The sequence below is a fragment of the Diplotaxodon limnothrissa genome, linkage group LG6 (assembly GCF_057381915.1).
Source record: "Diplotaxodon limnothrissa isolate DT_005_m linkage group LG6, D_limnothrissa_male_GT1.1, whole genome shotgun sequence".
In the NCBI taxonomy this organism is placed as follows: Eukaryota; Metazoa; Chordata; class Actinopteri; order Cichliformes; family Cichlidae; genus Diplotaxodon; species Diplotaxodon limnothrissa.
The window spans coordinates 20,669,705-20,741,418 of record NC_140601.1 but is presented as its reverse complement, the minus strand read 5'-3'; the positions used below and the strand labels follow the sequence as shown (position 1 = coordinate 20,741,418).

Sequence of the window (71,714 nt, the reverse complement as noted above, 5' to 3'; positions counted from 1 at the left end):
GGAGATGCTGTAGCGCTGAGCTCAAACTTGTGCAAGCCTCTCGGAGAGGTGCGACACGATCATCCTCCTCGACCCACGCTTTAACAATGGAGCCGTTATCCCTGCTGGTATTTCTCCTTTGGAAAATGTGCTCCTCCAACTACAGTTAATACCATGATAAAAACGCAGAGCAAAATAAACAAAGTGCGACAAAATGTTTCACATCACCCCGCCCCAGTGCTCTGCGTGGCTTCCAGTTGTATCAAGAATAATTAAAGGGGACACAGATGAGGATCCTTCAGAGTTTTGACACATTACAGTACACTATAGGCTCCTTTATAAACTTAATGAGAGCTTTAGTGAAAGCTCCTAAAGCCTTTTGGGTTACATGACTACATCAAAGTATGTTAGCCCTGAGTAAGCCATGGCACTCCCCTGACAGGACAACCTCATAGCCGTGGGCCTATTACCTGACAACAAAGGACAAGCATATATATATATATATATATATATATATATATATATATATATATATATACACACACACACATACATATATATACACACACATATACACACACTCCTCTAAAGATCTGTGCAAACTTAGAAAACTGATCAGTTTTTAAGCAATAATGCCAAAAAGGCTCTGTCAGCATCTCCTCAAATGTAAATATTCAAAACATTCCTGATTTTCAATTACCAAAAAACTAAAAACAAATAACCACTTAACTATAAAACGCTGTAGTTCACACAAAACCAAATAATTTTTATGTGATTTTGTGAATAAATATTTCTGTATTTCTGATGACTGGTAAAGAAACTACGCATCAGATTGCATTAATAAAGGAAAATCATTTATAGTAGTACTCCTGTGATGGAATAATACCACTTTGCTTGAAGTTCCTTGTGCGTTTACTACAGTGCACACAAAAAAAGTGGTAAGGAAATGTAATAAAGCTTAACAGATGTGTTCAGTATTAAGATTTTGACACATCAGTCCTTTTTACAACTGAAGGATTGGATGTATTAATCAGAACTTTTCTTCTGGCATTTGGGCAGTTGCCCACTTTACTCTGATGAGCATCGAGCTCGGGACAGGACAAGGCTGCGACAGCCTCTCGCCGATCTGAGCTTATGGACAGACTCATCCTCTGGCTCGCCGCTGTCTGCTATTGATCCAGACAGCTGTTCACTGAAGCAATTACATTCAAGTATACATGTACATACAAGCATGCCAAGAGGATGTTGTTAGGCACCCTAACGCCACAAGTCCATGCTCATTATGTGGGCAAATCTGTGCACTGTACAAATTCAATACTGACAATATAGGCGCATTTGTATTCTGCTTGTTCGTTTCCCCGGAAAATAGAGGGTTTTTACAATAATGTGGGTATGCTAATGAGGGAATATACAAAAACGAATTTTTTCTGCAAATTTCTTAACAGTTAATAAGATCAATTTATACGTCATATGCTTTTTTTCAGCAATTAGTTCATTTAAACAGCTGCCTATGCAGATAACACATCTGTCACCTCCACTCAGGGATGTTAGATTCCTGCTTTCTCTCCACTGCGCATCTTCTCTAAAGACTACAGCAAGCTTCTTACTGTATGTTTGCACATTAAGCCCCTCCATGCCTGCCTAAACAATAATGGGGATGAAGCTCCTATAGAGGACGTGAGGAGGAAATGATGCAGAAAATGGCCTCTGTGATTTGTGGCTGCATTTTGACTGTCTCTGAAGTCCTCTTATACTCATTAATCCTGGGCTTGTGGTGGCATAACATGCAAGTTGCAGGTGAAGAAGTGAGGGTTAAATATTTAAATAGTGTTCATAACATTTTTAGATATCACTTTTTGATGTTTTAAGTTTAAAAACCTTAAAACAATAAATGAAGATAAGTAAATATGGCACAAGAATCATTTCTACATTAGGGTCAATACAGTCGTTGATAGTCACAAGCCATCAGAAATGCTTAAATGCTCTGGGACAGAGCCATGAGTCTGATATTCGATCTGTACTTGATGGCCAGACAAGTACTTTGTCCAGCAATGCAACTTCAACTCCAGTGTTTACAACACTCTCAGTGCTGTCTGTAGCATGCGTAGCAGGATATATGGTCCTGTGAAAAACTGCTTCAATAGGAATTAATCAAATGCACTTGTATGACCACCTCTATGAAAGTAGATGTTTTGGCAGTTTGCTGGTCTGGAGCATACAGGTGTGTGTGTGTGTTAACAAAAGGCCAATCTTCCCAGGAATGGAAATCCCAGGAAATTCACCCAAAGGTCAGACCATGAGTGCTCAGAGAAACTGCAAGAAACCCAAGAGCTACATCTTAGACTCTAACAGGAATCAGAATGTCAAATGTTAAAGTTCATGATAGCACAATTAGAGAAAGACTGAACAAATATGGCTTGTTTGGTAGCTTACCAGGGGAAAGCCTATTCTCTCTAAGTGTCTTGCAGCACTGCTTAGGCGGTGCATTTAACAAAAACAGAGCATATCAGCACTGCTGGCACCATGTTGGACGGGTGATGATTTGGTCTTGCTTTGCAACCATAGGACCTGGACACTTTGCAGTCATTGAGTCGACCATGAACTCCTCTGTATACCAAAGTATTCTTGAGTCAAATGTAAGGCTATCTGCCCAACAGCTAAAGTTTGGCCCAATCTGGGTCACGCAACCGGACAATGATCCCAAGCACAGCAGCACATCTACGACAGACTGGCTGAAAAAGAAAAGAATTTAAATGTTGCAATGACCCGGTTAATGTCCAGACCTCAAGACAATTGAAAAGCCCTGGCAAGATCTTAAAAGAGTCGAACTGAAGCAACACTGTAAGGAAGAGCAGGCCAAAAATCCCCCACAATGATGTGAAAGTCTGATAATGTCATACAGAAAACAGTTGGCAGGCTGTACATCTGCAGAAATAAATAAAAATAACTAAATAATCTACGTTAAATTCTAGAAATAAAGTACATAACAAAACACAGCCAGGAGAACATAATGAGCTCCAGCACCAAAAAAAAAGCTGATGGCTGCTACTCCAAAAAACTAGCAGAAATGCCAAAATCTTACTTTGTTTATGTCTTTAGCACCAAAACACCTATTTAACTAAATTTGTTCTTTCTCATTATTAAAACATCTCAGTTTGACTAAAGCAGATGTCACCAAGACAGCCCCAGCAAACACTTGTTTATTTCCCTTACAAGAAGCTACTTCATTCAGCTTTACGTCACATTTTTCAGTTTGTTGCTCATAGTGACTCTGTCCCACCAGTGGGACCCCACCCCTCAGTTTGAGAACTGCATACTGAAAGGATGCAGATTAAAATCTTTGGGAAAACAGCAAAGACGGTGGCAGAAGTGTAACTTCTGTAGTAGTTCGGGGACCTTTTTAAAAACTTTGATGAAACTTGGGGCAAAGTCAATGAACATTTTTAAGCAGGTTTTACCTGGACATGTACACTTTTAATGTCCAAATAATCAATGAGATTTAAGTTAAGATAATTTAAGTTTAGATAATCCTTCAAACTGATACTGATAACCGGCTATGCTATAAACTGACATACTGTCTGCACAAGCATGTTGTATATAACTGCATTGCAGATAAAGGACACAGCTCTTCCTTAAATATAATGAGCACTCACAGGCCCTGACAGCTCTGTTTGCAAAAGAGTTCAATCTACTTCCACCCTGTACAAACTCAGCTCTAATCTTGCAGCCATCCCTCTTTTTTCAGCATGACTGCCCCAACTTTTGTCACATCAGATTTCTACAAACACAGCAGCAACATAAAGGCTAAGGCCCACTGACTCTGAGATTTCTCCAGCTCTGTAGTCATATGACAGTTTCCCAAACTCTAGCAGCATGCTGCCTTAAGAGCTGAGGGTACATCAGGGGAGTTTGAGGAGTCCTTCGGGTATATTATTATTATTAGACCATGCATATAGAGTCATGACTTCCTTTGACACTTTCCTCTTGAATCCAAGTGTGCTCAGAGGAACAGCACAAATCTGTGCAGTGAACACAACACTGTATAGGCTATAAGGGGGGGAAACATGCAGATTTATGCTCAAGCTGTGTGAGCACATTCAATAAGCAAACACATGCAACTTATAACAGACAGCATCCTAATATTTCTACATACAACCTGTCCAGTTCCTACAGGCCAAGGCCGGCCAAAGTCTCAGAGCGATCCCTGAAAAGCTGCATGTAGCTGTCGCCTGACAGCCGCCAGCGACGTGACAGCAACCACTGGATCATCCGGCGCTGACGATCTTTGATCCTCACATTTTGCACCGCACATAGATCAACCACAAGCAGCCGATCAAGTGGGTGTGGACGAGCAGCACCACCAAATGTTATCTCACAGCCACGAACGCCTCTGCAAGCGCGCACACATATACACACAAGCCTAGGCCCGGAGTCCAGCTTAATTCACACCGATGCTCGTGACAGCAGCCGTGCACAACGGGGAGGGGACAACCTGGCGTGTACCCGATTTTCTCCTGTGTTTTCACGGCAGCACTGGCTCCTTGCTGGACCCGGACTCCCGACGTTGCATAAAATTCGTTGCACGGGAAGAGCGGAGCGGCAGCAGTGAAGCGACAAAGCATGCACACACACACACGCTGACACAAACGTGATCGGAAGACAGAGGGATGTTGGAAAAAGCAAAAGAAACGTGCGGTCTCACTCACCTCCTAATCTTCTCCCCATTTTTCTCCCCCTCCTGCTCCAATCAAGGGACCGCTCCAGCCTTCAGTGACGTCACGCAGCCCGTCTCTGCAGCAGAGAGCAGCAGCAGGCCTGCAGAGGACGAGCAGGGAGGAGAGGAAGAGGGAGGAGAGAAGGAGAAAGAGAGAGGGGGGAGAGGAGCAGATGCAAAAATGTGAATCATTAAGAAAAAAAAAGCCCTTCTGTCCTCAGGATAGAGAGAAGATATTGTACCAACTCAGGCTGTGGAGGTGGAAATTGATTAGACATCATATTCATCCAGCTCAGCAGCTCACCATCACAAACTGAAAAGACAGTTTTGTCCTACCAGCTGCCTGTTTGCCTATTAATTAACATCAAGTAAACATGGGTGAGGTAACATCTCTGTCATCCAGGCAGCATGTTCACGTGTCTTTGGTCAGAAGAAGACGGAAAGGGTCTTTTAATTCAACATATGCTGAGATATATTTCTCCCATACTGGTTTCTCTTCATTGGCTTCCTGTGAAATCCAGAATCAGATTTAAAATTATTCTCCTCACATACGAGGTCTTGAATAATCAGGCTCCCTCTTATGTTAAAGACCTCATAGTACCGCATCACCCCAGTGGAGCACTTCGCTTACTTGTAGTTCCTAGGATACTTAAAAGTAAAATGGGAGACATTTTACAGGTTTTCAGAAACCAGCTCCTAGTTTGGATTCAGATGATAGACACCCTCTCTACTTTTAAGACTAGGCTTAAAACATTTATTTCTGATCAAGCATACTGGTAGGGCTGGATCAGGTGACCCTAAATCCTCCTTAATCAGGCTGGAATAGGTCTAGTCTGCTAGAGGCTTCCCATGATGCATTGAGGTTCTTCACTCACCTTTTTCACTCTGTGTGTTTATACACCACTCAGCATTTAATAATTAGTTATTATCCATCTTTGGCTCTTTTCTACAGCACGTCTGCCTCTCTCCCTTCAACCCCAACTGTACTTGGCAGATCACCGCTCCTCTCTGAGTCTGGTTCTATAAGAAGTTTGAAGGTAGTTTTTCCTTCCCACTGTCGCCAAGTCCTTTCTGATAGGGTTGACTAATGATAAATCTAACAGTATTTTGTTTGTTGCCAATCATTAGTCAGTCCACATAACAATTAATTATCAGCTGTTTTGATAACTGCTTCTCAATTCAGTTCAACTCAATACATTTATATAGCGCTTCTTATATTGCTCTATGAGCAAGAATTTGGCGACAGTGGGAAGGAAAAACACCCTTTTAACTGAAAAAACCTCCAACATTTGAAGAGGCAGCCATCTGCCGTGACTGGTTGTTTTATTGTTTTGTTCTCTTTTTTTACACAATTCTGCATCACCCAGATGTCAACACAGGTCCCAAAAAGTGCCAGTAAATTAATAACAGCTAATTTCTTTGAGTTTTTATAGAATAAAAGTATACGTGTTTAAGTTCACCTGCGATATAAAAAATTGAAGATGCTTGGTTTCAAAGATCATCTATACAGTTTTAGAGCAAAACACATCATTTGTAACAGTTTCAGACAAGATGTGTATCTCCACCTGATAAATGTATCAGTGGCAATGTGTTTAAAGTTAGGAATTAGGATTCATGCAAGCTAGAGACAGAATCTGTGAGAAATACAATTTATCAATTCAATTAGGATAATGTGAATTCAAATAATATGACTAATGGATAATTTTGGTACATTTTCTTTGAGAGATTTAGAGACGGAACACAAGGATTTTGGATGGGCTACAGCCCGGTGATACTGGAATAACTGGAACAATGGTTAAAAAAGTCACACAAGTATTTCTTAGACATGCTTTATAGATGTAACGACTAAGGGCAGCTAGTTCAAAGATTTAGGGACTGTTCATGTTTAAGTGAATGCATTAAATTTACAGTGTAGTAACAGTTATTGCAGCTATGATGTGTTTGTCCTCCATTGTTGTTAATTTATGATGGGATAGCTGGTGTGTTTATGGCTCAAGGTGGTGTTGAGTTTGGTTAGTGACTGGCCAGCACGAGCCCCACACCGCCATGGTAATCAGTCACTTCTGGCTATTGTTCCCATTTAGCATATTAATGCTAATAAAACTGTGTTACTGGGACAGAGTAGTGTATAGATCACAGGAATAACAACTGGAGACTGAGATCTTTGTATCATGATTATTTCATCCATTTGGATTTGCCACCATTTCTCTGCAGCTGTCTTCCCAACCATCTCAAGGATTTCACAAAAACTCAAAAAGATTGTGTCACAAACAGTCTGTCTCAGGATCTGAGGGACTTGCTTAATGCAGTTCACCATTCACTGGCTTTTGTTTTAGCTTTGATCATAACTTTTATGATAAAGATTCGATTTATTTTCTTTAAAATTATGTCAAGGTTTTCACAAAACACTCTGCTTCTTGTTAGGTTTTTGTTTTTATTTATTTTTTTTATCTTTTTGGCTGTGCTGTTTTAATCTTGCTGAGATACATGTTGGGCTGCATGTGGACAGCAGCACGCAGAACTAAACTTGGCAGATTTCACTTTCTTTTGTGCTCATTTCTCCAACTCTGATGGTTTCTTGCTGTTCACTACAGGCAGTCATGGTAAACAAATCACATTTTTTATGGGTGGTTCTTTGATAACACAGAGTTAAAGAATGTTCTGGACCTTTGAGTGCAGCGTGTTTGTGTGTGTGTTATAATGGGGGTCATAACTCTTCTGCTAATCATACAGTAGGCTTCTTTGTGGTGACAGAAAAGAGAAAAAAAATAATACACAAGCAAAAATCAGATTCCAGGGATTTATTCAGCAGCTGATGTTTGTCCCATGCTTCACAGCCTGTGGCTGTATTCTGTACTAATGGTTTAGAAGTAGCAGTCTGCAAACATGAATTTGTCTTTGTCATCCACACGTTATAGCTTTTCTTTTACTTTGCATGCGTTGCTTATATACATTTGATACAAAGACACAAGCATCCATCTTGATTTTGACTGGTTCTCCTACAGAACAGGACTCACTCAGTAACATTAACAACCAGAAGTGCTAAAACTGTCTTTGTGGACACTCACTGGCCAGTGTATTAGGGACATTTTGGTGTGTTTTGCTGCTGGAAGCAACCATCTGAAGTTAGGTACACAGGATGGGCACGCTCAGCAACAATACTCAGGTAGGCTGTGGCATTTAAGAAAATATCCCCCACACCACTACACCACCACCAGCCAGAACTGCTCATACAAGGCAGGATGGATCCATGTTTTTATGTTGTTTACATGAATTCTGACCCTACCATCTGAATTTTGCAGCAGAAGCTGAGACTCATCAGACCACGTAATGTATTTCCAGTCTTTTTATTTCCCGGTTTAAGTGAAACTCTGTTAATTGTTATGATCTTTTGCATATCTTGGTTGTAATGAGTGGTTGTTTGAGTTAATTTTGCCTTACCATCAGCTGGAAGCAGGTCTGTCCATTCTTCTCTGACCTCTGACATCAACGAAGCATTTTCTCACTGGATATTGTTGCTTTTCTCTCGTTTTCTTTTCCTCTGTTAACCCTCGAGGCGAAAAATGGCAGTAGACCAGCAGTTTCTGAAAAAAATCAGACCAGACCATCTGGCCAACAGTCACGCCATGTTCAAATTCACTTAAATCACCTTTCTTCTTTCAACACGTGCCTATACGCCTGAATGCACGGAGTTGGCTAATTAAATATTTGGGTTAACGAAGAGTTGACCAGTTATATGTAATAAAATGGCCGGTGAAAGAGAATAGTACTTTCCACAGAAATGGAGGTATCATTACACAGATTTAAATCAGTGTAAAGCAAACAATGATGTTTTCATCCAGTCGGTGCTACAATAATAAAAGATGTTGTGTTTTAAAGGCTGTGAAATACTAAATCTCACGCTGTTGTAACTCTGTGTTCCTGATATTAAACACATAATCACACAATGATGCAAATTGATCCACTTGAATGATATCATTCAGTGTTTGCATGAATATGTGTTATTCGAGGCACATGCAAACACACTCTTTCTGATAATAGCTGACTAAAAGGGTGCATTTAATTAAAGGAGGTCATTAAAACCTCAGCATCAACTCAATCAATATCCTTTTGGTGTGGAAGAGGCTGAATGCCTCTTTATGTGGGGAAATTTTCAGCTTTCACAAGCTGAGCTCCAGCTTGTGAAAGCTGAAGCTCAGCTCTGCAGCTTGCAGACCTCAGAGTGAATGCACTGCCTGGTGTTTTGATTTGATTTCACTGTAGCTTAAAATGAACACAGCCACAACCAGAGGTGCTCTTATGTGTTTGCGCCTGTACACTTGACTGTGAGAGAGAGAAGACTTTAGCAGTGACTGAACGTGACGCACACAGCACATGTATTCACACAAACAGACACGATATAGTGCAAAGTCAGTACGTGAATATATTTCAATCTTAACATTAACATGTAACAGAGAGAGAGAGAGAGAGAGAGATGCATAAGGTCCATTCAGGAACTTAAGCACCACTCCCTGGTGAAAGATGAGAAATGCACTATGTGCAGGCTGAGAATACAATGAAATTAAAGACAATATATTTTTAAATATACTGCATCTAAATAAAACTGATAGACTATCGGAAATACATTTTTTGTTTAAAAAGCAGTTTGTTCTGGACATTTTTTTAAAATTCAGATGTCATTTTTTTTGGTGACAGACACTGAAATGGTGGTGTATCATACAATCTCAAAGTTATCATCAAAATGAAAAAAATGTAAAGATTCACAAACAAAAAAGAGAAAGAATCTTTTCACCTTTAAAAACAGAAAAATAAAACTTTTATTGTGGGGTCTGATGAGGAGTAACTTGCTTTTATTCGACATTGATTTACTGAATGTGGAACCACTATGTAAATATATATAGATATGTAAGTACAGTGATTGATGAAAGCCTTCTGACTTTTTTTTTATTGACTGGTATTTTTCACTCTCTGTGGTTAATAATAACAAACTCAATACTATTATAAACATAGGCAGAAGCATTTCAAGTCACCCAACTTATGAGACGTGGCAAAGGGACAACACATACACCTTACATCTTGTGCTCAGAGGTCTTTGATACCTTGTAGCATACCTCTGCTAAACAGTTAATATATATGATGGTATGTTGGTACGTTATGGTGTAACATGGTTGCAATGAGTTTTTGTGGTAGCTGTAGTTATGATATCTTTACCGTTTTGATTTTCTCATTGTTGCAATAAGGCACAAATGGAAATTCCAAAAGAATGATAACAAATTTAATCTAATATGATCTAATATACACTCACTGGTCATTTCATCAGGCTCACCTGATCAGCTGTTCATTAATGCAAATTTCTAACCAGCAAATCGCATGGCAGCAACTCAGTCCATTTAGACACGTGTCTGAATGTGGCATGGCTGTTCATGGTATTTCAGAAACTGCTGATCTGCTGGGATTTTCCCACACAAGCATCTCTATGGTTTACAGAGAATGGTCTGAAAAAGAGATTATATCTAGTGAGCGTCAGTTCTCTGAGAGAAAATGCTTTGTTGATGCCCGAGGTGAGAGAACGACCAAACTACTTTAAGCTGAAGGCAACAGTAACTCAAACAACCCACTCATTGCAAACCAGGTATGCATCTCTGAATGCAGATGAGCAGCAGAAAACCACACTGGGTGCCACTCCTGTCACAAACAAGAAACCGAGACTACCATTTCCATGGGCTCATCAACATCAGACTATAGATTAGAAAAATGTTATCTGGCCTAACGACCAAACGACCTAAACACCAAATCGTGGATCCATTCTTTGCCTTGTATCAATGGTTCAAGATGCTGGTGGTGGGAGACATTTGGCACATGTTTGACCCCCAGAGTACCAACTGAGCATCTTCTGATGGCTGCTTCCAGCAGGATAGCACACCATTTCCAAAGCTTAAATCATCTCAAACTGGTTTGTTAAACATGAAAACTGGTTCACTGTAGTCATATAGCCGCCACAGTCATTGGCATTAATGGATGTACAGTTAAAAGAAAATCTGGAGCAACTGTGTGATGCTGTCATATCAATATGGACCAGAATCTCTGAGGAATATTTCCAGCACCTTGTTGAATCTGTGCCATGAAAAATTAAGGCAAAAGGTACATCTAAGAGTGTCCATTAGTGTAAATATACCAACTACTGTAATGTATAACACATGAATTAATATTGAAAAGCAAAGGCTCTAACCTTTTTTGATGTCTTTTGTCTTTTCACTAATTTCAATTTGAATTTGGCCCACTCAACTTTGGATTATTCTGAGCAAGCATGCAGAACATTAAAGTGTCAAATGGGCCATAATTCAACACTTTCCCGCAACTGTCAAATTATTCATGCCAAATGTTAACATTTCCCTCACCAGTCTTTCTCGCTGACTTTCTCAGTATAACTCGAAGGAGATCAAAGCCTAGTGAATTCTCTGTGGCCAGTAAAAATGCACTTTTAAAGCTGATGTTACAGCAATGAATAGACAGAAACACAGCGCAGAAATGTGGTCATTGTTGAATTGATATGTCACGAATGGAATATTTAAGATTATTATCATTGATGTGCTCCTCTGCAGTATGACAGCGACCCATAGGAGTCACGGTAACAGAGATCTATCTGTAGTTATGAAAGAATGAAGGTGTCTGCACCACATTATGTGGCCCCTGAACGTAAATTTTCAAAGGTGCTCGGATATAAAGCTAAAACAATCAGCTTACTCTTTATGTCATATGTGGGTGCATAAAATGATCCAAATACACAGTTCTTGGTAGAAACTTCAAAACAACAAAACAAATGTTTGTCCTTTGGTCTGTGGCGCTATTTATCCGTCCACATTGCCTATTTTTTGGGAGATATTGTCCACCTTCTCCTGAATATAATAGAACTAAATGGACCTCCACCCCCGACCATACGCTGTTGTGGTAGCTATTTTCTTACCGAACAACACCCACCAACCGCATTTCTTATACCTGCGATGAGAGGCTCGTGAAAGGGTGACAGGATGTAAAGATTAAAGGTGTCTCGCCTCAGCTGAGCTGTGCTGTCAGCCAGCTGCACAGTCGCTTTGACCTGGTGGATGCAGTTCAGTAGAAAAAAAATACAGACTTCGTGGTTTGTTTATTTATTTATTGTTTTTCAGAGTAACCAGGACATGATTTCTAGAACCAGATATTGCTGCCGGGTCTTTCTAAGATAATTTTTGGTGCTTTTTGACCACCACAAGGCACATGCCATCTGATTCCATTACATTCAAGAGAAGGTGGCCGATATCTTCAAAACTGAACATCTCACACCCAAAAAGGGTTTAGGTAGGATTACAGGAAGACTGAAAATATGTAGCTTTAATAGGGGGATGAACTGTCTCGTTAAACACAGATGCAGGTACATGCATTCTGAGGAAGAAGAAGCTATTTATTTGACTACGATGAAGATGAATCAATTAATAAAATTCCTGCTTTGCATTGTTAATCTGAGGTGGTCTGGGATCAAATTTGCTTTGATGACACTACAAGTGCACTCTTGATGAGCATTAAGTAAAGGATATGTAACAGTGAGAGTGGGAATTGGAATATAACTCTGAATATTTAAAGAAAAAATACCCCTCAGATATCTGTTTCCCTTTGATTTAGCTGTGCTGTCAGCTATATCGTTCCCTGCATCTCACAGTAACAGCTGACACCTTCTGGCTATTTCTTAAAGCATGTAACCCTTTTCATTATTTAAAAAAAAAAAACACACAGTAAAAACCCAAACCTGTTACATCAATCTCTACCCCTCTACGCCCTCTACATGCCGCACTCATCCAGTCATGACAGGGAAAGACTGACACACAAAAGCTTAAAAACTCTCTCCCTCAGGAGATTTTGATAGGATGAATATGATGCTGGGCCGTTTTCTCGTTCTCACGTCAAAAACCGTGGCAAATTTAGACCGAACACCTTTATCCATCCCTCCTTATTCATATTTATGAGAAGTGACTGACAAACTCATTGTTGGGTAATTACAGTGTGGTGAACCTTCATTGTCTTTAGATTGGTAGAGACTGAGACATGCTGTGCTTTGGCTTGCTGCACTAATGCAAACCTCTCCCATGTAGATATTATTAGTCGCTGTTTGCTTAGCAACCACAACACATGTCTGACATTTTTGTACGATGAAAACGCTTCGCCTGGAGTTTATTTTATTTTGGCTGTGAGAATGCTTATTTGTTTTGTTTTTTTTATTATATACAAAAAAGGTGACAAAGAAGAAGATGGCTAAGAAAACAAAGGCAAAGTCTCACATTATAATAATTATTATTAACAATATGATTATTATACCTACGCGTTAAAGCCAGAGATTAAAGCATGTTGACGTTATTTAACACTTGTGTTTTTAACTAATGCCAACACCACATGGGAAATCAGTGGAGGAGGCAACACCTACAAATAGCAGTGGTAAATAATTCATCCTAATGTTATACCTACAATATATTTATGGAATAGGTGTGATTATAGTCTGAAAACAAATCTAAGTCTCTTTGTGATCTTAAGATTGTTAAGCTGAATTTTACAGGTCACCTTAGAATAAATATGCCATACCTAAACAGATCAGTAAGCCAACAAAACAGGGGGGGAAATGAAGGCAGAGAAGGTAGTATGATCTGCGAACAGCAGGGGGCACCAGTAATATGCCTGGATTGACAGAAGTGTTACTGAAAGAGAAAAATACTTTTTAATCATCAGAATGAGATCAAACCAAGTATTTAAACTGTTTACAGACGCACTGTCTTGATGTGTCTTGATGCTAATTATTCCCTTTCTGGCAATTCTAATCAACGTAATCTTTATAGATAACTAGTCAGGTGATAAGAGTATGGAATACAGACTGATATAAAAGCTTAAGTGTGTGTGTGTCTGAGAGAGTGAGCTGCCATATTATCCCCCTGTAAATGTTCACCAGATTTTTTCTTCTTCTTCTTTTTTACAAATCAGTTTACTCACTGACCAGCGACCACACGCTGTGCAAAATGACAGCCAGCCTGGCTTTCATGAAATTCCTGCTAAATCAGTAAGTCAAATGGTCTTTTGCTGTCTGTTAACACTCAGGGTAACACAACGGAGCAACGCACGAGCCCGTGGGAGCTCGGCCAATATCAATATATCACCTCGAGTGCCAATTATACTCATTAAAGGGATAAAATGAGATGGAACTGCAGGCGAGCAGCTTGAAATTCATCATCACGTTCCCCGTGCAACAATGCAACTCCACTGCAAAGTGTGCAGTTTATTGTCGAGCAGTCCGGCCACGACAATGAACAATCTGGAGCAAGAGGCCAAATAACAGGCAAATACAAAAACATTTGGAAATCACTCGAAGACAAATTATTCATTTTGGCAAACGCTGCTGTTATTACTTGCACTGGCTCTTAACACATCTGAGCACTTCACATCCAAAAACAACAGAAAAAAATAGCGAGAGCTCAGGAACGTCATAACAGCTCAGTTACTGAGGAATTATAGTTTCATTTCTCTTCTCATACAAATATATGTTTTGAATTTTATCAGCTGTGTGACTTAGATCAAGAGCCATTAAGTGATTGTAGGGTGGCGGCGGTGGGGGGGCTGTGCGGAGAACACAGTGCCATCTTTTGTTTTCACTAAAATAACAAGAGTGGAAAGTGATGTTGTTTTGGCTCAGCACTTGTCAAATTAGAATGCACTGTACACGCAAACATGAGCAAAGCGAGGTTTTAGCCACCTCCTCAGAAGGAAAATCCCCACCTCTTTATTACACTGTGATAAAATTATTGTTTTGTAATAGGTTTTGTTCATTTTGGGTGGTTGGGGGGGGGGGGGGGGGGTGCTTTTACAGTACCTGGCGATCATGCTCGCCCCTGTGCACAGCTACAACCCAGCGGCCCGTGCTGAACCAGGACGCACCGTGCATGATCTGATGAAGCAGTCAGGTTTACAGTGTGGGCCGTTGTGCACTGTCGCACCCCAATAAATAGTTGGAGATTGTGTTTTGTCAGGAAAAATGAAAAAACAAATCTGCACAACAGAACGATTTTTCAAAAGAGTCATATTCTCGTGCACAAACTGCCACTGCACAGTCATTTCAGTTCAGTGCAATGCCTGCACTTAAGGAGGGCAGTACATACATAGCAGTGATAGGTGGAGGCTTTTCGTGTTGCGGGCTGCTCAGCATATGCCTGCACAGTCATTGTTAAAATGATTTCTGAATGGAAACCAGTGTAAGTCTGCAAACACATGTACGTCCTCATATAGTGATACACGGATTTTAAAGCGGGGTGTGGGGGGTGGTGGTGATGGTGGGGGGAATCTGTGTATCACAATGACAACGATTATCCAGATCTCTGCATCCTTAGCTTGAGCCATGGATGTTGCCATAGTAACACGAGTATGTCTTATCAAGTACAGCCCTTGTGATTTTTTTTTCTTTTTTTTTTTTTCCCACTGCAACTTATTTAGGCTGTTCACTGTAGGTATGACAACAGGCTATTGAGTTGTTGCATTCATTTCCATGTTAATAGAGTTAACAGCCATTGTGTGTTAGCTTAACCCTTGATCTTGCCTTGTCAAATTGTTGTCAGCTAATATTAAATTAGGCTCGTAATAGAGGGTTTTTATGTAAATGATGTAAAAATGCTGCAAAACTATAAATAGGCGTAATTCAGCCGAGAGCTAATGTGACGGTCTCTGTGATATCAAAACATTTTTTTGCTGCGCTTTAATGATCGGGATCTGAAAAGCCATTTGTGATCCAGAGTGTTCAGAGGCGCAGAGGTTGAACGTTTAATCCCATTCAGCGCATCACGGTATATCCTGGCTGCAGAAGTAGGACGGCTGCGTGCATCAATGAGGAGTTTGGGGTTCCTTAAGAAGCTGAGCTCTCTTGTTTAAACATTAAAAGCTTCTAATTTCGCGCAATTTGCATCAAACCCTGTGTAAATAATCGTGAAACCGGTGCCAGTCTGGGGGCTGGCAGCACTTTGATCCCTGCAGCGTTTCTGCTTACAGGGAACAACCGCAAAGTGCAGATTTTATTTGAACTTGGGAGCCACTTTGCAGCTCCAGCTCGTCGTATACTTGCGCTTCCTCCCTCGTTGAAAATAATGAGGCTGTTTGATGTGAGGCCACTATGGGCCGTAATGAGAGGAGTAGACTGTTCAGGACACATGAAAGCTCTTCAGTCCATTTGGACCGTGAGCGGCCATTACGGTCGCGGGACCGAGAAACCGGGGAGGTCTGCTGACTTTAAGGGGGAGGGGGGGGGGGATTTAATGATCGAGGCAACAGCCAAAACTGTCACCCTTTTAACATCTCGCGGAAGGAGGTAGGAAAATGTTTCAGAGGTGTTAAACACAGGGAGACCCGCGACATCTGAGGGCACGGTGAATGGGCCATACGAACACAAACGCGGTCACATTCTCCAAAAAAGGACTGAGTGCAGCCCAGCTACTGTAGGAGATCACAAATGAAGAGAATGTGCAACATAAATGAAAGTCCTTGATTGTGCCGGCTCTGTGACTGTTTAAGTGATTGTTCAACTTCAATCACACTTCTGGATTCGCTCACAATGATAATTTCTTTGAGGGTTATTCTTTCACTTTTTTTTTCCTTTTGAAAGCCTGTTTTTTAATGACCCGCAGAGTGATGAGTCCATAAATTATCCGTTTCTCATCTAAAACAGGCAGGAAGCAGCTCATCTACCTCTCATCATATCAATCTCTTCCTCCTTTACTAGACACTGCTGTCAGTAGTGCCCAGAAGAGACGCAAACACAAGTGAGTGGATGAGTAGGAGGAAGGAGAAGCTGATAGTGATGGAGGGATCAGCAGCTCTTCATTTATCTGCAGGATCTGGAGGAAGAGCTCCAGCTGAGATGGGGTTAATATTTCCCCCTGTCCTCAGAACTTCTACAGGACATTGTGATTTGTCACCTGAGCAGTAAGCTCGCCCCACCTCCTGTCAAGAATATAGTTAATGGTTAGACACAGCATACAGCATCCTGCCACTTCCTAACAAAGGAAGGCCTGCCTCAGCCTCGGAGAGCTTTGGACCCCGTCACTCTCTTGTCTCCACCGAAGATGGCACTTCCCCGTCAGTTAATGGTTAACAGACATGTGGATGTATCAATCTTGAGGAGTGACAAGGAGTATAAATGCACAAATACACAGACGGTGGGAGCTCAATGCTGATGCTGTAAACATATCTTGTTAACAGGAAGCAGACCCTATGTCGCAACAGCATTGAGTGACAGGATCACAGATGACTAACAGCAACAGCACTCGCTCTTTTTTCTTCTTCTTCTTTTTCCCTCTCCTGTTTTCTAACCTAGCATTTTGCTGCTCAATCTTCAAAGCATAAATTAGCATCATTTTCTTGATCAAGTCTTTGCCACAAACCTGTCTTAAGAAAGAATATTTATTGACCAAAAGGATGTTCAGTCAGAGAATAGGCGAAATGTACATAGATCATTCAGCAAATTGTGCCTTTCGTAAATTTAAATCCTCCAAAGCTGCTCATTTTCCAGTCTTGCCTTGCCATAAGCTCTCTAAAGCAGTTACAAAAACTACAAAAATCACACGACAAGTGAATTCTACAGAGAGAGAAAGTGTTTTGATTTTTAAATGAGCGCTGCTGATCTGACTCATACATATGAAAGCCCCCATTTAAAGCACCGAGAATCAGAGGAAAGGGACAAAACATGTCTCTTTAGGTTTCCAACACCCTACAGGTTTGAGATCAGAGACAGCTCCTGTCTGATATATGGCTGGCTCTTTTATGCCTGGGAAAGCATACTGTATCGCATACGCCCCTGTGTGACCCCGGCATGGCTCCTACACACTCAGACAAGGAGAGACGTCACTCTCTGAGCACTCTCCTCTGGTAAAAGTGACAGTCAGTCACCACCTTAAAGGCACAGAGAGGGGGAGAAAGAGGGGCAGAGCTAGCTATTATGCACTGCTGGGGAGAAAGCAGGGAAAAGGGATAAGGAGGTGAGGGGACTATAAGTGACGCTACATGCTAACAGGAGGACAGCACAGTGGCCTGTGGAAGCAGAGCAGGCTGGAGAGAAAAGTATATTTGTATTTTGCTACCTTTCAAAAGAAAATGACCGTGCAGCTTTTATATTAAAAAGCTACAGTTACTAGTTAAAGTTTAAATATCATGTGTGTAAAGAATTTACAGCAGAATGTAAGATACCAACACACGTTTTTGAGGAGGGCCTTTGCATATTTAAATATGTCTTCTTTTCAAGTGAGAGCAAAAGCCTTAAAATGTAGCAAGAGCCCTTTTTGTTTGCCTCAATCCTATTCATTCATTTAGTATGGAATTTATTTAATGTCATTATTTTTACTGGAGTAAATGACACTAATGGAAATGTGCAGGTGGTGCAACAAAAAGGAAATGCGCTCTTCTTGACTATTCTAGATGAGATGATTGCAGACATACTGCTACAGGTATAAACACTGAGTAAAGAGTGCCAGACCTCTTCTAAAGGTGAGCTTTCACATAAAACATCAGCAAGGCTCATGCATGACAGCAGGAAGGAGGCACGTGGAAAGATCAGCTCTGTTCAAATCTGTTTTATTTATACAGCACCAAGTCACAACAAGGCACTTTATACTGTAAGGTAAAGACCCTACAATAACACAGAGAAAACCCCCAAAACCAAACAGCACAGTTATGAGGAGGCACTTGGCGACAGTGGGAATAAAAAACTCCTTCTTAACAAGAAGAAACCTCCATCAGAACCAGGATGAGGGAGGAGCAGCCACCTGCTACGACTGGTTGGGGGGTGAGGGGAGAAAGACAGGACAAAAGTGGTGATGTAAAGCTGGATAAATGTTTAAATATATAGATTACATACATCAATAACGAGACTTTGCAAAACTAAGAGACTGGATGCCAACTTTTACATAACTAAGCATAAAAAAAATAGAGCATGAGAGTTGTCACAGATTTTTGGCCTAATTGTGACCAAAACATGTTGAATTCAGACTTCAAATACAGTTTTATTTATTTCACTTCTTTTTGTTTGGTGAGGTCTCACTAATTTGAGGAGGCCTGCATTGCTCAGGCAGAGTGGAGTCTTTTGGAGAATGACAGCCTGCCTCCTTTCTGTTTGCTGCTGTCTGTTTTGCCTCTACAAAGAGGCCTCAAGGACAGCCTGGCTGCTTGTTGACAGTGCAGACACTCAGTGAGTTCCCTCAACTGGCGGGAGGCTATAAAGAAAACCGTGTGGACGGATAAACTTCAAAACCAGATGACCGTGCTCGCTCTAGCATGCACTCATCTCTCGTCTCCTTGATATCAAGTTGTTCCATAATAAATGTATCTATATTTCATGCTATTCATCTGCATGGTTAAAAAAAAAGCACCTCTTTATGATTTAGGGCACTTATGTGGCTGACAGAAAGTAATGGGCCTTTCTGTTTTCAGTTATTCTTCCCTTAATGGCTCCAATCCACAACTGTCAGAATTCAGCAGGTATTAAAACAACGGCGGCGGCGACGGTGGCAGAGAAAGCAAAAGCTGCTAATGCTGAAGTAGCTACATTTTGCATACATTTCATGGAGCTCCTGAGAGCCGCGCTTGATTTCGCTGGTTAATTTAGATGCAGAATACGTAGTGCAGTTGGCGTTGCGGCTGGTGTGCACATGCAAATCGTCGCCCTGCTTGACGGGAGGGTGCACTGTGTGAGCATGTTCAGCCCACTCATTTTTTTTCCTTTTTTTTTTTCCACTACTAATCTTCATGTCCCAGCCCAGCCTCCTCTCTCTCCCAGTCTCTGATTCCATCTTGGCAATGACAGGCATGTATACATACACACACACACACACACAAACACACACTTCAAACTCAATCGGCCTTTCCCCACTCACTTCTTCTCTCTTACTGAACCACACATGCGCACAGTTTTCTCAGACTTCGACACGTTCCCTTCGCTTCTTCTCTATGGGTGAGCCATCATTATCTAGAAAGAGTGCCAGTGTTTGGCCACAGTGTGCCTTCTTCCCAGCGTTGAACTGAACAGCTGAGACATCGGCTGCTGGTAGTGACACGGCTGTCAGAGACATGCCTCATTACTGCTGCTGCAAATGTCAAAGCACCAAAAGTAATCGCTCGCAGCCCAACCGGACACATGGACATACGGTAAATTATTTCAAGGGAAGAAGGGTTAACTGTTGTGTGCGCGCGTGGTGTGTCTGCATATATAAATGCTGAGGTTTTACAGATCTTTTACATTTGAGGTAATTTCCCACATGCCCTCATGCTAATGTGACAGCAGATTTCTGGTTATTTGCAACAAGTAATAGCATGGTGGAGTTTTTTTTTTTTTTCAGCAACTTCCTTCAGAGTTATTACTGCCAATCCAGGGATGCTTTCAGCTACTTTATATATGCAGCTAAAGTTGATTTCCTCCACACATAGTCGCAGTAAGCATTTGTGCTGGGTACTTCATATTCCCAGCTTTTGTTGGGATGTCCTTCAGGTGCTCACCAGCTTCAGCGTGAGCACCTGAAGGACCAGCCATCGGCTGATCAGATTAACGATTATGGAGGAAAAGCTAATCATGTTGGAAAACATGCAGTTAATCTGAAATAACAAATTTTTAGGGACTTTTAGGGAGTGGAGTTGAAAGTCGCTGACACGACATCGGCAAATCATCGCTTTATACAGTTGCAATCAGAAATGTGAACCTCCTTTAACTGATGAGATATTCTAGTGATGTGAATAAAAGGTAATCAGAGCATATCAACTTCAATCTGTAAACAGCCAAAGAACGCTCCAAAGTACATATTAGAGGGATTTTTTGGAGAACATAGTGTTAAGCTTAGTAATGCTGCTACAAATAAAGAACACTTCTCCAAAAAAAGCCCAAAAGCTAAATTACTCACCACCCGAAGCCAGTATTTAATAACAATATCCTCTTTTTTTATGACCGCTGATTAATATTTCCAGTAGTTTCTCGCAAGTTCTCTTTGTGAGGATTTAACCAGGTCCTAGTGTTCCCAGCTTCCTTTGCTGCCACAGCTTTCTTTATATCCCACTAAGGATTCAATTCCAGACCACTCAGGGACATTTGAGGAATGTTTTTTGAACCAAGCTTAGGCCGATGCTTCGGGGTTGCTGTCCAGTGATTACCAGTTTTCTGTTTATGCACTGAGGGCATCGTATTCCTTTTGAGGCATGGCCTTAGTATTTTAAATCCAAGACGCCAGTCACATGGTCAACTTTTTTAATTTACTGCAACAGCAAAGCATCATTCTTCTTGCTTTAATGTTCTACTACTGGTCCATGACTCCAAACAGCTCCAGTTTAGTCTTGTGACATCATAAATGATCTCGCAAGTTGATTTTTTCGTGTTTTTGGGCACAAATTCTGTGCCTTTGTACGTCTTGTAGTTTGTACTGATAGTTAATCACATCCTCAATGTGTCTGCTCCTAGCAGTTGTTTTCAAATGTCCGATTTTAGAAATATTCCTCTTTCTTTCACACCCGCTGCTGCCGCACCATGAGGTCTTAGCTTACATTAGATGCTGCCAACTACAGTGCTGTGTAAAAGTCCTGAAATATGTAGAAGCATAAATGGAAATACATAATATGAGGCAAAAAGAGAGTTTGTACAATTGTAACATGCTTGAGAGTCAATATTTGGTATGACCACATTTATTCTTCAACACAGCCTGAACTCTTTCAGTCAATCTTTCTTCTGATGTATTTAGACAGTCTTCAGGAATAGTTCTCCAGACTTATTGAGGGACATTAAAAGGTCATTTTTGGATGTTGGCTGCCTTTTGTTCTGTCCTCTGTCAGAAGGATCCCACGCTGCTTCAGCAATGTTGGGGCTCTGGGGAGATTGTCAATGACTGTTTATGTTTCTCCATCCATTGAATCCATTGGCACTGTGTTTGGGATCATTATCACACTCAAACATTGAGCCATTTCTGGATGGTATTGTATGGCAGATCAAACCTGATTTTACTTTTCTGTGTTTTAAGAAGGTCCCCAACACCACTGACTGAATTACAGCTTCACATCGTGACAGAGCTTCCACCATGTTTTATAGATGCCTGTAGAAACTCACTGTTGTGCCTCTCCTTACGTCTTCGCTACAGTCTGATGATGAATTGAACCAAAAGTTTCAAATTTGGATTCATCACTCCATCACAGATTTTCAGTCCAATTCTTGTTTAATTTAGGGTACCTCAAGCTTTTCTCCCTGTTTCCCTTCCCTAAGAATGGCTTCTTGAAGCCACCCTGAAACTGAGACCATTTCTGATAAACAGATGGATGTGCTGAAGGGCCAGATGCATCTCTCAAGTCCTCTATCAGGTCTTTGCTGGATTGTTTTCCTGTTTCTTAAGGACATGACTTTCAGATACTGTTCATCTGCTGTAGATCGTTTTTAGGCCTGACACTTCTTCTTTTGTCCTCCACTTGTCCACTTTCCTCAGATGTTTTAAGGACAAACTGCATACTACGCTGGGAAATCCCATGTATTGCCAGTTTTCAGCTTTTTGGGACTCACCTCCTTGGAGGAAAAATAAAATTTTATGTCTGTCACATTGTGTTATCTTTGGCATTTTTCATAGATTCAACTAAAAAAAATGGGAACAAATAATGTGTTTTTGTGACAGGCTGCCAGTAACAAAATGCCTAAAGGTACAATTTAAAATCGGTTCTTTGCTGTTTACTGTTATGTGTAAACACAACACTGGTTCATCCCTTGAGTTAGGAGCCTTTTTTATACTTGAATGAGTCACAGGTAAGTGTTAAAGCATTCCTCTGAAAATGGTCAGGTACAAGGACTCGACTGAAAATGAGTGAAAAAGCAGCCAATGTCTAAAGAAATGCTTTAAGTGCCCCTCAGAAAGCCTCAATAACCTGCTCAAGACTGTCTGCTTGGAGTTAAAATATAAAGAAGTCTTATACTAGATATATCAGGATTATGTCATCTTAAACAAGTATAGCACCACCTGTTTTACATACTCACAGGTAGAGATAAACATAAACATTTACATCACATCTCTGGCCATCGTTCTCCTTTTAGCTCTGCTTTTGGTCTCCACCTGTTCTCAAGGTAAATGCCTCTCTTTAGCTGTTTAATATTCCACTGCTGTTTATCAGCCAGCTGCTTTTTAGCTGTCTGCTTTTTTATGCCAAGCTGGGAAGGTACAGTGGGCTTTCATAGGTTTATTGCAGAAAACAGCTGGATGTTGCTTCTGTAAAAATACTGCGAGTGTGGCGATAGCGGATAGAAAACAGCTGCAGCCACAATCCAAAACAGTGAGCTGAAAGATGTTTCACTGACCTATAGAGAAACTCACTACAGACACCGTATCATTTTTTACTTATTAAAGCTTTTTTTTTTAAATGGATCATTATTTATATTTCCCTAACTCAGCTAAGGTGCCTTTGATGTAGACATGTTGCTCACTGGATAAAAGTGCTAGACTGAACTCCTTGACCCAGAGTTGACTTACCAGTTATGAAGGAGCAAGGAAAGAAAAGTTCTTTTTTTCTTCCCCTCACTTTTCTGCTTCGCCTGATCAGTAATACAAATGAAGAATTTCAGAGCCAGAGCAAGGGAAAAGAATTGGGCACTTTAAAATGTTTGCATAACAAGCACCTTCTCACTGCAAAGGTTCTCTTCTTTTTAATCACCTGCACTCTCCAGACCACCTACACCCTTCTTCATGATCAGATACAGGACTGACTGGCTGATGTATGATCCGAGGAATTAATCTGCTAAGCCTGATTGCCATTACCGCCATGCGATTATGCACCTTGATTACCGAGCCCACCCCAAGGACCGTGACGTGCCCCGGTGCACATTTTAAAGGTGCGCATAAAATTATGTGGTGATTACCCCACAATAGATCAATCCACAAGCGAATGAGACTGTGTGGCCATATAGACCGTCTCAAGTAGGACTGTGATTATTAATAGGTACTTGAGGTGACCTGATACCTGAAGCTTGAACCAATGAAACTGCTTCTGAACCTTCATATACGCAAATAAATTCCTTTTCATACATTCTGAAAGTCATTATTGGATTATTGTTGTAGAGGCAGAATTGTTTGGAGTTCAAGCATGGATAAAAGGGATGTTGGACTCTTCAGAGACAACTGGAGCTGTACTTATCCCTCTCAAGATAGGCTTCAGACATTCAATGGCAGTACAGCTTTGGAAGGGCTTCACACTCAGGAGGAGGAGGGATGCTTATTAGTCTATGTCATCATATAGAACTAATGGAGGTCAGTGTGTTGTTGCATGATGAAAAAGACTATGAAGAACAAATGATGTACATAAAACAAACTGCTGTGTGCCAATTGGGGGAAAAAGAGAAAGCTGGTGATTACAAGTAATGAACATGTAAGTACAAATCATCCTGTAGTGACACTTATCCTCAGAATTTGGGCCCATCTAATCCTTCGCTGTCATTTTTTAGGATTTTTTTTTATCCTGAGCCAAAGTACTCATTTGGTGCAGCAGATAAATAGTACCATTGACTTATCCAGAAGCAATCCTACATCAAGCGATTAATTGGATGAGACAATGAGGCAGTAAAATCACATCAGTTCATGGTTTTCTCCTTGGTCACATATGGAATATGTTAGTCACACAGACGCGCTACCTTGGATAAACTAACCCCCCCTCTACACAGTGCAACAGTTTTTGTTAACATGTTTGCATTAGTAATGCCCTGGCAAGGATTTAATGGACTTGATGTGCTACAATTCACAGTGGTCCACGTTCTTAGAAAGCATGGTGCTCTGTCATGTGCCCTCCCTGCACAATTACTTAATGGCTTCAGCAATTATGCATATCTACAGGAGTTTTTTTAAAACAACAACACGCACACACTCGTCAGTCAGAGGAAAAGAACTGATTTACGTCTTTTGTTAGGAAGACTTACAACATACTAAACATATTCAATAAAGGCACCGCTGCTGAGACCGGGCTCACATGGTGCAGATACATCAGCCATTTACAGTATGCAAATGCGAATTTGAGCTTACAAACGCACAATTGCAGAAATTCCATCACTGGCCACAGTTCAATAACTCTTCAATCTTTAAGTGTCTGGATAATGGTCACCGTGACTGCACATCGCCGCAATTCAAAAACCTCAACCATCCATCACTGGACAATGTTTGCCACTAAAACAACACGGACAAGCGGGTGCGTGCCGATGCCGGTTGGGCCACGCGCTATTGTAAGCAAGGATGAGTGATAGACAGGAGAGGATGGGTACATACTATTGACAGTGCTCTTGTGGCAGCTTGCATTTCCACACTGCTACAGTATGTTTGTCAGCCACAGACAACGCAGGCACTTGCGCACTGCCGTGGGCATGCAAAGTAGTGATCTGCCAGCCAACTGCGTCACGGGCAGTGTACCACCGCGGAGACCCTCATACATGGATGGCTCCACGGTTTGCGGTGACAGATTGTGAGATTTTGGCATGTTGAAAAATGCCTCTGAAAATCGTATGCATGTACACAGTAGAGCAAATCAGTGTTGTAGTTGCTTTTACGTTAAGCATTGCTCGTACAATGATCTCTTCTTTACAGAGTGCTGCTTAAAAAAAACACTCTAAAGATTACAAAATGAAGAAATGGCTTTCACCACAGCTTTGAGTCACTCTTTCCTTTTTCTTGTAGAAAGGTCTGAAGGCACAAAGATTATTACCTGCACTTACAGGAATGCAATGGGAAGTTTTGACAAGAGGAGGCTAAAGTTCCAGCGTTATTCAAAAAGAAACAAAATCACGATAATAGAAGATGATCGTGTTCAGCGCTTGGGTTGAAATTAATATCCTTCTATAGCCCCCAAAAAAGAGGAAAAAGGGGCAATTGAATGAACAAAGGAATGAATGAACACAAGGCTTGAGATCATCTCATTGACATGGCAAGAAAATGTCCTTTTTAACAAGATTACCGTGGCACATGTGGTGTTCACATCACGAGAAAATCTTTTGAAGTCAACAGGGATTCGGGGCGAGGTATTCACTGTAATGTGTTTGAGCCTCGTGAGTCACAGGGCAGAACTGCGATGTCTAATGTTAGGGCTACAGTGTGGTGCCATGGGGGGCCTGTTATAATGTTTATTTTGGGTAAGACACACACTCATCTGAATGCTCCGACGGGGGGTCTTGACGGCGCACGATACCATTGAGCAAAGTGAGATCATTCCAAACCACACACACGAGAAACTTGCTGCTTCCAGAAAATTTTATTTTGCTCATAAACTTTTCATAAAAATAACAACATCGATATTAATTTAAAGTATTGTAGAAACTGTGTATGTACAAAATCTTTACTTGAACAGTTAATATAACTTAAGGCGAGTTAAATTACTTCTTGCAGTACCCTGTTGGTGACAGTTTCACCAAACTCTGAACATTTTTTTTGTTTTGTTTTGTTTTGTTTTTACGTTTTTTTGCTAAAGTGTGAACATTTTTCAGCATACAGTATCTCCAGCAAAAGATATGAGGAGTCAAAAACCCTTTCATCGCCAAGGTAAAGTCTACAGAAACTCGCAGCAATGTGTGCTACCTGATTACTTAAAAGCAATGTTTTTTTTTCTTTTTAAATATGATTTGCTAGGTTTTTTCCCTAGCTCGAATAAACATACCTCTGTACATACTGTAAAATGGCTTGAATTGAAAAGCCGTACCACAACTAGAGTACATTCCCTTTTTTTAAAATCTAGATCAACAATTCAATGAAATAACTCTCATCGTACCAACAATGGGATGAAGTGCGAAAAGGTTTCCGATATCAAATTGTAACATTTAAAATATTGTATTACTAAACAATAGCCCTCAAAAACCAAGACATTAGTTATGATTTAGAATACAATTCACCTTAAAAAGGACGCTCAAATATACTTGTAAAATATACAGTTGGCTATAAAAATACAAAGAAAGTACAGTAATACAAATATATTTATTTCCCATTTATGATATATCTTTCACAACTGTAATAATCCAAACAATTGTAACACAACACAAAGACCAGTGACAAAAAACACTGACAGCATAATGATAAGAAGATAAACAAACACTAAATCTGATCAAAGGTGGGCAGCTTTATGGTGAGAACCATAAATATGTTAGTCTACATTCATGTCAATAAACCTTCACTGTGGAGTGAACGAGTACCTTGACAGAGGTTGATATTCCAGCCAAAGGAGAAAAAAAAAAAAAAAACACTGACATAAACATGCAAGAATTTTTAAGAAACATAGTCCAAACAATTGCTCTAAGAATGCTAAAAGCAGAAAATAAGAATCTTAAATGGAGATATTAATAATCTGTAAGTGCAATCCATTCAGTGTGAGAGGCGAATGGAGGTTGGAGCTGTCCAGGTGAAGGAGGTGCTGAACAGCAGTCATGCAATTCAGGGCGGAGAGGTTTGGCTTTACTGACAGTAACAGCAACAAGTTAATTGTTGATCTGTTTACCGACTCTTACAACTTATGCACTTTTTTTTTTTTGCATAATAGTCAGCAGCATCGGCAGCCTGCAATAAGGCCGAAGCAGTCCTCTTCCCCTTCTCTGCTCCTCAAAAACTCTTAATATTCGCAAAAACCTTTTACGTTAGGTATTGGCTCACCAGTCAGACCAACTCAGACATCAACTTGTAGTCAGCTGGTTTATCTTCCAAGACGGAAAGATCCTAACATGTTAAGTGTGCACACGCGGCTTGGTCTTCAGATCCCCTCGGGAAGAGTGAACGGCCACGCGCCGGTGGTCACCTGTGGCTTAATTTCCATTTTCTCCTTTTGTTTCAGATGTACGCGTCCGTGCCGTTTTCTCTCGTCGCTGCGGGCAAAGCGTTTGCCGCACACGTCGCAGGAGAACGGTTTCTCCCCGGTGTGAGTCCTGGTGTGGGTGGTGAGGTGATCGCTACGGCTGAAACTGCGCAAACAAATGCGGCACTGGAAAGGTTTGTGGCCTGTGTGGATGCGGATGTGCCGGTTTAACTCGTCCGAGCGAGAGAAGCGCCGGTCGCAGCTCTCCATGGGGCAGGTGAAGGGCTTCTCTTTGGCGGGGCCATGAGAGGCGGCAGGGCTCTTTCTGGCCCTGGGGGGCTTCGCAGCGCGGGTGGTGTAACTTTGGGCAAATGAATCTGGCAGCAAGGAAGAGTACAGGATGGAGTCTATGGTGCTCGGTAAAGCTGGTGTTGTGTATAAGGAATCGCACTGATTAGATGGCTGTGGAGGTTCGGGGAAGGGTTTCAGGTTAGAGGAGAGGCCCATCGGCGGGGGTGGGAGGTAATTATTGTACATGGGGCTGGAGTAGCTCTGAGAACAGGTGTCAGAGAAACACGGCTCCTGTTTGATGCCCTCCTCCACTTTAAACTCCATCTCCGGGTTGGGACAAATCGGGGGGAACGTGTCTAAAAGTTCCTTTACATCCATTTGCTGGTCAGGGGGGAAATCGCTCGACATCGGAAAGGTTTCAGTCTGGAAACTGGTCTCCAAACAGTCAGACTTATTAAGGGTCCCCCACTCGTAGCAGCTGCTCTCAAACTCATTCTTCACCACGACGGGGAAAGAAGCAGCCTCTGACTTTGGTTCAGCCTTCTTCTGGTTAGGAGCTCGGGATGAGCTGAAGTTGAGCTGGGAAGAGGACGGGTCTTGGACCTGGCCGCCGGCCTGATCATCGGGATACCTCGAGCACGTCTGATCCGGAGAGTACACAGGAGGAGTGGGTCCGGAGCACGTGTAGGACTGCCTCTTGGAGCCAGGGTCTCCAAAATTACCACTGCTGCTGTCCAGCGGCGCAGGCGACGGATAAGTTCCCCGACTGCCGCTCTGTTGCACTTCTGAAAGCGGCAGCGTGGATATGCCCACAATCTCTGTGATCATGTTGAGGAGTGTTTCGGTGCTGCACGGCGCTCCCTGAGATGCCTCCACATAGAAACTGCCGGAGTAGGCGAGCGAGGAGGGGGTGTATGTGTCTTTTGGGCACTCGCAGGGGTTAAAAGCGAATTCTGAGTTGGAAGCTTCGGTTTTGAGAGTTGCAGGTGTTCCTTCTGTGGAATTAGAAAGAGAGGAAACTTTGTAACCGCGAGTCTTTTATAAGTGGATTAAAAAATGAGTGGAATTTAAGCGATTGGTGGGGGTGTGTGAAAAAAAAAAACTGCGTTACATAAACATCCGTGCGTATTTTGCCCCCGATAGAGAGCATACCGGACTGCCCCGAAAATAAAGTCTCATCGCTTTCCGGTAATGCTCATCTTCTACGTTTTAAACGGTCATGCATGCAGATTCATCGACAGTGCAAACATGCGAACTCACCGTGGCCAAACTGGGCAGGTACTCCCCGCTCTGCATCGACATACACCTCCTGGTTATCTTTCCGCACGCTGTTTTCCATCCCCAAGGAAGAACTGTTGCAATTCTCAAACTGAGGGTAGAAAGAATCTTTCGCATTCAAATCCATATTGTTCAACATACTGATGCACTTAAAAGTCCGTCTCTCCCAGGGAAGGAAATAAAAAAGGTAAAATAAAAAAAAAGGGAGGGGGTAAACAAATAATACAGAAGCTTGTTTTGATGGTATTCAACAAATGATCCAAAGTGGTCTGTGGTCAAAAACAGGGGAAAAAAGCAATTAACGGTATTCCTTTTCGTTTCTGCTCCTCGGTAGGTATTTGCCTGCTGTGGATTTCACATCAGCGACTTCCCCTCTCTCTCCTTATATACACTTTGGCAGCTCCCTCGGCCCTCCTCCCCATTCATCAGCTCCAGTGAGAGGATTCCCCGCTGCGTGTAAACTTCATGCCCATATATGGACAGAGGATGTGACGGTGTCCCCACCTCCCCTCAAATCCTCCCTCCTCCCATGCCGGAGAGATGGGAGTCTGACGTTGCAACAAGTGGCGGTAGTGTTCCTTAATAATGATGCCTTTTTCTTTCCACATAAACGAATCGTCTTTTTAATTAAAATGTCACAAAAGTGAAGCTAATCTTGAGCCATAAAGTCCTCTCCTGGATGCATCCTCGTCCAACGCGGAAAATTTCACACTGAAAAGAAACGATGTCAAAAGGGCTCCACAGTCCATGCGCCCATTTGTTTTGGCTGTGCATGTCAAACGAGTATTATTCCTCTCGTTTAGTAGCCGAGAGGGTAGCAGTTACCAATTAAGGATGTGTAAAAAAAAGAGTTACTCCAACTTGGGACTATGAGCTTAAAAGACGGAAATGTCTCATTTGTTGCAGTAACTACACATAACATGCAATACAGAATACTAAATACTATAAAACAAGATCACTTACATGACCAAACAGGCCATAAAGGACGTTGAAATGCGCGTAAATGTGCGAGATGAGTAAGAAATAACGCACATGTAGCCCAGCAGATATAACGCAAGGATACAAAAATGTCTATAAAGTCAAATGTAACATATTAAAGGTGTAACGAAGCACATTAATTGACTTTGTTCTATTTAAAACCTGAAAAGAAAGAGGCTGGCTTCACGTGCTGTGACACGGGGTACAAATATCACTACACGCTTTAAATACACGCCTATGCACACCTATTCAGGTACTTCTTTTCCCCTCGGCTGACACCATCCTTTCTCGTGTCTGGTGCAGACTGTGTGATCTGGATGTTTCTAGTAGTGCGCTGAACTCTCCTTCCAGACGTTCCACTGCTTAGATTTACTTTCACAAATTCACTTCCTCTCGAGGTGCCGCTGGAAATTGTGGTCGCTCACTCTATCAGGCGAATAACAGCACAGCCTGGTCTGAGCGAACCCTTGGCCTTTAAAAGCATTGAAGGGAGTCGATAACACCCCTGAGGTGTTCAGTGGTTGAACCCAACTGTTCACATGACATTTCAACCCCCCCAAAGCATTTTTTTTTCACTTTCGCATCTGTTGCCGGGTGCACTCCGTGGTCACACTTCCTATTACAAAAAGTCGATACTCTTTCATAGGACGCTGCAGTCTGCAGCAGACCTCTGGCTCCGGCTCGGAGGTTCAGGACCATGGATAGCGACGGTGCAGCGTTCGGCCGTGTAATCACACATGAACCAGCAAAAAGTCATTACTTTTTCTTTTTCTTTTTTAAACTTCACTCTGAATGCTTCGTGTGTGTCTTTATTTAGGTGAATTGCATTATTTCCCTTAAAATCAATCCTATAGCCGGCAGAAGAATTCATACCGAAATCATTCATTTCCATTAACACCGTGGAGCTTTTAGCTCTACAAATAACATTTCTTTTACATGAGCAGGAGGCCCAGAGTTCTGAGTTGTACAGCATTAAAGCGCATAAGTGATACTCTAAGCCTCTGTACAGCCATAATGTTCATGGGAATATTTGAGTATTTCAGTAAGATGCCTTATTAAGCCTTAAGTATAATAGTACTTCAAACATCTGCACTAATATTGTATTTAATTTCCATAGAAAGCAAATAACAGTTCATGACATAATCTGCATACTAGTATACTGAAAAAACAACAACATGAATCCTCAAACGTATTTAAGGGGTTAGAGGAAGATTGTGTTTTTAGACATGAAATGCTATTCAAAAGTGTTTCTTATATTGTGTCCTTCCCATTCACATTCTGCACATGAGGGGTCAGAATAACAGAAACTCCTCTTATTAAAAAGCCCAATAACTAAATGCTGTGTACCCTTAATGGTAAAGCCATGTACATAAATGGCACCGTGTACTGGAGTGCATTAAACAGCACAGGCTGACCAGGTAATGAAGTGGGCGCTGAGTGTCTGTTGGTATTTTAGCTTTTATAAAAGCAGACGGACAAAATAGGGAACACGCCTGGGAGAGAGGAAAGGACAGGGACCCCTCCTAAAATTATGCAGACTTCTCAAACTTCTATCTACCGCACTGTGTAATTTTTAGGGTTAAAACGTATTCAAATGAAGCAATCTTAGAAAAGGGAAATCGCTCTTTAATTTGACTTTTGCAATAGCTGTAAAGCCAGCAACACGGGGTCACAAGTGCACGCGGCTATACACGAGCAAAAATCTAACAAGGCAAGGGAAGGAAAACCAGAAAGCTGCTTCATTCACGTACGACAGACAACTGCAAGGGCTCAGATCTCAGGCCATTCCACCTGACTCTAAGTGTGTTTTGTTACAGGCGAGATTAACCGAAGGTAAGAGAGATTGTGGACTATATGGAATAAAAGTTACTGTGTCTACTGCAGCACAAATGCAAAAAGGACTATTAGCCATAATAAACAGCCCGCTCACGCTAGACAGCTCAAATTTTATGTTATCTCCATCAATACTGAGCGCTGGAAAATGTATCAAAGGATCTCCAAGTCGCTACCCTGTCATCTTTTTAAGGTAGGGTATGATAATAGCATATAAGCTCTTTCATTGCAGCAGTGACATTCTCCGGAACAAATCGTTTTCACCTCAGCTATGCACTCTAATTCTAGGCCCAGAGATGTTTAGCTTTGAGGAACTGCCTCCAAGTAATCCAGAGTCTATTAAAACCAATCTGATCACACAGAGTTCAGATCACGAGATGCTGTTATGATAACTGCAGTGTGGCTAACCTCTCTCCTCCATAAAATGCCACAGCACAGGGACTAAGTAATGGATTTACGTAATGTTAGCACTTACTGACATTATAGCGCAGGGGTAACTCCATACCTGTGAAAGTTAAATGAAAGCCTTTGTTTTATTCCCTTCCTCTGAGCACTGTGAGACAAAATGCTCCTGTTTCTGAGGAAACGGCTTGCTAGGCAGGGAAAGAATGTAGAGCAATACCAACTTCTCTGTTTTAATAAGATATTGACTTCAAAAGAGGTTTAAAGTGCTGGCAATGGAAAGAAGATGAAACATTGCTTTAATGAAAGGATGTCTTGGCACTTCTGCTAAATGGATAGTTTCAGTAGAGCACAAGTAGAACTTGCTTTAATATAGTACTGACCTATAACAAGCTCAAGCTGTAGTACTTTCTAATTTAGCTAATATATTAATTTGTCTTCTAACCTTAAGGTCTGGAGTCAAGTGCCCTGTTTTGGCATCTTAACCCATCTTTTTACTATCAGCCCGGTGTAGGGCCCATTTTACAAGAGCTCTTCAAATAACCGTAACTCCGTTCGTGCTAGTTACGAAATTTAAATGCTTTCGGAAAGTAGAGAAGACGAGTTTTATGGGGATATTCGGTGTATCGTGGTAGCACAAAGCATTCACAAGGTACTGCTGTCTGAACACAGACAGAAAAATCAGCTCCGCCTAGATTTCACCATGTGCGCCTCACATTACCAGAGCTCCTCAAACATTTTGGGCTAGAGGGGAAATTCAGATGGTTCCTGAAAGACGACTATTACTTTTTTACTTTTGCAGCTAAAATTACAAAATAAGTCTGATAATAATATGTCTGATATTTGGGTGACAAAGGGTTTAAAAAAAAAGAGTGAACCAGACCTGCCCTAAAACTGAATGGATTCTTTCTATTCCATTTCCCCTCTAAGGTTCATGAAAGTCTGCTTGGCAGTTTTCTGTTTTGTCTTTTATCCTCCTGAAAACAGACAGACAAATGAACAGACAAACAAACACTGAGCGCCTACTTCTGCTTTAGCTCTTTCCTTTGTGAAGTCCACAGCCCTGCTAAGGCTGTGAGGCTTTGGGCTAAATGTTGACACACTGAAAATGGCAATATTATTATTATTACATGAAACCCTGTCCAACATTTTAGCCTAGCCAGAAATAAGAGGCGTGAGAGCTACATCAGAGGCATGGCACTTAAATAACCCTGAACTGAAATCTATGGGAAAGATAATGTTACAACTTCCACAAAAATGCTTTTTAAAACATTATTTTGAGGCACAGTCAGCAAACCTCTTAAGCTTTTACTTTCTTTTCTAGTCAGATTCAACTGATAATATGTGTTCTTTTTTTTTTTTTTACTACTACTGAAATTAATTTTGAACAATCCTTCAAAATACCTGCACAAGTAATTCCCTGCAGATGCTTCAAGATGCCAGCAGAGTTGCAAAATTTGGCTCAGCACGCTAAAATTCAAACATTTGCTTCTGCGCAATTAACACAATTGCACTTGTTTTGTCATGAAGAGCGAGACAAATTAAAATCTGGACCTGCTACATGAAGTGGATCGCCACTTCATTGAGGACGGGCTTTAACACGTGTAGCAAATTTCTTGCAAAATCTTTCCACAGTGCAGAAATGTCAGCCTCGCCGTTAGACTGGAGGAAAAGTCAGAGGATAATCAAAGCCATTAAGATGTGTCACCGGACAATCATGAATATTTATAGGAATTTTGCGCTGCACGTCTTCTATTAAATGTGAAGATACTTCAGGAAAAAGGTAAAAAAAAAAAAAAAAAAAAGTAAAATCCTGCTGGCGGCTCTAAATCATCAGTCAAGGGATCACAGAGGAAGAGTGTAATATAAAAGTTTTTGATATTTTCAGTCTAGGCCACAGTGGTGGGCCAATTGATTTTACTTTTGTGCTCAAAGTCACGCTGCTAACATTTTCCATGAAATACACTCGGTATTTCATAGCGTTTAGTGTCTGCATGTGAAAAAAATAGCAGTGTCCTGATGATATCGGGCCTACTCTGACAGAAAAAACATAGTAAGTCTATGTTAACTCATTGGTAACGTTGCAACTGCTTTATTGGATGTTTAGGTCAAAGTGAAGCATCTGGCTGGGTTATTTTCAGGTTCGCTCCTGGACAGGCAGTGGGAGTTTTTCTTACCAGGTGGGTGCCTGACACGAGTTGAAGAGGCAGAAAGGAGTGAGTGTCCTCTGAAATCATTGCCTGTGAGATGAAGGTTAGGGTGGACAATAATGCCTGCTGTATATTTGGCTATTTTGACTTTGTAAGAAATGGAATATCTAACCGCTGCTTTACCAGCAACCTAGATCAGTAATACAGATGAAACCCAGATGATGGTTTGAGCCTTTATAACACATCATTACAAAAAAAGGCACATCCTGGCATGTAAATGCACATTGTGTGGTGCTCATTCTGGTCTCAGTCAAGCTAGTGAAACAAATTGCATATCAAAAAAGTCTCATCAATAGATTGTATTGTATTTGGGATCTGCAAGTGTTAATTTTCGAATTTTCAATTCCCCCAAAAATGTGAGCTCGTGTTCCACCCAGAGACCAAAGGTGCTCTTATAATTGTCTGTTCTTATTGATAGAATTTATTGCCTTTGTCCTGCAGCGCACACTATAATTCTGGTTTGAAGCCAAATCAGATAAGTGGATGGCTTTCACTAGTTATTGAAAACCAGTTGCAGGCTTCTTTCCATCAATCGATTTGCAATAGGAATTCTAAATTTTCCGGACAACACAGCTCCGCCGCTGTTTGATTTTCTTGGCCTTTAACAGTTTGACACCTGGACTAACTTACGTTAGTAAGCCTTGAGGCGACTTTTGTTGTGATTTGACGCTATACAAATAAAATTGAATTGAATTGAACTAAATCACTGGATCTTTCTATAGTCACATCAACATTACTTCTTGTTAAAAGAACACAATCATTTTGCACCTACAACTGATGCTTTAAAATGAACCTGATGTGTACAGTAACTCCTGGAAATCTCAATGCCTTGGCATCCTGTCAACCAGCTTTGCAGCCCACAGTGTTTGAGAGTAAATAATAGACGAACCTGATCCATACCAGGAAATCCACTGAGATGCAGAGGCTGTCGTTGCTGTTTGAAATAAAAAAGCACTTCAAACCCACCATGATCTGGAGAGCTTATACAGAAATTACTGCACTGGATCCACAAGACAAATACAAAAGAACTGAGATTAAGAAAATAAAAAAAATTTAACAAGGTAAGCTCCCATCTTCTCTGCATCCTGATGGTGTGAAAATGTATATGTATATATAACACATTTACATTCAGCCTCAAGAGCTGTGCCGTACTTTTTTGCTAATGTCTTCTGCTTCTGACTGCACAGAACATTTATGGAGAAATCCTCCGAAAGTAAGGGTTAAACGGTGCTAGCAGAAATCCATCTGCCACCCCCAAATCACATTCTGACACGTCTCACAGTCAAATCTCCCCCCCAAGGCGTTAGATGAGGGAACATCTTCAGTCTAAACCTGACTACAATGGGGCCAGTAAGACACCGCAAAAATGGATTGGGAGTGCTAAAACCACAGAAACCTCTGCCGGAAACACGACTTTCTATAAATACAAGATACTCGCCTCAGCTGCCAAGTTCGTTATTCTCTCTCCCTCTCTCTCTCTCTGTCATGTGGGGCTCTGCATAGTTATATATACTACATCATCATCCAAACACTGGGCAATTGAAAGCGAAATAGCACAAATAAGAAAAATGAAAGCAGCGGAAGCGTGGTTCGTCTTTGAAGGAACATCTCTCTCCTGCTCTTCCTCTGAGAGTGGGAGTGGGTTAGGGAAGCCCGGTACCAGGCCCCGATGCTGCTGCTGCTGTTGGTGTGGCAGGTTTCCCGTGCGATCCAAAAATACTTTCGCACTCGCCCACTTTGGTCCCCAGCCGCCTGCCTGTACTCTTTGGTTCTACAACAGGGATGGGTGAGAATCAGATTCCAGCTCTCCAATCGTGATTGCGGAATGCCCCAGTGTTTCTTTAACTATGCCCCCAGACTCCTCCACACACGCTGTGCTCGCATGGCTCCCACCTTGCCCTCTTCTCTGTTGCATCCATGCTTACGGCTCTCTGACAGTCCGATTCTTGGGCCCGATCCAGCTACTGCACCTGGTGTTACCTAACTGCCTGCACATTTTCAAAAGAAATCCAAACAAACAACAACAAAAAAAAAGCCAAGACATTAACATTTTCTTTCTTTCTTTTTTTTTTTGCTGTTTCAATTATAACATCTCCACAGAGGTGAAGCATTCCTTAACTCGCACGAAACACATACTGTTAGATAACATGAAATTAAGAGAAAGCAATGTAAATATCTATAATATTTCATTTGACAGACAAACCAGCAATGCCTTTAGACTGAAGCTCAATAACATCCACTGCACTGCATCATTTTCACGCAACATGGAACTAATTGCATGTACTTTTGACCAACTTAAGTTAATAGGTCGGCATATTCTAGTCTCTGACTCATCTGCACCCACACCGATTTCTATTTGTTGCTCTTTCTCTTATCAAGTGACTCCACAAAGTGTATGAAAATGTACGTCCGTTAATTATTAGAAAGCATTATTCGTATCGGTGCTTCACTGCCGCGCATATACTGGTCATTACAGAGACCTGCAATGCAAACACATTCAAATAAATAGCTAACAGCAGACATGTGAGGAAACAGATGAAGAATGTTAAGAGCTTGCAGCTAACAAAAGTAACTATGGAAACGGCCGGCTCTACATTGCACTAGCTTCCACAGCTCTCTCCAGAAATAAAAACTGTTGGGCTAAGAGCGAATCAGGTAAAGACAAAAGATCCCGGGTGAACCTATTTATAGTGGGCCTTACATAACATACATAGACCTATGTTGGCTGAGGCAAGTTCGGTATTAAACAGCAAGCTTCTGAGGAGGGGGGGGGGGAGTTTGTGTGTAAAAGTGAATATGATAGATCCTAGAGCAAATTTTATCGAAAGCCATTTAGTGTAAACAGCAATTAGGATGACTCCTAATGAGAGGAAAGCTTGCTGTTTTTGATGTCGGGGAGAACAAACGCTGTCACGCCATCCTGTGTGGTCAGTGATGTCAAAGCTGGAGTTCCACAACAACATTAACATGCAGTACGCTAATGAGACGTGATCCATTGAGCAGTTTAAAGCCACGAGGCTTGAGGAATACACAGGGACCGAGAAAAAACAAACAAACAAAAAAACCTTACTTCCTAAGAAGCGCAAATTCATAGCCAGTTAGCCTGGAAGCTTTGTTTGTTTGTATGAAAGGCAAAAAAAAAAAAGTTGTGTCAGAGGAGAACACACACACGCTCACACACACTCTCGCACACACAGAGCAGCGTGTGGCCTCGGGACAAGAAAACATCTGATATCTGCAGTGAAATAATACGAACATGCAAGCCCACATGAGCACAGAAACTGTGTGTTAGAGCCACTGTAGTGCTGTAATGCATGAACAGTGATCATCTAGAAATACAGCCTGCCACCATATCTTAAATCCAAATTGATCCATTAGCATAATTATCCACTTATACTGCTTTAATTCTAAGTAGCTCTCCATTGTAAGTAAAATGATAGCTAAGCTGTATTCAAAAAGCCACTTTGCCACTCACAAATGCCTTATTAATTAGCTCCCTCTAGCATACCTTCCCAGTAATTACATTCAATACAGGAGTCACTGCTGTGTGTGTGCATGTATGTGTGTGTCTATGTGTGTGCTGGGGTGGTGGGAGGGGGTGCTATTAGACAACTTTATAATTACTCTGTACATGTATAATGATCTCCATCACAGGAAGAAAAGAAGAAAAAAAGCCCCTTTCCCCACAGAGCTGCTGCATTTTGGACACTGCATTCACCGCACTCACTCAGCCGAATCACCGGCAGCAGGCAATCACAAAATATTCACTGTATAGAAGCTCTGATAAGGTTGGGATGATATGCAAATGAATACTCCCTGACTCATCTGTTTATTATGCAGTCACATTAGTTAGCTCTGATGCTGTTTGGCTATTATCCCATCTCACTGTGAAAAAAGGGTCCTGGGTGAGGGGGATGGATTGCGCAGTGAGTGCTTTAGTCACACAGATTGTCCGCACTCTTCAAAGAAATAAATGCATTTTCGACTGTAGTTGCATTGAGGGGATGTGGAATCCATTTCCTCTGAGAGAAGCAGCAAAAAGGCAGATGATGTGGCTCGTCTGTGTCCAAAATCCCTTGATACTCTGCTTTTACGTTAGCAGGTCAAGGGGTCAAACGACGAGCTTGCGTCTTCCGCGACTGAACCCGGAGCCAATTATTTCACATTGATAAATCATACGGCGGTTTTTTTTGTGCTTTATACCCAGCAACGATTCAGTCAAGTAAGAGTTTCAAAAATGTAAAATGTGAATTTTAAGCCTTTCTGCAGCCGCGCGCATGCTTAAACTTATTGTCGGTGACACGATCGAGGGAAAAAATGGATACTAATACTGTAGCTTTTACTACATTCAGCAGGACTACCAGTCTGCAGCTTCTCAGTCTATCTGCTGCTCTGCTAACTGATAGAGGCACTATTTTTAGCCATGCAACCTTAAAGCACCATGCTAAGCCTTCAACTATACAACCGCACATCTAGTCCATTCAAAGGATTCATAAAAGTGTAGAGGCTGCAACCCAGTGGTCATTGCACACACACTGAGAGCCCGTATCAGTGCTCCCAGCGCCAGCGTTTTATATATCTGGTGTCAAAGTATTAATAAGAACATTGCCACTCTTTGCCCATGTGCGTGAATGTATGGCAACATATGTCAAGGAGTGAAAAGAATTTGCCATGTATGTCTCCTCTATGCCTTTGATCTTGGCTAATTAAGCACCAAGCCCTCACAACAACTGTGCTCCATGGAAACCATGCAAAAAAAAAAAAAACCAGGGAAAAAATTGACGTCAGCAAAAGGCCTTCAAATGCGCCATCTCACAAAAGAAAAAAGACCGGCTGCTGTATAAGGTCACAGCGTGTTGAAGCTACCGTCGGCTTTGACTGACAATGACATGAAGTACCTGCAACACAACTTTATGTCAATAACTGGAAGAGTGGACAGCCTTCCATGTAAGCTGTACATTGAGGATGAAAATCACACTTAGCCTCTCTGTGGTACTGCATAATATTCATTAAATATTAACACTTAGATCTCAGACTTAATCGTGTTTTTTGGGATAATATCCACTCCTAGAGGGTGGGCGATATTATCAGAGATATTATAAAGATCTGGAGCTTAGAAGATAAAAAGGCTACAAAAAGAACAACTTTCCTAATCTAAGATTATGCTTGAATAAAAAAATGAACTGTTTGTGTGTAAAAACTACTATATATATCCAGCCAGCCGTGATATTAGAACCACCTGTATAACATTATGTAGATCCTTCCTGATCTAACCTGCCTGATGTCTGGTTCTGGGAAACTGGCAGAAGATAGTTTGGGTCCTGTAGGCTGTGGGGACGGGCCACTGTGGATGAGGATAGTGGGGCACACCGGCCTGCTGCCATGACAGGGTGTACTTAACTACAACATTTAGGTCAGTAGTTAAAGTAACATCCACAGGAATACCAGGACTTACTGTATCCCAGCAGGATGTCTCATTGTGATAAAATGATCACTTTTAGCCGTCAATGGTTTTAATGTTTTTGGCCCATTTGTGTATTTGTAGTAGCAGACAAAGCCGCCAGTGTTTCAACCATAACAGGGTCATTTTCTTTTTGTTGGATGTCAAGCAGAAATGGCAGTTAAAGGCTTAGCAAGTTAAAAAAAAAACCTGTTTCCAATATTGCAAACACACCAGTATTTCCAAAATAAAGTACACTCTGACAAAAAAAAAATATTTAAACCATTTATTTGTTGTCACAGTCTCTGCTGCATTCCCTGCCAGTCAAACCACAGGCAACAAAAAATGCTGAAAAAGACTGAATGTAACATTTTTTTCCCCCAAAAGACTGATTAAACAATTAAACGTCAAAATAATCAATCATTAAGACAGAGAATCAAAGACATGATAGATTAAAGAGAAAATGGCACAGTTACAGATAATGGCCCTTATTTGTCAAGTGAAAGCACGACTCGTAGAACTTTTCCAGGAAACTTTTTTTAGCAAACAGCTGTCCGTATAAAAACTGTCATCCACACTGCTGTTAAAACATGAATCCTCCCTAAGAAGACAAACAAACATAGATGTCCGTTTTCTTTTTCCGTACTAAAGGCTGGACCAGTGAAGGTGTAGACAATTAAGTTAAATGCATCTGAAGCACTAGAGGGAGCTTGGCTCCAAAAACTTGGCAAAGACAGTGTAGCTGCACTTAGGCTTGTTTAAAACTGCCCTTCAAAAATACTTGTGTGAAAACACTTAATTCTGATCAAAGGTTAAACGAGACAGTGTGACCGCAGAAGCCGGTTTCTAATTTTGGATCTCGTTGCGTGTCGCTACTCTTTACTGCACAATGCTGTTTCAGTCACATCCAGATAAATGAAGGCCAGTATCTTAAAAGATAGGAGATAAAAATCAACAGCATCAATACTGTTCAGCCATCATTAATAGGGTCAGAGATGACCAGCCGGTGAAGGGGTGGCTTCCCTGCCCCCTGCCGGTGCCGTCATTGTACTGCTCCCAAATATACCCTGCTTCAACATACTGTCTATAAACATTATTGATAATGTTAGTCCTGAGTTCCTCATAAAGAACAGCTGCCTTCTCTTGGTATGGCCCTTCTGTGTGGCTGTAGTAGTGGAGCGCTCTGACTGCCAAGTAGTTGATGTTAATCCAGATAGGTCCTCTCCAGTAGGGGGCATCGTGTTCTGTATTTCGCTTCATGTACAGTGGATCGGACTTGGAGAGCGATCGCAGGCCGTAGGGTGTCCACAGCTTATTGGAGTCTCTCACATCCTGGAAAATATGCTCCAGCTTGGGTGAGTCGGGCTGGAGAATCTGCAGTAAGAACGGGAACAAGCTAACATAACCCAAAGCATTAACATGCTGCGCTTTGGGGGCCCTGCGGACAGAGCGAACGAGACGAGCTACGGGGAACTGATGACGAGGCTGCCCTGGAGGTACGTACACCTTCTCCCTCTGCAAGGATACATCCTCTGTGTGGTTGCCAAAGTCACTGAAAGCACGGTGTTGTTCTGACCAGTGGAGCTCACTGAGCAGGTTGTTGTCACTGAGCACTTTGTGTGAGAGCTGGTAGTCCTCATGGGGCTCGCCCAGAAGCTGAGCTACTTTAGCCATGATGCCTGAGGACAACGCCATCCAGCAGTGCAAGTCAACGTGACGCTCATCTGCTGAGGGGTGTGAGGCCCGTGGGTAGTCATCCAGCCCAGAGGTCAAGGTCTTGGGATTGAGAAACAGATTGGTGTCCTTGTCGCGTCCACGCCAGCGGTAAGAATTGGGTAGGGGCCCCGTCTGTGTGGTGTTGTACCATTCATACCAGGTTTTGAGCCTGGGGAAGAGCCGTCGGAGGAAATGCAAGGTTGGCTGAAATGCTGCCTTGTCTGGATTGGATGAGAGTTGTTCAATAAGCTCCTGAAGCGCTAAGAAAAGCGTAGGGGGGTTGGCGTTCTCGTTTCGTTGAACAATAAATTCAGATGGGACTTTGCTGCGAGCCTCATCTCCAAGAATCTGCTCACGGGGGATCCAGCCCTCCATATTCATCAGGTCTATCCAGTGGGCAATGACCTCCCTCGTCACCTGGGGATCCCACTTACTCAACAGCAGCTGGTGAAAGCCCTCATCCCAAAGGAATCCTCTGGGAAAGAATGAGCGTGATGGAACAGCGGTGAATAAAGCACCTTCGGGATAAAGGAGAGGGTATTCATTGTAGACCGACTGTACTACCGACTGCCCAAAGAAGTAGCCCATTCCGCCCAGCATGTTGCTGAGTGCTGCCTTGCCGAATTTAATATACGCTTGGCTAAACCCTTTCTTCTCAAGGCCAAAAGCTTTCTCAAACTTTGCATCAAACTCCGCTTTCCTCTTCTCCAGCTCCTGAGTCATGATGGAGCCCACCAGCTGGTTGGGGCGATCGTGAAAGCTTCCAGATTCAAACAGAACCTCAATCTGGAAAGGTGTCTGAACAGTCACCTGGTACACCACAAAGTCGCTTTCCTTCCTCTGGTCAGGTTTCTGCTGGTTTTGGTGGTGAGGGGGTTTGTAGGTATCTACACCGATGTAATGCTTCTTCTCGCCGGACGGAGGGCTATACACAAACCTGCGGTTCAGACTGTACTTCACAATGTCAGTCAGCTTCTCCAGACCAGGAGACACAGTCTGAAGGTAGTTGTAGCTGAAAAAGACAGAAAACTAGCATTGACTGCCGTGTAGTACCAAATCAGTTGAATAAACACAAAACCTTACAGTGTATTTTGTATTCAGCTACAACTATTAAGCAACCTTAACTGAACTTAGCACACTGTAGCTTAACTTCTGATATCTCCTGCTGTAGTAATGACTCAGAGTTTGAACAGAAGGTCACAATAAAACTTCATCATGCCCCTTCCCACAGCTAATCACTGGAACAGTTCATATACAATTCTTATCATTTCTATCCGTGCATACTGTACCTTGCTATTTTGCTATGCTGGTCTTCTCTGGCCCTCTTCAAAGTGCAAAATACTCCTCCTCCCTGTAAATGCTGCTAGCAGAAAGCTAGCATACTCCTCGTCCATTCAATAAGAAGCAACAACAGTTTTTTCCTGCTGTGAACAACACCTTCACTGCACTAATATCATCTGTTGTTTCAGCAGTACATTAGTTTTTTTCTTTTATTTTTGTACTGGTTGTAAAATGTTTTGTACATATTCCTCTAAAATAAATGTCCCAATGTTGAGAAAACCTGTATCATCAAGTCTGAAAATCTTCATCTGCTGACATCTAGTGGTTAGATTTCTTTTTTAGGTACTCTAGTAATAATTAGGATGACTCTAAATCACACCACAAAACACCATCCAAGACGGTGCAACATAATTAAAATGTTATGGCTCATTCAAGTCATGATTCTCTACTAGAAATTCATTTGTGTTTGCTGACTTAGGACTCCTGCCTACTACACGAGTGGATGTTTTCACCGTTCTATCAAGGTTTACCTTAAATCACTGACTGCTAATTGGAATTTTTGGCAGCTGTACTACATTTATTAAAGTTTAGACCACTGTTGTTTGATGCATATCCTTAACCCTGATAATTCTGAGCAGCCTCTTAAAAGTATGTTCTCTCCAACTTCTTTGCCTTTGTATTTAGTGTACTATTTTTCCTATTCACGTTTGGACTCATACACTCACGTGGCGTATTTAGCACTGGACAGCTCCCCAGTGACAGGCTTTCGGAAGGTGATCTTAAAGTTTCCAAGCTCCTCTGAGAAACCGGTGATGGACGCGAGGCGATTCCTCTCCTCTACGTGAGCCTGCAGCGAGCCCTGCGCGTCTGCTGCTGCGTAAAACATCAGGGAGATGACTGGTGCCTGGGGGGCGGAGCTCTGGTGGTTGAAGAACAACATACAAATCACCAGTGGAAGAACATAAATACATTTAAAATATATAAACTTAGATGGCAGAATATTATCAGCTGCTTTTGATCGTGTGAGATAACAGCTGCGGCGGTGCAAAGTTATTACTCACATGCTGTTTGGCTGTGACCCTCCACGTCCAGTCTCCTCCATGATCCCCTCCCATCCTCTTAACAAACTCGGTGGTCAGCGTGAAATCGTTGTCTCGGATTTCTTGGACGCCAAAGGTGAGGCCATCGTGCATGAGCCAGCCGTAGCCTTGAAGGCGATCGCCCTGCTCACAAGTGTGCCTGAGATTCATGTCCAAGTCAGAAAACTGACGCATCCACATCATGCCTGACAAGAGTTATACATAAACGGAAAAGAAAAATTCAGTTAAAAGCAATAAACTTGTACAAATTATGCTCAGGATTATGTGGCAATCTGCAAATAGTACCTCAAAATGTACCGTAAGTAGTCCTGTCAACTAATTATCAATAATATTAAGTGCAGTCAAAGTGTTCTTAATTTTGGGAAGCGCTCAAAATTTTATCCAAATATGGAGGATTAGGATTTATAAAATAAAAGATGAATTACATATTTACATTACATTAAATATTAAAGAGAAATTCCACATATTCTACCAGCGTGCCCTTGTTGTGATTGACAGAAAAGCTACAAAAAAAAGAAAAAGATTCTTCTTCAGTCTTTGTTTTTTTAATAAAATTTTACAGTTAAATATATTTTTTTACTTTATATGTTTGTTTCATTTCAACCAAGGATGCTGAGTAGGTAAGTGGAGCTTCAAGGCACAGCTAAACTCTCCTGTTTAAAACCATTGAAACAAACTCATCGAAGATGGGTACACAGTGGTCGTAAAGGGCTGGACGTGATCATCAATATTACTCAGCTAAGCTGTGGTGTTTAAATGATGCTCAGTTGACTCTAATGATCCCAGTGTGTCAAGAAAATATCCCCCATGCCCTTACACCGCCGTCAGCCTGAACCGTTGAGTGCATGCTGCTTACGCCACGTTCTGATCCTAAAATATGAATGCTTGCAGCAGAAATCAAACGTTTATCCAATCTTCCGATGTCCAATTTTGGTGAACGTGTCGAAATTGTAGCCTCAATTTCCTGTTCTTAATTAACAGGAGTGATCATCTGCAATCTTCTGCTATCTGTCTGCCTCAAGGTTCAATGTGCTGTACGTTCAGAGATGCTCTTCTGCATACTTTGGTTGTAACGAGTGATTATTTGAGTTTCAATCACCTTTCTTCCTCATTTACCAGCTGAACTTCAGCAGGTCAACCTTTAGCATGTCTCCATACCTAAATGTGTTAAGCTGCTGTGATGTGATTGGCTGATATTTGTGTTAATGAGCACTCGAACACGTGCAACTAATGAAATGGCCAGCATATTCATAGACACTTGTTTTTCTGAGATGTAGTAAGTTGAAGCTACATTTGTAACCTATGGCAGTTTGTGGGGTTTGAAAGGTTAAAAAAATGATTTTTCACAGTCTCAAAAGTCTTTCACCAGAGTTGAACGAACAATAAAATCACAAAGACAAACGTGTTTTTCTAACATGTCATTTTGGGAAACACTAACCTCAACAAGTGGCCACATTGCTATATTGTTTCCATTTAGATATTCATTATTAAATATTCCGATGTTTAAAATACAATAAGTCGCTGTTTTTCATTAAAACATTTAATGACACAAGTGTTTAGCCTTAGCCTGACTCTAAATGTGTGATCATACCTGTCACAATAGACCTGGGACTCCTTGTTTTCATCCCAAAGTAGACCTGAGGCCTGTATGACCCCCAGAACCTCTCTGGGGAAACCTTGGCATCGGTGCTATTGGCATCCAGGACGTGAGGAGACGGATGCAGAGTCACCACCCTTTTAGCCAGGCTGGATCTCATGTAGATGGCATAAAAGAACCAGATGAGGCTGAATATGCAGAGACCAATTGAGATGTTAATGAACATTTTCCCAATATTGACTTTCTTTTTCTTGTCCTTGCGGTGAAATGCAGAGGGCTTCTCATCTTTCCGTGGAGGTGGAGCAGCTTCACCCGTCACCACCCTCTTCCTCTGCCTGCCCATCCTACCCTACAGAAGCTAGGAAAAAGACAACAAAGAAAGAGTTAAGATTTATCATGCTGATTATCATCATTGATAAATATTATGGGATAAATAAATCAATTTCAAAGTTCCAAGCCTGGACACTTCAGGAAGGGTATCCAGTGTAAAATCATGGGCAAATCAAGCATACGGATCATCAAAAATAAGACTACCATACCGGATCAGTCAAGGCCAGGATTATCAATGACAGGCTTCGATGCTATTGTCCAGCAACAGGGTGCCAGTGGCCACAGCTGTCATAAATGACTGATAGATGAAGAGAAGGAAGGTTGAAGTATTATGTGAGCAGGAAGCATCACGTCAAGTGCTTTGGAGACAAAGAGAGCCAAGGCTGAGACGATTAGGACGTGTGCAGAGGAGGGATAGTGGATGCTGAATATGGAGCTGCCAAGCAGGGGGAGAAGTGGAAGACCACAGAGAAGGTTCGTGGATGTCTATGATAGGGTGCAGACAGAGGCAGCTGATCTGTGTTGGAGACCCCGAGATGAGAAGAAATTGTAGTCTTGCAATATAGCAAGTATAAAAAGCTCTAACTCTATGATGAAATCAGACCGAGGAGGCAGGACTCATGACGGGGACTAAAGCATATAACCCGGAAATATCCGGGGAAACATTCATCCAGTAAAATGCATCCCTATTAAACTTGTCAGTCCTGAAGGAACTGTGCAGGTTCACGTAGTCTCGAGCATAAAAACGCGGTCTAGCTTGATAACCTTGCACTGTGTACAGGAGCCGGAAATGTCGACTTTATAAAGCATTTTTATAAATGTATCCCATTCACACGCAGAGGTCTCGATTTCAGCAGCCATTTCCCGACACCTGTTTAAAACGGTGAACTAGTTCCTCGCCCCTACACCCCGGCAATGCAACGTCGCCTGCAGGTTGCACGCTACTCGCTAGTTGCCTCAATGCTAACGTGAGTTGGTAGGACTAACAGCTGTCTGTCGCAGTATATTTTGGCCTTAGTTAGCCTGCAGGCGATTAAATTCGGATTCATTTATCATTTCTAGCTACATGTTCATTGAGCAAACCATCACCGACCTGTCCAAACACCAGAGTCTCAGCCGATCATTATCCGTACTTGGCTAAGCTTGCTAGCCACTTCCTGGTTACTGCTCGCTTCCACTGACGTGTCTATGTTCTCCCTACCGCACGCCAATGATGTCATCCAATGATTTACCGCTTGCCCCTAAAAAAAAAAAATAATAATAATAATAATAATATTTATAATTAGAATAAATGTAAAACTAACGCTTAGAAGGCGTTTTCATTTAAGCGTTAAAAATGAGAGTTTAATAAACCACTGCATACAAGCAAGTATAGATTTTACTAAACAAAAAGTAGTAGGATTTTAACCGTGAACTGTATATGGTATATTTTATATACCGCGAATTAATTTAACGCACATTTATCTCAACCGGTTTATTTATACTGTAGGAATAGTAAAGCTATGCTAGGTTAAACCAGAGCCACATATGTCCTTAAAGGGCCAGAGTCTTGGTTACAGGTTTTAATAAAAGATTTTAATAAACGCTGATTAAATCAGTGTGTGTTAAATGAGTGGACCCCGTGATTCAGTAGCTTGTAGAACAACCTTGTAGCAGCAGTAACTTGAATTGTTTTCAGCTTAACTTTAGCAGCAAATCATTTTTGGAGGATTTTTCTTACTCTGCTTTACTTCGTTAAGGTTTGCAGGCATTTCTTTATGCACAGAAAGGTCTTGTCATAGTATTTTTCAGTCAGGTTGAGGTCTGGACTCTGACTGGATTCTTGGCTGGTTGTAGATTTGCTGCCGTGTTTGACATTATTGTCCTGTTCCATGAAGTTAATTTGAACCAAGCTGTAGTTTTGGGACAGAATATTTTGGTATACAGAGGAGTTCATGATCAACTCAGTGACTGAAATGGTAAATGCCCTGTATTTGTATAGCGCTTTACTAGTCCCTAAGGACCCCAAAGCGCTTTACACAACCAGTCATCCACCCATTCACACACTGAAACAGTGACTGAAAGGTACCACGGCCCCGTGGCTGCAAAACAAGCACAAATCATGACTCTCCCACCAACGTGCTTGACAGTTGGCATGAGATTTTTCTACCAAGTTGCCGTGTTAGGTTTTCACCAAATGTGGTGCTGTGCTTCATGGCAGGACATCTCCACTTTGATCTCCTCTGTGCAAAGGACATTGTTCCAGAAGTCCTGTGGTTTCTTCAGATAAAGTTTGCAAATCTATCCGGTGCTGCCATGTTCTTTTTAAGAAAGAGACTTGTGTGACCTGGTGGCGAATTTCCTGGAATGTCTACTCTCAGTAACTGTCTTAAATGTTTTCCACTGGTGAATTATTTTTCCCCAGACTTAAGAATTATGAATTCAAATTGTTTGGAAATGGCATTATAAATCTTCCCAGACTGATGGCAGCAACAGGTGCTTTTCGGTGATCTTTGATGTTTTTAATCCTGTAAACTCACCTGAATGTACCAGATCACAATTGCTGATTATCAGTTTATTCCACAAAAATAAACACAATTAAGGATGTACTAGTTTTTGTAAAATAATTAGAAGATGCATTATGTTGTGTATTGTTCATCTGAGCTTTAAGTAATTTAAGTAAAAGATTGTCATTTCCTTTTCACGTGACTGTATATTTCTGGTTTTCCAACCTTACTTATCCACCTGCGCTGCTCGCATGAATGACAAAATACAGAAACTTCAATTTGTTACTTTTTTTAATGAATGAAATATATTTATTATAACTTTGGTCAACATGTAAAACTGTAAGACAGGGGCAGAAAAAGTCTCAATGACCGTTTTCCAAGAAAAGCTGGGGTTGTCTTTACACATGCATTAAACTTAATCCATTAAAGACAATTACCAGACGCCGCCGTCTAGAGCGTCTCTGCACACCGAAGGCTACCCTGTCCAGAATCAACTGCTGACCACGTGGCTGTAAATACACGAGTTAACTGCAAGCAGAGTGCTCAAAATATTGCTCATTTATTTATTTTGAAATCACATTAACCCCAATTTATCTTCATTTTCAGAAATGGCTTCTGAAGTGTATTTGCCCTGATGCAAGTTTCAGATAAACACCCAAATAGTGCCCAAAACACCTTTTGCTTTCACTGGTGCTTTACGAAAGTAAACATTTGGCTTCAAAGCCCAAAATTCAAGGAGGAGGAAAAAAAAAAAAGTCATCACTGTTCATAAAACATTAATGAACAACTTAAACAAGAGGTACGAAACATGGCATCCTCGAAATAAGGACAGAAGCTGAAGAGTTTTAGATCCTTTCTGCTCAGCTAAATTACTAAGTGCTCGCTGGATACGGTATGCTCTGTCCCTCTGAGTGCGCGTTTCCATTTATAGCACATTATGTGAATGAAAACAAAATAAAAAATAAAGACACGGTAACAGGTGAAATTAAGCAAGAGACAAAAGCAATTAATCACCCACGTAACCCAGCCTGTCCCCCTGTAGCTCTGCAGCTCTGACTTGTGTTATTCTTGACAAACAGGTACAAAGACTGAGGCAAAAGTGTCACATGAACCCTCAGAGAATATTCATCACAAAAAGGTCAAAAGAAAAAAAAAAAGAAAGCAGTGACGAACAAGATGATGGGATCTGAACCCAGGCCGCTCTTTTCGGTTTACTTCCACCAAACGTCAACAAACGCTGGTTTTAACTGATGACATTATAAACATTACCAGGAGAGGAACAAGGAAACATTAGACCGCAGGCATGTCCGGTTTCAGGGAAACATGCTGGAGCAGAAACAGGGTGTAAGAACCAGTAGACACCCCCTCCTCTTCCTGCTGCTGCTGATGCCCCCTCTTCCTCCTGTAGATTAGGTCTTGATCATCCCTCCATCTCCTTCGCTGACAAAACGCTTCCGCCCTCTAGTGGAGAAAGTCAAGACAGAGAAATGTTTTAGTGTTGGTAGGCAGCTCACTGCTGTTGGAACTGTGAGTGACGTCACTCTACGAGTTAAAAGCACTTAGAAGTAGAAAAGGGCGCTGGTGTAAATGAGGCTTGAAGTGAGAGAGCAATTTGAGTGCTTAAATAAGAGTAGAAAAGCACTATATAAGTACCAGCTCATTTAAAGGGACTTATGTTTGATTGTTTTGTTTTGGCATGGATAAATGTGGAATTACACCTTCACTTCACGCCTTTATTGTCAACAGGGACAAGATGTATTATTTTCCGGATTCTTTCTGAAACTCTCAGTGGAACGGACCTGAAATCACATAGACAATAAACCCCGATTCACCTGGAGGGACAGGCATCCCTCAGCTGTTTGGTGATGACAGACTCCTGATAGCACAGGTCCACAAAAGTCTCCATGATAGAGTGGGCATGTGGCACATCTAGGCTGATTTCAGGCAGCTCATCATAGACGCGCTGGAAACCCTGCAGGAGAAAAAAAAATGTATAAGTAGTAATACGAAAGTGATACAGTGCATAAAATGGTAGAAAATAAAAGGAGACTAACCCTGTTCATCTGATCAACAGTGATGAGGCCCGTTTTCCAGAAGGACTGCAGGAGCTTCATCATCATACTAGTGGCAGTGTCACCTTTAGACTCCAGCACCATCACTACAGCCTGGAAAATGAATTCAGAAACTGAATTTAAAATCTTTCTCCTCACATACAAGGTCTCGAATAATCAGATCCCATCTTATCTTGAAGACCTCACAGTACCGTATCACTTCAATACAGCACTTCACTCTCAGACTGCTACCTTGCTTGTGGCTCCCAGGATATTTAATAGTAGAACGGGAGAAAGAGCCTTCAGCTTTCAGGAACAGGCTCCCAGTTTGGAAATGGGAAACAGACACCCTGTTTACTTTTAAGATTAAGCTTAAATCTTTTCTTTTTGATAAAGAGTATAAAGAATACAGCTAGGGCTGTAGCAGGTGACCCCGAATCCTCCCTTAGTTATGCTTCAACAGATCTAAGCTGCTGAAGGCTTCCCATGATGCACTTGGCGTTTCTTTTTCCACTCTCCTTTTCATTCTCTCTGTGTTTATACACTACTCTGTCTTTAATCATAATTTATTATTATTAATCTCTGGTTCTCTTCCAGTGTGTCTTTGGACCCGTCTCCCTGCTTCACCCCCAACTGGTCTTGCCAGAAGTTGCTTCCTTTTAAAAGGGAGTTTTTTTCCTCCCACTTTCACCACATGCGTGCTTATACAGGTTCATCTGCTTGTTGGGGTTTCTCTGTATTGTTGAAGAGTCTTTTTTTAACAATATAAAGCACTTTTAGGAAACTGCTGTTGTGATTTGACAGCATATAAATAAAACTGAAGTGAAATAGACGCACAATACTGAGAAACACGCACCAAGTATCATCATCCGATCAATGAATCGAAGTAAGAGAATCGAGGCCAGTAATCATCAACATTCTCTGAGCTGAACATTTTACAGCATTGTAAAGTGTTTCAGCCTACAGCCTACAGCCGAGGCAACTGTTAGACTAACATGAGACAGGACAAGGGGGGGTGAAACTGCCACGACTGTGCTCTCCTCAGTTGTGCCCTTTGCAGACCTTGGACTGTGTGAAAAAATCCGTTTTTGAAGTCTGCATGCCCGAAAAGTAAAACTGGCTCTACTGCAATTAGCTGCATAACATTATGCAAATCTTAGCAGGAACCCACAAGGTCACACAAGGAAGCAGAATTATCACCGCTGCCATACGTGCACTAAGCGTGCATCTGTTTGCACTCGGTCTAATATGGAACAGAAAAACTTGCCATCCAAAATTGAGCTTGTCAACTGTGTGCACGTTTGAAATTTGGTAACCAGTAATCTGTTTATACTTACACAAGGACACATTTTGGTTTGACTGATTTGAAGTGAGCTTAGCGAATACATGTACTGCAAATAAGAGACAATCACTGCCAAACACACAGTGTCCTTGGCAGAAAGCAGAAATGACTGTCACCGATCAGTTTCTTTTTTTCTTCCCAGTGTTGCTCTTCAGTTTACTTGACTCGACACCAGAGACAGAAAACACTTTAAAAAAAAAAAAAGGCTCAGTTTACAGATTTTAATTCCTATTCTGTTATGTGTGAAGAACAAGTAGAAAAAAAATAAACCTTCTACTTTGTTTGACCTCACTTGACTTGAACAAATAAAAAGCTGTGGATACCTCGTAGACCAGCTCATGGTGGAAATGAGGCACTTCCAGGTCCCGGAGACAGTGCTCCGCCTCCGACACGTCTCCTGATATCAGATACTCTTTGAGCAGAAGATTCATCTGAAACAAACAAACAGCCACGTTAGCAGTGTGTGGCAACGTTATCAAACACAGCAGAAGACTGAACTGATGCATTGCTGCCGCATCAGTTGAGCTGCAGGTCAAACACTCATCAAGACTAACTAACCCACGTTTAATTCAGAGTAGGTATAAAAGAGTAAAGAGCCATGCATACAGTGTTCTACACTGAATTATCCCAGTGCTTACTCTCACCATGTTTATGTACAATAAACACGGTGAGAGTATACAGAAATGTAAGTAAATCTTTTTCTGTTAGGAGCTCCAGTATGAAAACATGTCTCCTGGCATCAATGCACAGAAAATCCACAAGCAGGAAAAAGGCTAACTAGAGCCCTGTACCTTCATTTAAAAGACACCCACTCATGATGGGAGACTCTGGCCAATCACAGATTGTTTTAGACCAGCTCAGGTGAGCAATTTAAGGGAGTGTAAAGAACAACAAAAAGAAACGTTCAAATCCAACGTAGAGCCAGAAATCATACATGTGAAGCACATCAAGGCACATGATGGTGGGAGGAGATCAGAAGAGAGGAGAGAACGAGCTGCACAAGGAAGGCTTGCTATCAAATTGCTCCTTTTCTTTTTTTCTTCTTTTTTTACTGCCAAATTACAGAATCTGCAACTAACCAGACAACATTTAAAGCCTATGAAATATTTTCATCTAGCCATTACTCCAGGAATAACCCAACCTTCATCTGGGAAATAAAATCTATCATGAAATGTTTAACGTTCCCGACAGAAAGAAAAACATTTCTTTGTTTGCACTTCTGCTTGAATTTTCAGTCTCCGCTCTGTTTTTATAGCAGGTTTGGTTATGTCACTCTCACTGCAGATCTGCACGTACATCAGGAAGCATGGTTTTACTTCAACCTATTTATGGAACGATTAGTCATTCGATTAGAGAGCGTGATTGATCCAAGATGCTCAAAACACTGAGCATGACCAACACTTCTGAGTCAACTTTGGATCCAATTCAGCAACGGGTCTGAAAACTACCGAGGCTGACACACCGCTCTCACTCGCACTCTTTTAAATGTTGCACAACTTACAGTTTGGGTTTGTTTTCCTCAAGTGGAACTCCCACATTGTCCACACCCACATTCACACGGCAACAAAATCCCAGATTACTGAAGAGTGATTGTAAACAAAAACAAACCAGAGAAACAAAAGACCGAGTAGCAGAGCCCATCAGCACAAGCACACGCAGATGATTACTTATTATGATTACTTATTAAGCCATTTTCAATAAAAAATAAGTTTAAAAAAGTAAATTGTGATTGAAGTGCAGACTTTCAACTTTAATTCAAGGGGTTTAACAAGAGTTTTGTGTTAACTGTCTAACAATTACAGCCATTTTTATACACAGCCCTCCATTTTCAGAGGCTTAAACATAATTGGACAAACTAACAATTTTAAACATAAAGACTGTTTTCATATTTGGATGAAAAATCCTTTGCACTGCATTTGACTGCCTAAAGTCTGGAAGCCAAATGCTGCGTCTCCTCCCTTGAGATGCTCTGCCTTCAGTCGCTGCGTGTTTGTGGGTTTTTCTGCCTTCAGTTTTGTCTTTACCAACTAAAAATCACGCTCTACTGGGTTGAGATCAGGTGACTGACTTGGCGCCTGAGTATATCATTTCTTTGCCTCCATAAAATCTAGAGTTGCTTTTGCAGGGCTTTGGCTCATTATCTACTTGCGCTGTGAAGCATCGTCCAATCGGTTTTGCAGAATTTGGCTGAATCTGAACAGAGAGCATAGCCCCGTCCACTTCAGTCCATCCTGCTACTTCTATCAGCAGCCACATCATCAATAAACCCTAGTGGGCCGGCTGCATACGCACCTGTGCCGTAATGCTGCCTCCACGATGATCATCATGTATGTTTTGGATTATGAGTCGTTTCTCTTCTCTAAGCGCACTTTATCATCATCAGTCCAAATCATTCCCCCCCAAAGTGTTAATTTGCCCTTCTTGTTCTTGAGTGAAACTCACGGAAACCATGGAAACAATTAACCTCCACTTTAGTTGCCTTCTTTTGGTGTTGTTGAGAATGCAGCAGATTGTTGATCTGGTCACTCCTAAAGTTTTTGTTCTCTCCAACTGGTTTTATTTTAGTTTTTCAGCCTAATGATACACTGCCACTACCGCAGTGAGATCTCCTCGAGCCTCATATTTAAAATTAAAGTGCCAAGCTATAAAACAGAAATGTAACATTTTCAATTAACTTCTGATGTGATGATCTCCAGATGGATCAGCTGCCATTAAATAAGAGAATAGGCCTCACCTGGCCATGAAATTGCTCATCAGTCAGCTAAATTAATTTGGAGCTTCTGGAAAAAAGCAGGTCATTGTGCATAAAAATACTGGTGATCACAGACACAGCTATGGTATCAATTTCAAAATCCTATGTATCAAATTCAGTAGATTTTCATAAAACTTTACCTCTGACCCCTGATCCTTAGGTCAAGGTCACTAAGATCCAAACTTGTCCCAAGATTTTAAGTAGATGAACCTACGGTATCATTTTAAAACTCCTACATCGCATCGCTCTCACGTTGTTGCATTTACAAACGTACGTGTCCATTGCCCCTGCCCACCTGGCAGGGTGACAACAATACCCCATTTTTAAGCAATTAACAAGGTCCTTTTTTTAAACCCCATAATTTAAAAGGAGGGAAACATATGGACTTAAGTGTACATGAAGTTGCACGGTACACTCTGCACTAATCCTCTGTCCTCCATCCTCCGGCCTGCGACCTAGAAACCAATTTCAGTACGCCACGTTAAAGCGTGTCTCAGTTCATAATGTGCATCACACGAGCAGAGGAGAGAGAAGGCTTGTTGTGTCAAATCCTGTCTCCTTGTGTCTTTCCCTCGCCTCCTCACACCTTTAGAGGGAGGGATCAAGACACAAGGAGAGGAATCGATTGAGACTGTCTTAATTTTAATCATTTATTTATCATGTTATTGCAGGACACTCTGGGTTTTTTAAATCTATGCATATGTTGACGCTTATAAGGTGATTTAAATTAAATCCTGTTTATATTCTCACACACTGTTTATTGTATTGATTTGGCAGAAAGAGACTCTACTGTGAGAGTGTGTTTGTTTATGTCTGCCCCTCCCATGCCTTTTTTTTTCTTTTTTAAATTCTCACTTCTCAGGGGGGAAAAAAAATCTTTGCTGACACAGCAGCTAGACTGTGGCGCTCTACCCAGCATGCACCGTTTTCGCCCTGTTTACATTACATAATGTAATACACACTTGGAACTCCGATGTGAGGGATTCACTATGATATCACAAGCGAGTGACTTATCAGTTTCTGAACGGGGTGAGGCTTACCTCTTTGATGAGATGTTTGACAGGTCTCAGACCTCCACCGACACCCCACACGTTGTCCAGGCGAACCATCTCCCTCTTCATGGACAGCAGCACAGCAGCGCGGTCTAAAGCCACTCTAAAGAAAAGGATCACAGTTAGGTGGAGGGGAAGGGTGGCAGGGGCACAATACAGCCTTTCTTACAACGCGTTGAACTGCAGCTTTCACCTGGCATGCTCACAGTCCACTTTGCCCTTGTAGCAGTCCAGGAATGACATGGGGAGGACGTGGTCTGCGATGGCTCTGGCTATAAACTGGCCTAACATCTGCAAGGAACAGGAGGAAAGATTAAGCGAACCAAGTGAAGCCACATAACAAACATACCCGACTAACATTTGTTTTATTATTTAGTTTTAGCTCTTAAATGTATTAGGCCTCTGCACTGCTGAAGGTGGCGATCTAGTATGCAACATTTTGCTGCCTCGTAATAGAAGAAAGATACAAAGAGCATGTGTAATATTTGAAGAGGATTTGTGTGCACCTTTGGGATAAAAAGGGGTTTACACTTAACCACGGTTGAACCCTCTCCACCCTCTGAAGCACACAGTTATATTTGGTAGCATATCTGTGAGTGTTTCTTCCCATCATGCATCAGCTCTACCTGCGGGGCATCCGGTGTGTCCAGGATGAGGTCCGGGAGCTCTTTAAGCATCTTGTCGAAAGCTCGCCCCATCTCACTTTGCGACAGCATCTTCCCCGACAGATCAGACAGCAGGCGGGAGGTCAGTTCTCTGTGGCTCGCCTTGCCTTCGAGGGACAGGGACACAGCCAGAGAGGAGAACTCGTACTTGTGCTGGCCCAAATTGAGCTCCTTCAACAGCATCTGATAGGGTTTGGAGGGAGAACTGCATTTAGTTTTTACAGTTTAAGCATTTTTAAAAATGACCCCAAAACACAAACACATTATGCTTTTCAGAAGCGAGAGACACAAACCGAAGCCTAATCAGGCCCAGACAATCAAAGCACAGTGCGAGTGCAGGCCACTGAGAGAGGGAGTGCCTTCGTGTGCTTGGCACCCGTGCATAGGGTGAGCACAGCCCAATACACCTGTTGTTAAAAGCTCCACATTACTTCAGTCATCCAGCTTTGTTCTTTAAACCTGCTCACTCTTGGTCAGCATGCACAGACTTCAAAAGCTTTATTATAATTACTTACCTGAACCTCTTTTGTGTCCCCGTGCTCAAAGTACTCCTGTACAATCGGGTTCACCATTTTCTCAAGTTCCTTCTCGTCTATCTCGGGCACGACCGTCTCGTAGACCGTGTCCCCCTGTGTAAAAAATACACACACGCGGCGTCAGTCAGAAACAAGCACGCACAGCAGAGCGGATGCACGTTCATTGTTGAATTTCTCATCAGCTTTGTTTCAGGATTATATGAAGTATTTTCAACAATTCTAAAATACACAGTTCAACTTACAGTACTGTGCAAAAGTCTTGAGCCACCCCTCATTTCTTTATACTTTGCTAGGAAAATAGGTGCAGTGGTTTGAAACATGCAAACATTCTGTACAGGGTAAAACAGTCAATAACAGAGTTTGTATAATTCTAATGAGCTTAAGACTCAAACGGACACCTTTATTCTTCTGAGACAGGCTTCACTGTAATTTCTTTAAGTAGTCTTCAGGAACAGTTCCCAAGATCCTGGAAGGACATTCAAAGCTCTTCTTTGGATGCCGGCTGCCTCTTTTTTTTTTTAACCCCGTTCTCCTGGATGCTTTCCAGATGTTACTGAATGTGCCATGTTTTACTGATGGCTTTATACACTCACTGTTGTGCCTCTCTCCTGACCTCCTCTGTACATAGTGGCATTGATTTGAACTAAAAGTTTTAAGTTTGGATTCATCACTCCATAAGACCTGTTAAAACTGATTTTAAAACTGATTTTCAGCCCATTTCTTGTGTAATGTCATATTCCTCAGTCTTCTTCAGAATGGCGTCTTGAGAGTTACCCTTCCAATGAGACCATTTCTGATGTCATAGGTGTCAGGCTTTCAGATACTTTCATCTGCTGTAGATATTTTAAGTTTTAAGCCTAATAGCTCTTAGGAAATGACCTTATTGGTCCAAAAATAATTTTTTATGACAGTCAACCTGTTAACTTTAGTGTTCTTATAGATTGAACTCAAGAAATGGGAACACACTGTGTGGACTTGTAGCAACAAAATGCTGGAATTGTTTTTTGTCTGTTATGTGTAGACAACACTGGTTCATCCTCGAATTAGGCGGCCTTTTTATGCTTGAATGAGTCGTAGTTCAGTGTTAAGTAGCTTAAAGAAAATTCTTTTAAAATACAAAGAAACGAGGGGTGACTCGAGGCTTTTGCACTGTACTGTATGAGCTAATTTCGTATAACTGCGTGATATATAAGATATTTTTCACTGGAATTTTCACGAGAGCATCCATATTCATTCTTGAGGTGCTTTTCTTTCCGTTATTAAAGCTCTGAACATCCACCAGATCCCCAGAGAGCTGTGCAAGACTCATACTGAGTTTGTGTTTCTCCCCAAAGAAACCAGAAGTTGTTACCTTTGAAAGTCTCACAACCATTTTGACCTTTCAGTTCATCTATTGAAAACTTTTCCTTTTTGGGCATACCAAAAACTCCACAGAAGATGTGTAAACATAACACTGACTGAAAACGGGCTACCGGTGAGCTTTAACCTAAACTTCTGTCCCAACACTTGTATTTACGAATTCCAAGGATATGAGTAAACTAACGTTCAGCTGAGGTTTTGAACAACCTGGAGCACAAATGATAATCTCAGTGCAGGCTAACATATACATTTCTACAAGTCCTCTTAATTATTTGAGTTATTTTAAGGAAAAACCACCTCCTAAAAATAATTAGTCAAAGAAGAGGAAAGAGGCATTCCAGCGTGTTACAGTTCCCATTTCTAGGCAGCTCCTTTATCAGGTGATCTGTGCAGTCTGATTCAAAGTCCACAGTCTGCACATGTCTCGTCTATTTTTCTGTACCACTCTGTCCCAGTTCCCTTTTAACAGTCAACATCTTTACGCCACCTTCGTGCTCCAGTCAAGGCTGAAATCACACCGGCTTTTCTGAGCCATTTCCAAACAGTTATCAGCATTTTACAGACAGGAGCGCCGTTCCCAGCCTGCATTCAGTCGCAAGTGCAGCAAGAGACAAACAAACTCGGCCTTTGGCGTCACATGGATGATAACGGGGTTAAAGATTGCAAATAGTGTTGACTGCAATGGGACGGAGCCATCTGGATTTAAGAAACATGCTAGCAGACCAATTTTTTTAACGGGTTTCAAACAAAGCTTGTTAAGATTTTTGATATGAAAACAGTCTTGTATTTCCCAGGAAATCCTACTGTCAACATTTCCGGTGTTTCTGCGTAGCATGGGAGATGGATTACAATGCATCTCATCAGCAGTTCAGAATCAGAACGTGGACATAAAGAGATAAAGGGTGCCATCCAATGCACTGACTGCTGGAAGGAAAAAAAACACAAACAAAAGCCCCCTGACTGCTGGATGCCAGCATTTGAAAGCAAAGGACTTACAGATATAAAACAAACCTGCTTGCAGATAATCTGAAGTGTTAAAAGACAAACCCCCCAGCGGCCTCACCTGATAAGATTCATCATAGTTGGGGTCGTGTATGTCGGGCTCCTCATCTTCGTAAACCATCCCAGCAGCTCCCCAAACTCCTTTACCACCTGCCCCACCTGAACACGAAGAGTCAGCATTAACAGTCAGCAGTATAAGTCATGATGCTCAGGATGCATTGCTTCAAACGTAACTGCACTGCTACTATAATGCCATATGCTTGCATTGCATTGAGTAGGTGACGGCTACACACTATTCAAAAGGTGCCAAATCAATTAGAGCGGTGAAAGCACCAGATGCAGCAATGCAGTTTTGGACAGATTCAGAAAGAAGGTACATCGCTAATAACCCTTTTCCATCAGTATCTACTCGGCACGACTCAACGTGGTTTTTAGGGTTTCACCTGGTACCGAGTAGTTTTTAAGTACGTACTCGGGTGGGATTCCAAACAATTCGAGGCGATCTGAAAAAGTGATGTCATTTTTGAAACAGAGCATCGAGGGGAATTGGCTGCACAGAAACAACACTGTGGTCCTCGAGTCTGACAAAATGCCACAGAGTGAGGAGCAGGTATGCAATCGCCTCAATGTCCGCCTTTGTTGTAGCGTTCGTGTTGCAAACAAATGATGTCACTGGACGTTCTGTTGTGTTGCTATAACAGCCCCTTGAGTCGCGTTGAGCCGATCCAAGTAGAAACTAATGGAAAAAAGGGCTGAAAATTGCAGCGGACTGCAAATTATACCTTTTTTTGGCAGGCCTCTGCCTTTGCCCGTCCTGGATTTCCGGTCATTGGTGTTGACTTTGCCTTTCGGGCTGTGCGGGTCACCACCCGCCACTTCTCCCGACTCCGAGAAAGACTCGCTGGTGGAGTTGCGAGACGAGGATTTGCGCAGGCGACGCTTGGCTTTAGCTTTCAGACGAGCCTCGTGGAGCGCCTTTTCCTGGGGCGTCCAGTTGCCGTTCACCTCGGCCTCATTTAGCGAGTCGTCGTCGTCGCTGTACGGATGGTTAGCCTCCGCCACGGTGCCACCAGGAGCAAACCTCCCTGCAGTGAGAGGAGTGGATTTGTTCGTTAATGAACTGGTCTACACTGTGACAAACAACCTTATAAAAGTACACAGAATGGCCACAAGTATACAGACAATAAATATAAAGTTTTTTATAGCACGTCTTTGTCCTGTCTCCATCCCCTAACCCCAACCGGTCGCTGCAGATGGCTGCCCTTCCCTGAGGCTGGTTCTGCTGGAGGTTTCTTCCTGTTCAAAGGGAGTTTTCTGATTGGTAGATGGATCATCTACCAACGTCACCTTTAAAAATAGTTTTTCACAGTGGAAAACTTTAAATATTATTTGAGCGACTTTAAAAAACATCAACACTCTCAAGTGTTCCCAGTTTTGCCCTTTGTGACGACTGCAAAAAAAGAAAAACAAAGGACACACTGACAAGAACGGAAGCCACAGTAAAAGGTAAACATTAAACTACTATTTAGTAACAACACACGAGTCTAAAAATAATCCAGCACTAGTTTTCTGAACAATAACACAGACGACTCAAATCACCTACAGCAGCGGACTGATTTCTGAGGTAAGCAACTTTCATAAAAACTGCTCTTGTCTGAGTAAAACACAAAAAAATAAATACAATTTAAAAAGTGAGTTTAAAAAGGTACAGCTCTGTTACTAAAGCCAAGTTTAGCTGCAAGCCTGAACAGTTAATGGTGACTGTATTTCCCGTGGATGTTTACAAAGCCAAGACTCACTCTGGCAAGACGACATGGCAACATTTAACCTATCGGTGTTGTGCAAGAAGTCTCGCTTTGTGACTTTTTCTGCATAAGAACAGCTGCACGACTATAGCAAAATAGTTCATACCGAAGGTTTACGGGCCAACTTCCAGTCTTAATTTTTCTTGCATTTGCAAACAATCAAGTGCACCCTTCAGCTTAGAGCTGGGCGATATATCGAGTTTTTAAAAAATATCGATATATTTTTATACGAGATATAAGATGTGACAATATCCTTTATATCGATATAGTCTATGTTACGTTATAATTATACTTGTGGAGCCGCAGGTTTGCCTCTCTTTCGTCCACTTTCGTCTTTACGCAATGTTACTCGGCCTCGCCTCTCCTTCACTGAACACAACTCCTCCTCGTCCCCCATCGCTTCACCTGCAGGAAGCGACAAGATGGACACGGCAAATCTCCGTTAACGAGTTACTGCGCATCGCCCCGTGCGTGGGGCTGGACGGCGTCAACGTGTTAGCTAGCTAACCACGCTAACGAGCTAACCACGCTAACGCCATGCAGCCCAGAGGGGCTGCACGGACTAAAATCCTTTCATTTTCTCAAAAGTTGACAGTGCGCCTTATGTATGAATTCTGGTTGTGCTTGATGGCCGCGAACCGATTTTATGTGGAACACGGCGCTCAGCAATCTGTCAAAAAATGTTTTAGTACGACTTTGGTAAGCTACGGAGCTGCACCGCTTGATGGATTGTCGGAGCATTACGGCTGAGCCTCGCGGAGTGATACGTACTGTGCTTCAACGTAATATTACCCTACTGTGTATAAGGACTATAAATGGCACCTGTTAAGAGACGTGGTTGCGAAGCGGATTTCAAACTCCAGGCTGTCAGTCACGCAGTACAAGTTGGGAACAGAGCAGCTGTGAAATCTGTCTTTGTTATTGTGCTCAGCGTCTTTTAGTTTACATTTTGACTGCACAATTGTGAGCTTTTTGTTATGCACAAAAACAACATTGTTTTCTTTTATTTATGGAGCATTATTATTTAATAAATGCTCATAATTTATTTTTGACTAAATTTTATGTACATCTGCTCTATGTTAATAAAAGTGCCTGTGTGACATCTGGGACACAGCTTTGACTAAGAACTCTCTTTTTGTTCTTACTTTATGGCTTTAAAAAAATATATCGAGATATATATCTTATATCGCCATCCAGCTAAAAAATATCGAGATATGAATTTTGGGTCATATCGCCCAGCCCTACTTAAGCTAATACACTGGCTTTCTGTCCACCTGTGTGTGTCAGGGCAGTGTTTTGCACAGCAAACCAAAGGTCACATAACAGGCAAAACATTATTCAGGAAGTCTGCAGTGCAAACTCACTCGCATGCATAGCTTTTTGACACTCACCAGCATTTTCAGAAGACATAAGGTGGATTGAGTCGGTATTTTAATACGCTTCTATGGGTGTATGGAGAAAAAAAAGGGAACATAAATTAACCGAAAGTTAGCTTCTTGCAAGCGTGGTGAAACAAACAACAAACCAACAAGTGTGACTGGAGCTGTGATGCAGGCATGGAGGGAGGAGGGAGCGAGCAAAGGAGAGCACATGCTGTAGAAATGCTGACGCCAGTTTTTTTTTTTGTTTTTTTTTAACTCCTCTATGTTCTCGCGGTCTGTGGGGCGCAGCTAGAGTGGACTTGACTACATATGGCATGGCTGGGTCCATGAATGATCACATGACAGCACTGTAGGAGTGAGGGAAAGCAGCAGGAGGAATGCCTGAGGGTGAAATTCATACTCAGCACCCTAATGCATGGCTCCAAAAGGAAGTTTGTGGAGTTATAGCCATACAGGTTATAAGGACAAGCTGAAAACACACACAGGGCGTCCCAGCAACAGATAAGTATCCAAAAAAAAGGAGAACCAACTGTAACTTGTGGTTTCCTGCTTTTCTTTTTTCTTTTTAAATGACATTACAACAAAACAACACATCTGCAGAGTTCACAGTAAAGTTAATAACAAAGAAAAGGAAGGAGGAACCATCCTGATTTAACCTGTTGAAGTAAAAGTAGCACCACACCCTAACCTTCCAAAACCTGTAAACAACCGACCACGTGTCACCTCCTCCTCCTTTGGTTCCTCCTCCTCCCTCCTCAGCACAGGCCACAAGGGCCTGTCCAGGCAGTAAATTAGGAACTACCCAATGGCAAAGTGCCAAACACACAACTGACCAACTGGAAAGGAGCAGAAAAATGAGAAGGCACAGAGGAAAAAAAAAAAAAAAAAAAAAGCAGTTTGCAAAGACAAGAGTTGCATAAGAAAATGTAAGCAAATCCAACCAAGCCTGCTAACTTTTAGACTCTACAAAGACCACATGGCTGTCTTCTTAAAACAGGCCTGAGTGTCACCGTCGCAGTCCTGTAAAACTGCAACAACAAATCGCACTCTAGCCTTTAACACTAACACTGCACACCTACTAGAGCACCCAATGGAAACCTCCCCCTCCCACCCACTTAACACACATACAGATATAGGCAGACGCAGGCCAGCGCAGGACCTCTGCCCTGCATGACATATGGGAGCTAGTCGCTGGCAGAGAACATGATCGGCCCAGTTCAGCTTTAAGTATCTGCACGACCGAGGCGTGCATGAATGAGAAGAAGGTCAGTGGAGCAGAGTTTTCACATTACTCCAAAGGGATGCACCTAGTTTATCAAAGCTGTAAATATAGTACATGTGCTGCCCAAGTATAAAGTTAGATGTATGCAAGTACAGCAAGTTCTTTTTAGTCAAAGCACAAAGTCTGCACGTCTTATGACGTAGTCAAAGCCATTGATGTGTAGATGACGGATATATTTAACATGTTCACTCTCAAAGAAAGCTTCAGCTGACACACCCTACCCTCTAACAAATACTCACACTCAGGTGTAGTCTGCACATACAAGGGCTTCACAAAAGGTAAATATGTACGGCACAAACTACTAATCTCAGTTTCAGAGGGTTAAAATCAAGAGTAGCTGTAAATATATAGACATCTTTCTACATTAACTCAAGCAAATGTGAGTGGGATGTCCTTTGGGGCCAAATAAGCATCTGCACCATGATAAAAGAGGGGGTAGGGTGTGGATGTCTTTGAGGTTTAACTGTCATTTCAGTTTAATGAAAAGAAACTCCGACAGAATTTTTCCTTAAAAACATGTGCCAGGCACTTAGCCTAAACTTGGATGGTGATTTGTGCTTAAATATACAACTGCAGCGGGCTCACAAGCAGGCCACACGTGCAACAACAAAAAAAAAGACAGAAAAAAAAAAAAAAAAAGAAAGTGCTCGGTCCTTGTTTTTTTTTATGTTGGAAACGTTTGCTGGTTGCAGAACAACAACGACAATGATAAAGTGCTCACAAAAGATTAGAGCTACTCTGATAAACAGTCGAGAGGCTGATGGCTCGTTTTGTTATCATCAGCCAATCACTCGTGTGTTGTCAAGCACGGGCGGTTTGCTCAGCTTACGAACTAAAGGGCCTGATGGTGTGTGCAAACATGTTTTTCACAAATGTGAAGAGGTAACAAAAGAAGAGCAGCCACAAAGAGGTCCAACGTGATGTTTATGGCCACGATGCCCTTAATGCACATATATACACATGCTCTCTCTCTGAAGAGATCACAGACCTGCTCCCACACTGTGGGGAAACATCCTGCTCACAGGGGCAGTGTCTAATTTTTAGACCAAGTTTTTTTATAGAAGCCCTTTTAAATCCGTGCCAAATGACCATAAAGAGGAGGATAAATGCAAACGCTGCGCTGCCATTAGTCGATTGTGTTGGTGTAATAAGAATAAAAGCTGCAAGAAGCTCCAAAACTATTTCCAGGGTCAAATACTTTTGCACTTGACACAGTTTTGAAAGTGAGGAGAGGCTTGTTCTGTTGCAGAAGTTCCCATTTAAACCCAGTAGATGGGATGTTCTGGCAGTGCAAAGCCATCACTTCAGCCACTAATAACTCATCTTATTACACCTTAATTAACACCTAACAGCAGCACCTTGTTGCAGAACTGACAGAAACGGCCTAAAGGTCTGATCATCTGGGCGGATTAATACGACTTTACACCCACTGCTGTGTGAGCTCAGACTGATCCACGACCTAACGAGGAGCCGTTCTTCTTGTTTTCCAAGCCAGACAATAGACTCTTTGACGGTGTCTGTCGCAACCTCATCAATGAGGCTTGACCTTCAAGGAAGTTAATGCAGAAATACCCATCCGTGCACACATGCTCTCACTACTATGACATACCAATAATGCACCATGTGGGGTGTCACATATACATACATATATGTATATACATATACACACACACACACACATACAGTCTGCACAGACAACCTTGGGACAGGCAGCTGCAGGGCGTTTTCAGGCAAACAAACCAATGGAAGATTATGGTAAGTGTGATCCATACAACCTTGGCGCTAATAATGCATTTCTTATGTAACACTTAAATGCACTGCAACGCAGAGCTTATGTAAGGTTTCGCTGTTGGCTCGTATTCTGGAGTGGGCTGTACATTTCCACATCACCGTCGAAACCATGTGGGTCATGTTACCATAAAACAACAATAACAACAACAACAACAACAACAAATAGAGCGCAATGATCATCAAAACCATCGCTCATATAACCCAAGAACGCAAAAAACAAACAAGCAACCTCGGTTTCGTTTCTATCTATGATCAAACACGGTGATATCTTCCGCAAACCCGGATCTCAACATATGACTTGGTGCAGGATATTGAGGTTTAATGCCACCTGCACAGCTTTTAAAACACGCAGGGTGACATGGTGCCACGCGCACGCACAGACGGAGGAATCGTGTCTGTCAGCTTAAACACAAACTCCTTTCTTTGTTCGTTTTTGTGTGTGCGCGCTTCCTTGGCATCGAAGATGGACTATAAGAAAAAGTCTCAACGACGACTCGCAAAAGCGGAAGTAAGCACGATCTCGTCCAATCAAAAGCGCGAAAGGGTTAAATGTAAAAGCAGACCAACAGCAAGCTCACAAAAGAAAAAAAAAACAGTAAAAATACAAATGGGGTTTGGTGCGAGTCGAAAACGCAAATCTGCGCTACAGTGCACAGATTTATTTGTAATCTTTTGCACCCACCACCGCCTCCCTGTGTGTGCGTGTCTGGTTTTTTAAACGGAGCACATGGTAGTGGGAGCATGGCTGGCGTTGCAGACAGTCCCATGCGAGGAGGGACAATGGATCGAGCGAGGAGGCCCTATCTGTGTGGTTGCTTCTCCAAGGCTTCGCATCGAGGTTGGACCCACTCACCGTCGGCCTGAGGAGCGGTGTCCATGTCGGTCGCCATGGCGCTCTCTCTCTTCAAATGCTCGATTAAAAACCCCTGGCGGTGCACTCCTCCTCCCGTCGAGCTGCCGTTAGCTGCAAGAGGGCCCCCACTAAAATAAAATAATAAAAATAAATAAATAACAGTCCTGCAGGTCAAACCTCTGCACAGCAGCCTCGTTTACTGCGAGTTTTACGGGCAAGAGAGACGCTGGAGTGTCTTTTTCGTGCTTAGCTTAGAGAGGAGTAAAAAAAAGATGAGTAAAAATGAGTGAAGGCGCGAGATGGAGGAGTTCAGTCCTCTTGTCCGCGTGCACAGCTGGGGTGTAAAGTTAAAAAAAAAAACAATCACGCTGTGGGGGGAAGGAAGCGGGTGAACTAGTTGAAGAGCATTTCATCAAACAGCCTGGAAGATAAACAAAGTCTGTTTTTAACTTTGCAGGAGCGACGCGAGAGGAGTCACGTGTCGAAAACGCGGACGGGGAGTGGTCAGCGCAGGGGGTGGGTGCTAATCCCTAGCGACCAATCACAGAGCAGCAAACGTCTGCACGTCTCCAACGGAAAATACCCAAACAGTGCTGTTTTTTGATATCGATCCGATACCAAGTAAATACAGGGCCAGAACTGCTGATACCGATACTGATAGCGATATTTTTAACCCGTAAAGGCAGCGTGAGAGCAGTGTCACTCTGAAAATTCACACATTTTAATGACAACTAAATCACTACGACTTTTACTTTCCACAATAATTTGTTAAGACAGCAAGAACTCACCTTTCTGCCTTTCTTTTTTTGTGTATTTTTGATTTCCAAAAAATAATTTGTTTAACACAGATCAGTGGACCACATGCTGAACTCAGAGGATAGAAACAAAGTAACAATCCTACTACGCTGGTAGCTCTGAAATTCCAGTGTTGGTATCGATACTAACATATTTGTATTGTTCCGCCCACTTCTATTCAACAGGATTACCGCCCAGCAGAGTTTCATCAGAATGGTTAGAGAGGTTACGTCAGGGTTTTTTTTTATGCATGAATGATCGGTTTTGTTTTAATTATTATACTTTTAAAGTAGGGCTATGGGGTAGTTTGTGTGTGTTTACTTGCCTTTTGATGCGCTATATCCTTTTATATATAGGCTTACTCATCTTTTTGTTGTTACACATATATTTAATTATTTAAGACCAATAAAGATTTTAAAGAAACCGTCCATCGCACAGTGCCTGTTTGTCCCTGATATGAGTACCTAAAGTAGTTTTCTTTGAAATGCAGACTCTTCAGTCACATTACTGCAGGGGCCACTGAATGATTGGAGAACAGATGTTAGTGGTGCAGATATTTGGATCAGCCTTGTTCCTCTACGGTGGCCCCTAGAGACAAAGCACGTACAAACTCCAAAACACTTACAAAATCCAAAACACGTGCAAAATCCAAAACACATGCAAGCTCCAAAACACTTACAAAATAAAAAACACATGCAAAAGACAAAACACGTACAAAATACAAAAAACATGCAAAATCCAAAACACGTACAAAATCCAAAACACGTGCAAACTCCAAAGCACTTACAAAATCCAAAACACGTGCAAACTCCAAAACACTTACAAAATAAAAAACACATGCAAAAGACAAAACACGTACAAAATCCAAAACACGTGCAAACTCCAAAGCACTTACAAAATCCAAAACACGTGCAAACTCCAAAACACGTACAAAATCCAAAACACTTGCAAACTCCAAAACACGTACAAAATACAAAACACATGCAAAATACAAAACACGTACAAAATACAAAACACGTACAATATACAAAACACGTGCAAAATACAAAACACGTGCAAACTCCAAAACACGTGCAAAATACAAAACACGTACAAAATACAAAACGCGTGCAAAATCCAAAACACGTACAAAATCCAAAACACGTGCAAACTCCAAAACACATGCAAAATACAAAACACATGCAAAATACAAAACACGTGCAAAATAGAAAACACATGCAAAATACAAAACACGTACAAAATACAAAACACGTGCAAAATACAAAACACGTGCAAAATCCAAAACACGTGCAAACCCCAAAACACGCGCAAACTCCAAAACACATGCAAAATCCAAAACACAACGGAAGTGCTCCAGGACGCTAGGGGCAGTGTTGAGCTTTTGTTACCTAGTAACTACACAAGCCAGGAAGTACCAATGACCGGATTTGGGGTCTGCAGCCTTAAAGGCCGCATTTTAAGGCCGATTATGTCACAGCGACACGACAAAGACTGTCCCAATTCAAAGGCTGCTCGAAATGCGGCCCTCAAATGCGTCCTTAATTTCCCTGAATTTTAAGGATGGGTCTGTGTAGCCTTCATGGCCCAACATATCCCAGACTTCATAGCGCGGCGGTGGTTTGGATAATTTTGCCGAAAAAAAACGGCGGAAGCGGAGCGGACGAAGAGTAAACTTCCAGAAGTAAGTACTGAATATTATGTCACTTATTTATGCGCAAATGTTTTTATAATGAAGAACATTAAAACATTACTGTTGGCAACATGTCGGGAAAGTTATGTGACATTAGCGACGTTTGTACTAACTTGGTTTTAAAGCCTTCACTTCAAAATATTCGCCGTTCAATAGCTGACTTTAATCTTACAGAGAATGTGATGATTTTATGCGTAATTAAAGTCAGTCATGTCAGTCAGCTGACGGTTCACTCCTTAAGCTGAAAGAAAGATGCTTTAATCACAGGAGTCACACATGTGTCCACTGTACCATCTGGGAACTCTTCTTGTTTAGCACTCGTAATGACACAAACACTAAATCCTCCTTCTCTGGTGCTGTTTTGTAGCAGTGTGTACACCTGAGACTGTCACCTGTCTGTCTGTCCTGCACTCTCTCTCTGTTTCTTTCTCTCTGATTGTGGAATAAAAGTATGAACATGTATTTATAAGTCACACTTGTGTTTGAATCCTGCAGCTTATCACACATTTGATTTCTATGTGTGACACCTGCAAGTGCCCAGAGTGAGGACAGACTGAGGGACCCACTGCATTACATCATCTGTGAGGCTTTGCACCCCTGATGATCCACCAGGACAATCTCAGCAGTATGTGAGGAAGAGGAGGAGGAAGAGCCAGCAGCAGCTGACAGATGGAGAGAATAGACAGACTGTTCCCTGTTTGTGAAGGACTGCTAGAAAAGTTTAAAATAACTAATTGTCTGTCCTGAATCAGTCTTATTAGGTAATGTTCAAATAATTTTATCATTCCAGTGTTTCCAGTGTGGGAGAAAGTACTCAGGGCCTTCAAGTTACGCACTATGAAAGGCAGCAACAAGTTTGATGTTCAGAAACCTAAAGTATGTATCAGCAGCAGAATGGAACTAAAAATAAATGTTTGTTTCAGTTCTATGAAGCTTTGAGTATTTTGGATCAGTAGCACTGCTGTGTTTGTTGCATCATATTGCTGTAATTGTTTATATGCTTTATATATTCTGAGGTAAGTTGATCTATAGTGTTACATCATATTCTATAAGGATGTTATGTGTTTGTATACTTTCTGCCCAGTTTGACCCATTTAGCAGACGTCAGCCTGTTTAAGGCTCTGATATCTATTCTGTATGACTTAAAGCAGTTATGACATGGTCTGATTTTCTCACCCAATAAAGGAATATTTAATACATCAGTCTACTCTTCATTTTATCAGAAACATATATATACTATTATATATTGTACATATATTTATTAGTTTCAGATGTAGCCATTCTTGTATTTTGCTTGTTTACATTATTGTATTTTGCACAACTCTGTTGCTTGTGAAGCTCGCACACAAGAATTTCACTCACATGTGCTGTACCAATGTACCTGCACATGTGATGTGACAATAAAAGTGATTTGATTTGAAACAGCTCACAGCTTGTACATTTTCTTTTTACACATGTATGTAAGCATTTGAGCCAAATTTAGTAATGCCAACATACTGAAGGAACAACATTTGTCTCTTATATATGATACACCTATATATGCACTGTCAATATACATTTTGAACCAGCTGCAGATGTCAGAGTAACAACTGACTGACCCCCACATAAAGTGCGTTACAGTAGTCCACAGGGGAAGAAATAAAAGCATGGATCACGGTTTCAAAGTGCTGCCTAGAAAGAAACGATTTCACTCTTGCCAGTCGCCTTAAATGATAAAAATGGACTGGTCCAACTTAAAACCAAGGGCAGTAACAACAGGTTTAAAATAAACCTCCAGGGGTTCCAAATGAAAAGAAGAGGACTCACAGGGGCCACTGGGTCCAAACACCAACAAATCTGTTTTCTTTTCATTCAAATTTAAAAGGTTTAGAGCCAACCAAGCTTTAATGTCATCTAGGCATGTCAAGAGAGGTTTTATTCAGATGCCATCCTTCGGCTTCAGTGGCAAATAAATTTGGCAGTCATTCCTATATACTTGTCTTTGAGTGAAGATTTAAGGTGGTAAGACATGTAAATAACTGCAACTTGAATCTGTACTGAAGCTCAGTATTTGACAAAGAGTTCATGTTCACTGCTGTAATACCTAATAATGACTAATATAATAACCATAATATTGGCCATATTATATTTACATTACCAAAGTGATATGACTTTAGTCTCATGAACAACATTAGCTAATTGTTATTTACTAGCTAATCTTAAATGACTGTTCAGTACAGAAATGAAGCCCAAAAATCATGTTTTACTGTCCTGTAGTCTCAGCCTCAGATACTTATAAAATCACACAAAGCTCTTGTAGAAACAAACAAACAAATGAAAAAAAATGTTCTCCTTCATTTCTGTCAAAAAAAGTTGTATGACACGTTTCCAGCTGTTAGTATCATAGTTGCTAGGCAACCTGGGAAGCGCAACGGAGACTAGAGCCCATGTGTTTGCAACAAACTTGCCGTTTATTTTACAAATCGAGCTCAACACTGCCCCTAGCGTCCTGGAGCACTTCCGTTGTGATTTGGAGTTTGCATGTGTTTTGAATTTTGTACGTGTTTTGGATTTTGCACGTGTTTTGGATTTTGTACGTGTTTTGGATTTTGTACGTGTTTTGGATTTTGTACGTGTTTTGTATTTTGCATGTGTTTTGAATTTTGCATGTGTTTTGGATTTTGTATGTGTTTTGGAGTTTGCATGTGTTTTGAATTTTGTACGTGTTTTGGATTTTGCACGTGTTTTGGATTTTGCATGTGTTTTGGAGTTTGCACGTGTTTTGAATTTTGTACGTGTTTTGGATTTTGCACGTGTTTTGGATTTTGTATGTGTTTTGAATTTTGTACGTGTTTTGGATTTTGCATGTGTTTTGGACTTTGCACGTGTTTTGAATTTTGTACGTGTTTTGGATTTTGCACGTGTTTTGGATTTTGT

General features: G+C 41.6%; 3 protein-coding genes across 5 annotated transcripts; all 3 read right to left on the bottom strand.

Annotated features, from left to right (window-relative positions):
- Positions 1 to 27,457: 27,457 nt before the first annotated feature.
- LOC146630466 (uncharacterized) lies at positions 27,458 to 29,207 on the bottom strand. The gene is made up of 2 exons (XM_085355866.1): positions 29,051 to 29,207; positions 27,458 to 28,785 (listed from the first exon to the last, which is right to left on the bottom strand). Exons 1-2 carry the CDS (start codon positions 29,205 to 29,207, stop codon positions 27,458 to 27,460), a joined length of 1,485 nt encoding a protein of 494 aa, XP_085211992.1.
- An 11,215-nt stretch (positions 29,208 to 40,422) lies between these two features.
- mogs (mannosyl-oligosaccharide glucosidase) lies at positions 40,423 to 47,109 on the bottom strand. Its single transcript, XM_085355865.1, has 5 exons — positions 47,049 to 47,109; positions 45,620 to 45,983; positions 43,990 to 44,213; positions 43,654 to 43,847; positions 40,423 to 42,659 (listed from the first exon to the last, which is right to left on the bottom strand). Exons 2-5 carry the CDS (start codon positions 45,966 to 45,968, stop codon positions 40,892 to 40,894), a joined length of 2,535 nt encoding a protein of 844 aa, XP_085211991.1. The 5' UTR covers positions 45,969 to 45,983; positions 47,049 to 47,109; the 3' UTR covers positions 40,423 to 40,891.
- Positions 47,110 to 48,733: 1,624 nt separating this feature from the next.
- pdcd4a (programmed cell death 4a) lies at positions 48,734 to 66,747 on the bottom strand. 3 transcript variants are annotated; one of them, XM_085356926.1, is made up of 11 exons: positions 66,314 to 66,746; positions 59,983 to 60,285; positions 59,262 to 59,359; positions 56,819 to 56,932; positions 56,265 to 56,486; positions 55,832 to 55,929; positions 55,627 to 55,741; positions 52,158 to 52,265; positions 50,496 to 50,606; positions 50,274 to 50,413; positions 48,734 to 49,902 (listed from the first exon to the last, which is right to left on the bottom strand). In XM_085356926.1, the coding sequence occupies exons 1-11, from the start codon at positions 66,348 to 66,350 to the stop codon at positions 49,851 to 49,853; spliced, it is 1,398 nt and encodes a 465-aa protein (XP_085213052.1). In that variant the 5' UTR covers positions 66,351 to 66,746; the 3' UTR covers positions 48,734 to 49,850. The 3 variants fall into 3 exon arrangements, with proteins under 3 accessions (XP_085213052.1, XP_085213053.1, XP_085213054.1); XM_085356927.1 differs by lacking the exon at positions 66,314 to 66,746 and adding an exon at positions 62,397 to 63,233; XM_085356928.1 differs by lacking the exons at positions 48,734 to 49,902; positions 50,274 to 50,413; positions 50,496 to 50,606 and adding an exon at positions 50,613 to 52,021 and having other exon boundaries at positions 66,314 to 66,747.
- Between the last annotated feature and the right edge of the window lie 4,967 nt (positions 66,748 to 71,714).

Bases quoted from the DNA above. Each gene is read 5' to 3' on its own strand.
- pdcd4a (XM_085356926.1), bottom strand. From the start codon at position 66,350: ATGGCGACCGACATGGACACCGCTCCTCAGGCCGACG. The intron at 60,286-66,313 runs GTGAGTGGGTCC...CTCTCACTGCAG, and splicing joins CACCGCTCCTCAGGCCGACG to GGAGGTTTGCTCCTGGTGGC. The intron at 50,607-52,157 runs GTATCCACAGCT...TTCATTTTCCAG, and splicing joins ACCATGAGCTGGTCTACGAG to GCTGTAGTGATGGTGCTGGA.
- LOC146630466 (XM_085355866.1), bottom strand. From the start codon at position 29,207: ATGTTGAACAATATGGATTTGAATGCGAAAGATTCTTTCTACCCTCAG. The intron at 28,786-29,050 runs GTGAGTTCGCAT...CTAATTCCACAG, and splicing joins ACCTGCCCAGTTTGGCCACG to AAGGAACACCTGCAACTCTC.
- mogs (XM_085355865.1), bottom strand. From the start codon at position 45,968: ATGGGCAGGCAGAGGAAGAGGGTGGTGACGGGTGAAGCTGCTCCACCT. The intron at 44,214-45,619 runs GTATGATCACAC...AACTCTTGTCAG, and splicing joins TCCCAGGTCTATTGTGACAG to GCATGATGTGGATGCGTCAG. The intron at 42,660-43,653 runs GTGAGTGTATGA...TGTCTTTTTCAG, and splicing joins TCCAGTGCTAAATACGCCAC to CTACAACTACCTTCAGACTG.